Source organism: Telmatherina bonti, assembly GCF_933228915.1.
Source record: "Telmatherina bonti genome assembly, chromosome: 5".
NCBI lineage: Eukaryota > Metazoa > Chordata > Actinopteri > Atheriniformes > Telmatherinidae > Telmatherina > Telmatherina bonti.
In genome coordinates, this window is record NC_136623.1 from 43528031 (window position 1) to 43589132 (window position 61102).

Below are 61102 nucleotides of genomic sequence, written 5' to 3' on the forward strand. Positions count from 1 at the left end.
GTACTTCACTGTACCTGTTACCCTACTGTACCTGGTTCTTCACTGTACCTGGCACTCTACTGTACCTGGTTCTTCACTGTACCTGGTACTCTACTGTACCTGGTACCCAACTGAATGTAGTACTCTACTGTACCTGGTACTCTACTGCACTTGGTACTTTACTGTACCTGGTACTCTACTGTACCTGGTACTCTACTGTACCTGGTTCTTCACTGTACCTGGTGCTCTACAGTACCTGGTACCCATCTGTACCTGGTACTCTACTGTACCTGGTACTCTACTGTACTTGATACACTACTCTACATGGTACTCTACTGTACCTGGTACCCTACTGTACCTAGTACTCCACTGTACCTGGTACTCTACTATACCTGGTACTCTACTGTACCTGGTACTTCACTGTACCTGGTACTTTACTGTACCTGGTACTCTACTGTACGTAGTACTTTACTGTGCCTGGTACTCTACTGTACCTGGTACCCAACTGTACCTGGTACTCTACTATACCTGCTAATTGACTGTACCTGCAACTTCACCGTACCTGGTACTCTACTGTACCTGGTACTCTACTGCACCTGGTACTTCACTGTACCTGGTACTCTACTGTAACTGGTTCTTCACTGTACCTGGGACTCAACTGTACCTGGTACCCAAATGTACGTAGTACTCTACTGTACCTGGTACTTTACTGTACTTGATACTCTACTGTACATAGTACTCTACTGTACCTGGTACTCTACTGTACGTGGTACTTTACTGTACCTGGTACTCTACTGTACGTGGTACTCTATTGTACCTGGTACTCTACTATACCTGGTACTTCACTGTACCTGGTACTCTACTGTACCTGCTATTTCCCTGTACCTGGTACTCTACTGTACCTGGAACTCTACTATACCTGGTACTGTACTGTACCTGGTACTCTACTGTACCTGGTACTTCACTGTATCCGGTACTTCACTGTAACTGGTACTCCACTGTACCTGGTACCCTACCTTACGTAGTACTCTACTGTACCTGGTACTTCACTGTACCTGATACTCTACTGTACCTGGTACTGTACTGTACCTGGTACTCTACTGTACCTGGTACTTCACTGTACCCGGTACTTCACTGTAACTGGTACTCCACTGTACCTGGTACTTCACTGTACCTGGTGATCTACTGTACCTGGTACTCCACTGTGCCTGGTACTCCACTGTACCTTATACTCTAATGTACCTGATACTCTACTGTACCTGGTACTCTACTGTACCTGGTACTTCACTGTACCTGGTACTCTATTTTACCTGGTACTCTACTGTACCTGGTTCTTAACTGTACCTGGTACTCTACTGTACATAGTACTCTACTGTACCTGGTACACTACTGTACGTAGTACTCTACTGTACCTGGTAGTGTAATGTACCTGGTACTCTACTGTACCTGGTACATCACTGTACCCGGTACTTCACTGTACCTGGTGCTCTACTACACCTTGTACTCTATTGTACCTCGTACTTCACTGTACCTGGTACTTCACTATACCTGATACTCTACTATACCTGGTACTCTACTGTACCTGGTACTTCACTGTACCTGATACTCTACTGTACCTGGTACTGCACTGTACCTGGTACATCACTGTACCCGGTACTTCACTGTAACTGGTACTCCACTGTACCTGGTACTTCACTGTACCTCGTACTCTACTGTACCTGGTACTCCACTGTGCCTGGTACTCCACTTTACCGTATACTCTAATGTACCTGGTACTCTACTGTACCTGGTACACGACTGTACGTAGTACTCTACTATACCTGGTACTCTACTGTACCTGGTACTCTACTGCACCTGGTACTTCACTGTACCTGTTACTCTACTGTACCTGGTACTCTACTGTACCTGGTACTTCACTGTATCTGATACTCTACTGTACCTGGTACTCTACTGTACCTGGTTCTTATATGTACCTGGTACTCTACTGTACCTGGTACCCAACTGTACGTAGTACTCTACGGTACCTGGTACTCGACTGTACCTTATACTCTACTGTACTTGACACACTACTCTACCTGGTACTCTACTGTACCTGGTACCCTACTAACATAGTACTCTACTGTACCTGGTACTTCACTGTACCTGGTACTCCACTGTACCTGGTATTCTACTTTACCTGATACTCTACTGTACCTGTTTCTTCACTGTACCTGGTACTCTACTGTACCTGGTACCCAACTGTACATAGTACACTACTGTACCTGGTACTCTACTTTACCTGGTACTCTACTGTACCTGTTTCTTCACTGTACCTGGTACTCTATTCTACCTGGTACCCAACTGTACGTAGTACTCTACTGTACCTGGTAGTCTAATGTACCTGGTAATCTACTGCACGTGCTATTTGACTGTGCCTGGTACTCTACTGTACCTGGTACTCCACTGTGCCTGGTACTCCACTCTACCTTATACTCTAATGTACCTGATACTCTACTGTACCTGGTACTCTACTGTACCTGCTACTTCACTGTACCTGGTACTCCACTGTACCTGGTACTCTACTGTACCTGGTACTTCACTCTAGCTGGTACTCTAGTGTACCTGGTTCTTCACTGCACCTTGTACTTCACTGTACCTGGTACTGTACTGTACCTTGTACTCTACTTTACCTGGTACTTCCCTGTACCCGGTACTTCACTGTAACTGGTACTCCACTGTACCTGGTACTTCACTGTACCTGGTACTCTACTGTACCTGGTACCCAACTGTACATAGTACTCTACTGTACCTGGTACTCTACTATACTTGGTACTCTACGGTACTTGATACTCTACTGTACATAGTACTCTACTGTACCTGGTACTCTACTATACTTGGTACTCTACGGTACTTGATACTCTACTGTACATAGTACTCTACTGTACCTGGTACTCTACTGTACGTAGTACTTCACTGTACCTGGTACGCTTCTGTACCTGGTACTTCACTGTACCTGGTACTCTACTATACCTGCTACTTCACTGTACCTGGTACTCTACTGTACCTGGTACTCTACTGTACCTGCTACTTCACTGTACCTGCTTCTTCACTGAACCTGGTACTCTACTGTACCTAGTACTCTACTGTACCTGGTACCCTACTGTACGTAGTACTCTACTGTACCTCGTACTCCACTGTACCTGGTACTCTACTGCACCTGGTACTTCACTGTACCTGGTACTCTACTGTACCTGCTACTTCACTGTACCTGCTTCTTCACTGAACCTGGTACTCTACTGTACCTGGTACTCTACTGTGCCTGGTACTCTACTGTACTTGATACTCTACTGTACATAGTACTCCACTGTACCTGGTACTCTATTGTACGTAGTACTTTACTGTACCTGGTACTCTACTGGAACTTGTACTCTATTGTACCTGGTACTTCACTGTACCTGGTACTCTACTGTACCTGGTATTTCACTGTACCTGGTACTCTACTATACCTGCTACTTCACTGAACCTGGTACTCTACTGTACCTGGTACTATACTGTCCCTGGTACCCTACTGTACGTAGTACTCTACTGTACCTGGTACTCTACTGTACCTGGTACTCTACTGCACCTGGTACTTCACTGTACCTGGGACTTAACTGTACCTGGTACCCAAATGTACGTAGTACTCTACTGTGCTTGGTACTCTACTGTACTTGAATACTCTACTGTACATAGTAGTCCACTGTACCTGGTACTCTACTGTACGTAGTACTTTACTGTACCTGGTACTCTACCGTAACTGGTACTCTATTGTACCTGGTACTTCACTGTACCTGGTACTGTACTATACCTGGTACTTCACTGTACCTGGTACTCTACTGTACCTGGTATTTCACTGTACCTGGTACTCTACTGTACCTGGTACCCTACTGTACTTAGTACTCTACTGTACCTGGTACTCTACTGTACCTGGCACTCTACTGCACCTGGTACTTCACTATACCTGTTACTCTACTGTACCTGGTACTCTACTGTACGTGGTACTTCACTGTACCTGGTACTCCACTGTACCTGGTACTTCACTGTACCTGCTACAACACTGTACCTGGTACTCTACTGTACCTGGTACTCGACTGTACCTGCTACTTCACTGTACCCGGTACTCTACTGTACCTGGTACTCTACTGTACCTGGTACCCTACTGTACCTGGTACTCTACTGCACCTGGTTATTCACTGTACCAGGTACTCTATTGCACCTGGTTCTTCACTGTACCTGGTACTCTACTGTACCTGGTACCCAACTGTACCTGGTACTATACTGTCCCTGGTACCCTACTGTACGTAGTACTCTACTGTACCTGGTACTCTACTGTACCTGGTACTCTACTGCACCTGGTACTTCACTGTACCTGGGACTCAACTGTACGTGGTACCCAAATGTACGTAGTACTCTACTGTGCCCAGTACTCTACTGTACTTGAATACTCTACTGTACATAGTAGTCCACTGTACCTGGTACTCTACTGTACGTAGTACTTTACTGTACCTGGTACTCTACCGTAACTGGTACTCTATTGTACCTGGTACTTCACTGTACCTGGTACTGTACTATACCTGGTACTTCACTGTACCTGGTACTCTACTGTACCTGGTATTTCACTGTACCTGGTACTCTACTGTACCTGGTACCCTACTGTACTTAGTACTCTACTGTACCTGGTACTCTACTGTACCTGGCACTCTACTGCACCTGGTACTTCACTATACCTGTTACTCTACTGTACCTGGTACTCTACTGTACGTGGTACTTCACTGTACCTGGTACTCCACTGTACCTGGTACTTCACTGTACCTGCTACAACACTGTACCTGGTACTCTACTGTACCTGGTACTCGACTGTACCTGCTACTTCACTGTACCCGGTACTCTACTGTACCTGGTACTCTACTGTACCTGGTACCCTACTGTACCTGGTACTCTACTGCACCTGGTTCTTCACTGTACCTGGTACTCTATTGCACCTGGTTCTTCACTGTACCTGGTACTCTACTGTACCTGGTACCCAACTGTACCTGGTACTCTACTGTACCTGGTACTTCACTTTACCTTTTACTTCATTGTACGTGGTACTCTACTGTACCTGGTACCCAACTGTACCTGGTACTTCACTGTACCTGGTACTCTACTGTACCTGGTTCTTCACTGTACCTGGTATTCTACTGTACCTGCTTCTTCACTGTACCTGGTACTCTACTCTACCTGGTACCCAACTGTACGTAGTACTCTACTGTACCTGGTAGTCTAATGTACCTGGTAATCTACTGTACGTGCTATTTGACTGTGCCTGGTACTCTACTGTACCTGGTACTCCACTGTGCCTGGTACTCCACTCTACCTTATACTCTAATGTACCTGATACTCTACTGTACCTGGTACTCTACTGTACCTGCTACTTCACTGTACCTGCTACTCCACTGTACCTGGTACTCTACTGTACCTGGTACTTCACTCTAGCTGGTACTCTAGTGTACCTGGTTCTTCACTGCACCTTGTACTTCACTGTACCTGGTACTGTACTGTACCTTGTACTCTACTTTACCTGGTACTTCCCTGTACCCGGTACTTCACTGTAACTGGTACTCTACTGTACCTGGTACCCAACTGTACATAGTACTCTACTGTACCTGGTACTCTTCTATACTTGGTACTCTACAGTACTTGATACTCTACTGTACATAGTACTCTACTGTACCTGGTACTCTACTATACTTGGTACTCTACGGTACTTGATACTCTACCGTACATAGTACTCTACTGTACCTGGTACTCTACTGTACGTAGTACTTCACTGTACCTGGTACGCTTCAGTACCTGGTACTTCACTGTACCTGGTACTCTACTATACCTGCTACTTCACTGTACCTGGTACTCTACTGTACCTGGCACTCTACTGTACCTGCTACTTCACTGTACCTGCTTCTTCACTGAACCTGGTACTCTACTGTACCTAGTACTCTACTGTACCTGGTACCCTACTGTACGTAGTACTCTACTGTACCTCGTACTCGACTGTACCTGGTACTCTACTGCACCTGGTGCTTCACTGTACCTGGTACTCTACTGTACCTGCTACTTCACTGTACCTGCTTCTTCACTGAACCTGGTACTCTACTGTACCTGGTACTCTACTGTGCCTGGTACTCTACTGTACTTGATACTCTACTGTACATAGTACTCCACTGTACCTGGTACGCTACTGTACGTAGGACTTTACTGTACCTGGTACTCTACTGGAACTGGTACTCTATTGTACCTGGTACTTCACTGTACCTGGTACTCTACTGTACCTGGTATTTCACTGTACCTGGTACTCTACTATACCTTCTACTTCACTGAACCTGGTACTCTACTGTACCTGGTACTATACTGTCCCTGGTACCCTACTGTACGTAGTGCTCTACTGTACCTGGTACTCTACTGTACCTGGTACTCTACTGCACCTGGTACCCAAATGTACGTAGTACTCTACTGTGCCTGGTACTCTACATTACTTGAATACTCTACTGTACATAGTAGTCCACTGTACCTGGTACTCTACTGTACGTAGTACTTTACTGTACCTGGTACTCTACCGTAACTGGTACTCTATTGTACCTGGTACTTCACTGTACCTGGTACTGTACTATACCTGGTACTTCACTGTACCTGGTACTCTACTGTACCTGGTATTTCACTGTACCTGGTACGGTACTGTACCTGGTACTTCACTGTACCTGGTACTCTACTATACCTGCTACTTCACTGTACCTGCTACTTCACTGTACCTTGTACTCTACTGTACCTGGTACTCTACTGTACCTGCTACTTCACTGTACCTGGTACTCTACTGTACCTGGTACTCTACTGCACCTGGTACTCTACTGTACCTGGTACTCTACTGTACCTGCTACTTCACTGTACCTGGTACCCAACTGTACGTAGTACTCTACTGTACCTGGTATTTCACTGTACCCGGTACTTCACTGTAACTGGTACTCCACTGTACCTGGAACTTCACTGTACCTTTTATTCTACTGTACCTGGTTCTTCACTGTACCTGGTACTTTACTGTACCTGGTTCTTCACTGTACCTGGTACTCTACTGTACCTGGTACCCAACTGTACATAGTACTCTACTGTACCTGGTACTCTACGGTACTTGATACTCTACTGTACATAGTACTCTACTGTACCTGGTACTCTACTGTACGTAGTACTTCACTGTACCTGGTACGGTACTGTACCTGGTACTTCACTGTACCTGGTACTCTACTATACCTGCTACTTCACTGTACCTGCTACTTCACTGTACCTGGTACTCTACTGTACCTGGTACTCTACTGTACCTGCTACTTCACTGTACCTGGTACTCTACTGTACCTGGTACTCTACTGCACCTGGTACTTCACTGTACCTGGGACTCAACTCTTCCTGGTACCCAAATGTACGTAGTACTCAACGGTGCCTGGTACTCTACTGTACTTGATACTCTACTGTACATAGTACTCTACTGTACCTGGTACTCTACTGTACGTAGTACTTTACTGTACCTGGTACTCTATTGTACCTGGTACTTCACTGTACCTGGTACTCTACTATACCTGGTACTTCACTGTACCTGGTACCCTACTGTACGTAGTACTCTACTGGACCTGGTACTCTACTGCACCTGGTACTTCACTGTACCTGTTACTCTACTGTACCTGGTACTCTACTGTACCTGGTACTTCACTTTACCTGGTACTCCACTGTACCTGGTACTTCACTTTACCTGCTACTTCACTGTACCTGGTACTCTACTGTACCTGCTACTTCGCTGTACCCCGTACTCTACTGTACCTGGTACTCTACTGTACCTGCTACCCAACTGTACCTGGTACTCCACTGTACCTGGTACTTCACTTTACCTGCTACTTCACTGTACCTGGTACTCTACTGTACCTGGTACTCTACTGCACTTGGTACTTTACTGTACCTGGTACTCTACTGTACCTGGTTCTTCACTGTACCTGGTACTCTACTGTACCTGGTACCCAACTGTACCTGGTACTCTACTGTACTTGATACACTACTCTACATGGTACTCTACTGTACCTGGTTCTTCACTGTACCTTGTACTCCACTGTACCTGGTACTCTACTATACCTGGTACTCTACTGTACCTGGTACTTCACTGTACCTTGTACTCCACTGTACCTGGTACTCTACTGTACCTGCTACTTCACTGTACCTGGTACTCTACTGTACCTGGTTCTTTACTATACCTGGTACTCTACTGTACCTGGTACCCAACTGTACCTGGTACTCTACTGTACCTGGTACTCTACTGTACTTGATACACTACTCTACATGGTACTCTACTGTACCTGGTTCTTCACTGTACCTTGTACTCCACTGTACCTGGTACTCTACTATACCTGGTACTCTACTGTACCTGGTACTTCACTGTACCTTGTACTCCACTGTACCTGGTACTCTACTGTACCTGCTACTTCACTGTACCTGGTACTCTACTGTACCTGGTTCTTTACTATACCTGGTACTCTACTGTACCTGGTACCCAACTGTACCTGGTACTCTACTGTACCTGGTACTCTACTGTACCTGGTACTTCACTGTACCTGCTACTTCACTGTATCTGGTACTCTACTGCACCTGGTTCTTCACTGTACCTGGTACTCTACTGTACCTGGTACCCAACTGTACCTGGTACTCTACTGTACCTGGTACTTCACTTTACCTGCTACTTCATTGTACCTGGTACTCTACTGTACCTGGTACTTCACTGTACCTTGTACTCCACTGTACCTTTTACTCTACTGTACCTGGTTCTTCACTGTACCTACTACTTCATTGTACCTGGTACTCTACTGTACCTGGTACCCAACTGTACCTGGTACTTCACTGTACCTTGTACTCCACTGTACCTGTTACTCTACTGTACCTGGTTCTTCACTGTACCTGGTACCCAACTGTACATAGTACTCTACTGTACATAGTACTCTACTGTACCTGGTACTTCACTTTACCTGCTACTTCATTGTACCTGGTACTCTACTGTACCTGGTACTTCACTGTACCTTGTACTCCACTGTACCTGTTACTCTACTGTACCTGGTTCTTCACTGTACCTGGTACCCAACTGTACATAGTACTCTACTGTACCTGTTACAACTGTCCGTGCTTTAAACCAAAGCGCTGCTTAACAGAAGTGAGTGAGAAGAGTTTTATCCTTCGCTGCAGCGTTGGTGAAGATGTTTTCCAGGCAAGGTGTAAAACGTTTCAGTTTCATGGTGGACTGTCTGACATCTTACAGCACTCATCAGGAGAGTTGGATCATTTATTTATATCCTGTTTTAACCAATACAAATGACCATTAAAAACGTATTTTAATGAATGACAAATACAAACATAAATAAATGTATAGAGAAACATTTATTATTAAAATAGAGGTTTTTCCAGCATTCAAATGTCCAGTGCTTTATGTGTTTTTATGTATTTTTTTTAAAGGAATCCGTGTTAAATTATCATTCAGTGAACTATTTTATTTATATTGTCAAACTGTTATGATGACATGACTTCACTTCAAATCACGAGACAGGCTGCAAACATACAGTTCAATATGTATATTAAACAACGAGGAGCTGTATTTTTCATGACATGTTGCTATGGCAATGTGTTGCTATGGAAACGCCCAACAGAAGGATGTAACAGTATATTAACTTGCCGAATTATTAGTGAACATGTTATAAATTATATGAACCATGTTTCATCCCACTATGTTACCGCAGGTGAAGTGACACTTGTGTTTTTTTTAACCCTTTCACGTGGGCATTATTACAAAATAATAATTCATAAAATTATTCAAATTATTATTCATAAATTCACAAAAAACAATGCAACATTTTCTAAAACACACACTTTACCTCAACAAGACCTATGCGATGATACTTTGTTTATTAGTGATATTTAGAATTTATGATTTATTTTTAACTTATTCTATAAAATAAAATTGTAATTATATTATACAAATCTTCTATAAGATTTAGCTGTATCATTTTCTTTCCTATTTAGCTCAAAGACAAACTTGTGAATTTCCTGGATGACCCACTAACATCCACTGAAGTGGTTTATTTACACAAATATTATCCTCATTCATGCATGTGCAAGAAAAAAGCTTGTAAATAGGTGTCCACTACCGGGCCACTATGCATGAAAGGGTTAATGTTGCACACTTTACACACAGATATCTTCCTTTAAGTACCACCAGTGCTGTTGCCATGTGATTAATTCCACAGTATTAACTAGGTTAATTAATTACATAATAGCTAAATATTGTGCATATGGCACTTTATATTATTCCTCATATGTTAGAAGAGATCCATGTAATCACAGCTTTATGAAGTCTAACTAGCAATGCTTTATATCCAACAATGTTGCACAAGAATTCATTCATTCATTCATTCATTTTCTGAACCACTTAATCCCATTCAGGGTTGTGGGGAAGCTGGAGCCTATCCCAGCCCATCACAGGGCCACACAGAGAGATAAACAACCACTCACAGGGGCAATTTTAGAGTAACCAATTAACCTAACATGCATGTCTTTGGATGGTGGGAGGAAGCCGGAGAACCCACGCATACACAGGGAGAACATGCAAACTCCACACAGAAAGGCCACTGACTCTCCCCAGCCAATGATTGAACCAGTGACCGTCTTGCTGTGAGGCCACAGTGCTAACCACTGTGCCACTTGTTGCACAAGAATATATTCATTAAAGCATGTCAATCACTAAGTATGATTGACCATTCCTTAAGACACAAGGACAAAACATAACAGGCGCACCACTAAATGTGGACTGGGGCAGTGGTTGGTGTCCCTTATTTTAATTTGTGAAAGGTGGTACACATACATAAAATAAGAATATGGAAGTAAAAGGGAGCCCAGTGATGCATTGGAAAGTGCTGCTGCTTCACGGCCAGAAGGTTCTGGGTTCATTGCAGTGGGCTGACAAGGGTTGTAGGCTGGCACATGAAATCTGTTTGTGTTTATTAAAAATAAAGCATGGTCAGCGTACAGTAACTCACAAAGTCAGCCCATCCTGCACATTTCAGAAAATTATATATGTCGAAATGAAACTAACGCCAAGTTGTTTTTTTTTTAGCCTTCCTGAGCACCAGGAAGATGCCAAGGCGCTTCAGGTGCCTCGACATCTGGCACCTGAAGCGACGCTTTGCATCAGGTGTCACCACAGAGAGCCACGAGCTGACCCCACCTTCATGAGGCGTCTGTCTCACTGCCTCCTAGAGGTGGACGCAGCGGACGCACACTGTCTCGCCAAGGCAAAGCGGTCCGCACTGGAGGGACCTGACGGATGCTGAGGTGATCCAGCGGATCTCCAAGGAGGAGTGGAGGCTCCACTGCAGGCGGAGGACGCATGGAGCTGAGGAGACTGCACTACTCATCCAGGACCTCCTCAACACCTTCGGCGGCCCGGCAGGACGCGACACCCTGGATGTCCCGTTGCTTGATGCTCTCCTCATCCAGGACATCTGGGAGATACAGAGGCGCCACCTCAGCTGCATTAAGGACCCTCCGGGGGTGCAGCTCTACACCCAAACCGGCCGGCTGACAAAAGGCAGGGTCAGCTTTATCCACGTCGCTGGAGTCCTTCCACCTCCACCTCAACCGGTTCATTCCAGGTAAAATAAGGTCTTGCTGTGTTTGTCCTCAGTGTGTCAACCACACACTGTCTGAAGAGTTCATGGAAAGATGTTTAACCTAGACGGAAAAATGTTTCTTCTTCTTCAGGAACGTCAGCCAGCACCAAGCACTTTCAGGCTTTCCTGGTTGATGGACTGGTGAGGTGGAACAAGGACCACGTGGCAGCAGCTGCACCTCCGGTTGCAGCAAAGGGACTGGCCACCTCAAGCACGCCCTTAACCTGAAGAGCCAGAGGGTCCTTGGCGTCCAGATGGTTAAGGACTTCACCAAACCCGCTGCGTACACAGGTAGCATTGAATGAATGTGTTTTATCATCTGGGACGATGTGCCAAAAGGAAAATGCTGAACTTGTGCTGCGTCACAGGGGAGCTCATCGGGGTGCAGTACCTGTACCAGCAGACTGGTTGCGTGCTTGAGGACGTCAGCTTGGACCCCGATACTCCGGACGACGCTGCTGCTGTTACCATGCTGGAGGAGATGGACGAGGGTATAGAGCAGGATGTGGAGGACCCAGCTACCCTCTCCTTCCCTGCAGCAGCAGCAGCTCCATCAGGGGATCCGGCTGACGCACCCAGGTCTGAGCCATCCGGTCCGGCCGCCCCTGCCTCTCCTGGAAACCCGACTCCTGCTTCTCATCCCTCCTCAGACTCTGAGGTACCGTAACAGCAGAAAGATTCCAGTTCTTTTCCAAAATTCTTTGGAACAAAACTTTGTTGAGTTGTTTTTAAGCATTTCAATTTCAATTTAATTGTGCATTTTTTTTCCCACTCTCGTGACATCTCAGGAGGAGGTCCAGGGTCCTGACGGCCAGCCAGGATATCAGCAGGTCCTGAAGCTGGCCAAGGCCCTGGTGGATGTCAGGAGTCTTCAGGGTCTTCCTGACAGCAGGGTAGACAGACTCATTGTGCTCTGGCAACGCCTGCCGGAGCACCACAGACAGCGAGTGGTCGACCCTGCTAGACACCAGGAGAGGCAGACTAAGGGGCGCTTCAAGGCAGCGAAGGAAAGAACACCTCCTGTCCTGGGAAGGAGAGTGTCGAACGGTAACGCTTGTTTCATAAGATCCTTCCTGCTGATCAGGTCTGCTGCCTGTCCTCACCGTCCCCCCCTCTCTCTTCGGACACACCTCGGCCCTGCAAGCTGTCTGGTGGAGGCCGTTTGCCGCCAGCTCTGCCGTCTGCATCCTGGGGCCACGCACACTGGAGGGACCGGAAGACTCGGTGGTCTTGGATTAAGCGGTTCAGAAAATGAATGAATATATATATATAAATTTGTATTCAATAAAAAACTGTTACAGAGTTGAATTACTTGTGTTATTTGTCAATTATTAGAGTAATATACCTTAAGAATAGTGAGCTGAGGATGTTTCCATCACACATAAAGCGACATCTTTAGCTGTTTTGTGTTTTGGTTCTGATTGTAAATTGTTTCACAACAAACAACATAAGCAGAAACTTTACTGTAAGCACAGAATGAAAGAGCTTTTGTTGCAACTGTTCCAACATAACACATCAGGCTCACAAAGTTCATTTTACTGAAACATTAGATGGGAATAAACTGCACATCTTGATAGACAATTTTTCCCTTATTCCACATGGAAATCAATTGTTCTGGGATTCTGGAAAGAAGCTTTCTGCTGATGATGATCGGGGACATTCAACCAAGAAGCCAGCAGGTGTTGACAGACAACAGCCAGAAGCTGGGTATGCTGGTCCTCTGCAGTCCTGTCCGACAGGGACGGAGTATGTCGTCTGCTGCTGCTGACCTATCTCACATGAGAAGAATTTAGCAGCTTTCTTCCTATGCAAGGACCAAGGTGAGCTTCACTGTAAACTTGTCTCTTATACAGAATCATCAGGGGCAGGACGGTGGCACAGTGGTTAGCACTGTGGCCTCACAGCAAGAGGGTCACTGGTTCAATCCTTGGCTGGGGGGGTTCAGTCAGTGGCCTTTCTGTGTGGAGTTTGCAGGTTCTCTCCGGGTACTCCAGCTTCCTCCCACCATCCAAAGACATGCACATTAGGTCAATTGATTACTCTAAATTGCCCATAAGAATGAGTGTGAGTGGTTGTGTGTCTCTGTGTGGCCCTGTGATGGACTGGCGAGCTGTCCAGGGCGTGCCCTGCCTGTCGCCCAAAGCCAGCTGGGATAGGCTTCAGCTTCCCCGCAACCCTGAATTGGATTAAGCGGTTCAGAAAATGAATGAATGAATGAATGATTCCAGGATCATGTCACTGCAGGGGTTCCTGCTCTGCGCTGACCAGGGGGCCACTCTCCCCCCAGCAGCAGCCTTGTGGCTGTGAGCTGTATTTATTACACACCCACCATCCTCCCTTCCACGCACGGCTGGTCTCAGCCACAGGAGGAATAACAGCACGTGTGTCAGAAAAGAGAGACAGCAACTGATCTGGTACCAAGATGGGTCTACAAATGCACTAAGTCATTCCAGCTTCTATGTGACCTGGTCTGGTTCTGGTCCTGCTAATTCAGCTTCAGTTGGGTTCTGTGAGAAACACAGAGACATCATGGGTAATTTATGCAGATTGTGTTAAGCCACGAGCCGGGACTGGATGGCAGGAGTCAGCTGAACAAAAGCCAGATCCTCACCAGTCTTCCTCCCCAACCAACCCCCTTCACCTCCCAGTAGAGAGAGAGAGAGAACTGGTTTGATCTGGTCTGACTGACGTCATTCTGCTGCTGCGGAACCGGAAGAGACAAAGACTGGCCGCAGAAACCTGCTCAGAGTCTGAGAACTGAACCCTGGCAGGATCTGGACTCCTCATAGTCCCTGCTGTGAGGACACAGTCCTGAATGCGCCTCTGAGCTGGACTGACGTTTATCATTTCACACCTCTATAAAACAGAAATGAGCATGTCAGAGTTTTTTTTAAAGTCAATCTTTACTTACAAATAACAGTGGCAGAAAGGCCTGGAGGGAAATCCCTGCTGCAAATCCAAACATAAGAGAACAGAATCATGTATATAAAATAAAACACAAGAATAAAACAAACAACATCACGGGTTGTAATCTTACCTCCTAAAAAGAAACGGACAAATTTGAGCAACATTCTGGTGGCTTCGAGCAGGTTGCAGACACAATCCACAGCAGCAGCTTCCATTCTTTACAGTAGATATGGGATTTGCCTAAAATAAAAACTATGTTCACAAGTTTATGCATTTTTGAGGGATAACTTTAACATAAAGCCGTGTTTGCAGAGGTTCTAAAACAAAGTCAGCTCAACAGCTAATGACCCTCCCCGCTCAAAGCACAACTCCAGACGAAACCTGGACGCTTCTGCTGCATCAGTAGCAGAAGCAAAACCGGCTCATCTCTGTATCCATAGATAGATATGTAAATGCTGCTGAGCTCTGACTGGTTGGTGACTGAATAAGCTAGAATCTGACTAGGCCTAAAGAATACAGATTTGGGGATATAGGGAACCCTTATCTAATTCCTTTCTTAATTTTGATCCTGTCTGTGAGGTTGGTCATAGTGGTAGGAGAAAACTGCAGAAGCTCAGCTCTTCAACTTTGTCTTGTCTAAATTAGTTGTGGGCACCTACGCCAGCCTTCCGACTCTAATTTCCTTGAGGACAATCTCTGCCTAGCCCAGCCCAGACTGACCCCAAACTCATTCCAGTAACTCATTTTTGTTTCTGTTTTATTACAGTCTCCGGACAAGATAAAACTCAAATCATCAATAGACTCATCAGAGTACGGGCATCTCTCGATCCGCGGAGATCCCGTCAACCAGACCCGGCTGTTAGCTAGCTGCTAACGTTTACGCTCAAAATGGCTCCGCTCACCTCTCCATCCCACACAGGTTGTGTCGGTTTGTCACGGATATCATTCTGCATCGGATCCGAGAAGCTGAGATCCTGATGGATACCATCGTCATCCGCGATCCAGAACCGGATGTCTCCGCGCCCTGCCGTCCAGCTGTGGATGCCGGAGCAGCGTTCCCCGACGAGGCTCATTGACGGCCATTCTGCCGCTGGGACCCTTCCACAGTTCACCGATCCAGAGACCTGGTTGCATCTCGGAGCTAAACCAAAGATCCCGGTCAGCTCCACACCGAGCCAACAGGCGCCCCGGTTCCATCACCCTCCACAGCAACAAAGAGGAAGGCGTCGCAGCGCACCTCCACCAAACGACATCCCCTGTTACAACAGGTTCAACCTCAGTCTTGCAGATTTCCCCCCCTTAAGCGATGATTCTCAGACCAGCATCTTAAAGGTGTCGCTTCCCCCCTGCGTGCCGGAGCTCCGTAGCAAGGCTCACAGGTCCGAGCCGTCCTTTACCCCGGCTCCGAAACGAACCTCCACTCACCGCGCTGCTCGACCCGCTACATCACCACCACCACCTCAGGTAAAGCCTCCGTCACACTCCTCTCCAACGACTCTGATAAGTGGAGACTCAGTCGTGAGAAATGTAAGATTGCGCTCCATAGTTAGAATCGTGGCGATAGATACTCCAGGGATTGTAGTCAGATGCATTCCAGGTTCCAGAGCAGGCCACATTGAATCTTACTTAAAACTGCTGGCTAAAGATAAACGTAAATACAAGAAGATTATTATTCATGTTGGGGTAAATGACACCCGGTTACACCAATCAGAGATCACCAAAGTAAATGTTGCCTCAGTGTGTGACTTTGCTAAAACCATGTCAGACGCCGTGGTTTTCTCCGGACCCCTGCCAGACCTGACCAGCGATGACATGTTTAGCCGTTTGTCATCCTTTAACCGCTGGCTGTCCAGGTGGTGCCCAGAACAAAATGTGGGCTTTATAGATAACTGGAAAAGCTTCTGGGGAAAACCTGGTCTTATTAGGAGAGACGGGATTCATCCCACAATGGATGGAGCAGCTCTCATTTCTAGGAACATGGATCATTTTATTAGTCAGTTAAACCCATGACTGTTCAGGACTGAGACCAGGAAGCAGAGTTGTAGTCTCACATGCTTTTCTGTAATCTCACCCCTGTTCCCCCCCCCCCCCCTCCCCAAAACCCATAATGATTGTATCTGCCCCCCCATAACCCATAATGATGGTATCTGCCCCCCCACAACCCATAATGATTGTATCTGCCCCCCCTCCCCAAAACCCAGAATGATTGCACCTGCCCCCCCCACAACCCATATGATTGTATCTGCCCCCCCCTCCCCAAAACCCATAATGATTGTATCTGCCCCCCCCCTCCCCAAAACCCATAATGATGGTATCTGCCCCCCCCCCCTCCCCAAAACCCATAATGATCATATCTGCTCCCCCACAAACCAGAAAGAATAAAACAGCACGGGGGGGGTAAATCATGAAAACTTCATTAATATCAAAACAATGAATCTGTGGTGATTCCTGTTCCCTGGTGGGCGTGGTCAGCTGGGAACTGGAGGCACACCTGATCCACATTCCAGCAATCATCAAACAACCTATTTAAGACCAGCTCTGCCTGCTATCCAGCGCCAGATTGTTGATTGCCCTGCGGTAAACAGCTCTCGGCCTCAGCTTACGTTGCTTGTACATACCTTCGGTTTGTAACCTGTCCTGTCTTCCTCCTGCCAGAGAAAGCCTGCCAGTTCATAGACGCTGCCTGCCAGTTTTGCCTGCCTGCCTGCTCGTTCGCTTGTTCCCCTGCTTGCCTGCCAGCCTCCTGCTGCTCGCCAGTCTGCCAGTCTCTGAAGTTCCGCTGGAAGAATTCACAGGGATCTGTTGAGAACAAATAAACCTCTCTCTGTACTCTGACAGTGTCCGCTCTTTGGATCCAACTAGCCCCTCTCTCACAACAGAATCCAATCAGACAAAATAATAAAACCATTAAATGCGGTTTATTGAACATTAGATCTCTTGTGTCTAAGTCTCTGTTAATCAATGACCTGATTACTGATCATCATATTGATCTGTTCTGTCTTACGGAAACCTGCTGCAGCAGGAGGATCATGTTAGTATTAATGAATCGACTCCACCAGATTGTCTAAATGTTCATGTTCCCAGAACTACATGTCGAGGATGAGTTCTGGCAGCTATCTTTAAATCAGAACTATTGATTAGTCCTAAACATTAAAATAGTTACAATAGCTTTGAACACCTGACTCTTAGTCTATCCCACCCAAGATGGAAATGAGAGAAGCCACTTCTCCTAGTAGTAGTCTACCGTCCACCTGGATCTTCCTCACAGTTCCTAACTGACTTCTCAGACCTCTTATCAGACTTAGTGCTGAATACTGATAAAGTTATTGTTCTGGGGGACTTTAACATTCATGTTGATGATGAACATGACAGTTTAACCATTGCCTTTAACTCTATATTAAGTTCAATTGGATTTTCCCAAAATGTCCACAGACCGACTCATCGTCATCGTCACACTCTGGATCTTCTTCTGACATGTGGCATCAAAAGTGATCAACTAACAGTTTTTCCTCATAACCCTGTTCTGTCTGATCATTTTTAAGAACTTTTGAGTTTACTTTACTTGACTACACAAGGGCTGAGAAGAAAATTCATTACAGTTGATGTTTGTCAGATAGTGTTGTTAACAAATTTAAGAAGTCTATTTCAGCAGTATTTCCTCCAACACCATGTGTTAACCTGACTGGAAACACCCATCCGAGCTGTACTCCAACACAGGTCGATGAATGTGTTGCTAGAATGACAGCTTTAATGCGTATAACACTAGATAATGTTGCTCCTCTAAAGAAGAAGAGAACCAGTCAGAAGAAGCGGGCCCGGTGGTTTAATTCCCAGCTTCAAGCTTTAAAACAGACATCAAGACGTTTGGAAAGAAAATGGCGTTCATCTGGCTTAGAAGAGTGTCGCATAGTCTGGAAAGAAAGTTTAATAGTGTATGAAAAAGCCTTGCATGTGGCTAGAACAGCTTATTATTCATCATTGATAGAGGAGAAGAAGAACAACCCCAGGTTTCTCTTCAGCACTGGAACCAGACTGACTAAGAGCCATAGTGCCGTTAAGCCATCTATTCCTTTCACCCTCAGCTGTGACGACTTTATGAGTTTCTTTGTCAACAAAATAGTTTCTATCAGGAAGGAAATCAGTAATAACCTTAACACTACTGTGGTGGAATCTATGCGTATAGTGTAGTTTTAATATGTTGCTCATTTATTAAGTTTCTTTTAAGTAGTACAAGATATATATTCTGCATAGTTAGAGTAGTTCAGTAAGCTTGCTTTGGTAGATTCATGCATAAAACTAAGTGTTCTGTTCAAGGCCTGTTTCAGCTTTGACTGTTGTTATCTCCAAGCTAGCAGTTGTTTTGACTAGTGCTGCCAGGCAAAGGTTGTTTGTGTATGCTTAAAGAACAGAAAGCAGTTGATTTATAGATTTATTTCTCATCGGATAAATTCCACGACAATCTGGTGTCAGAAGTGGGATCCCATGTGTTTCTGCTGGGACTGGACTGAGGGGCAGGCCACCTGAATCCAAACAGATTCATCTTCAAACCTCGAATAGGCCTGAAGAGTGACGAGGGCCACAGTCACCGGTTTCGGTCGAGCACAATGGGATCTCAACCCACCTGTGGATTTATCTGGTGAGACGTATATTTTTCCAAATTATGATCTGATTGAAAGTATTTTTGATATGATATTGTAGACTGAGTAATTCTCATTGCTAATCGAACTGAAACAGTTTGTTTATAAAAAATTGTTGACTGTTTTCATAATAATGGTGGTTGCGCTCCTTTAAAACTGTATGCTTGGGTGACATCACGGGGCCATAGTGGCCATTCACACAGAAATCAGTTTGTGTGTAAGTTTGCTTATATGATGGCAAGTCCCGTGAAAGATCTGCAAATGGTAAAGTGGTTGTAGGATCAACATATCTGATGTACCTAGCATCAAAATTATAAACACACATTGCTGTCCACACTAACTAATGATTCAGCAAATTTTCTCAAGTCAATGTCTAAGAACATGAATATATTAAAGATTGAAAATCAGACCACGGGCATTTCTCCAAAAGATGACAGTAAAGCCTGGTTCAAGCAAACTCTGTTAGATGTGACAGAACGTGCCTGGATGGACCAGGAAAGAAAAGAGAGAACATTATCTTCCTCTAACAATTTATTGAAGAGGAGGTTAGAGATTAAATGACAGACAAATATGTATTATTGCAGAGTTTAGCAAATTTTAAGAACTTTAGAAAGAACTGTTAGATGTAGAGGACGAGTTCAGAGCACATCTAACATGTTTACATGTATTTTACAAACTACTGATCAGTGCAGGTGGAGGAGATAAGGAGAAGCTTGGATGAGGAAGGCAGAGCAAAGGAAAGGAAAACATGAGAGAGGGAAGTGAGGAAGAAGAGGGCGTTCATTAAAGGCCTTATGCTCACTGAAGGGGATGATGTCATAGCATGTGTAGACAGGAACAAGCAGAAAAATCCTGTGTAAAATAACTGTTTGTGCTGTTCTTCCTAAAGCTTTTGTAACTGCATAAAAGCCACTCTTTGTGCGAATGCGGAACCCTTTTCCTAGAGGAATCACAATTCTATCATCTAAGGATATTTTTAAGTGTAACAACACATTGGAAGAAGTAAAGAATAAACCAAAAGATGAGGGACGTGATTTGTTGCGTTGGGAGCTCATTCTGTTGGGTTGGTGTGCGTTGCGTGGATGGGCTTGGACTTCTGTTTAATCCCTTTCAGACATTAAATGGTGACTTTTGTTTCTTTAAGATTACAGTTATTTTATGTTTATGTCTAGTATGACTAAATGAATTGACGTTGACTGAAAATAAATGGAGAAAGACTTTGGGCTGTGCTTGTTAAATACCCAGCTGAGAGATGTTGAAGATAAGCATGGTGTTATAGGACAAAAAGAGGAAATATCTCAAGCTTTAAAACAGGAACGACACACCAACATCGTCTTTATGTGTTAAAGCTGCGTTATCTTCTAGACGAGGTCATGTTCAGCTTTCCCAGGGAAACACTGACTTATGGATCCACTGCCACTATAGTCTCACACAGATACAGTTATGATCCAAAGTCCAGGATTTTCACAGCACAGAACATGGTCCACATGATATGTTTGCAATAGTATGCAACAGAAGAACATTATAATTATGAGACTATAATCACATGACTAAATGATCCAGATGCAGCCTCAGAAGCTCATCTGCTGCACGGCGTCGACCACGGCAGCTCACCGCCCCTTTAACCCTTGTCAGCATGCACCATGGTCTCCACAGGGACCCCAACATGTTAACATGCCCGAGGGGGATTCAGGGGGTGGACTGGGGAAGGGAAAGTTTTGGTCTGGACCACTGCAGAGTTCTGTTTGTCACACATGCTGTCAGTCAGGACATTGGAGCAGAAACCATCCCTACAACATGCTGCAACACTCCACCTCCCTCCTGTGTCAGCTCTGAGTCCTGGAGCAGGACCTGATATGCAGATGTGACTGCAGGGACCCGACCACTGCTGATGGGGCCCGGGGATCCCAGAACCAGAGGGTCTGGCAGAGCGCTGCTGGTTGTGACTGTGAACAGTGTGGAAATGGATTTTATGGGGGACATGTGGGCTTGATTTTCACCTTTGACCTCTGGAGGTGATGGATCCTCTTTGTCCTCAGACTGACTGTGGGATTTTCTGGAAGTAAAAGACTAACGGATGTGGCCGGCAGGCAGCACGAATCCCACCCCGACTACAGAGTCAGATGATGTTTTCTGGAATAAGCTGCACCCTGATTCTGTCAGAAAGACTGTTGTGTTCACTCAGTTCTCTGTGGAAAACCTGGATCTGCTTCCTGAAACCTTTTGCCCCCCTCTCTGATCCTTTACATGTCAGTCTTTATTAATTACACATATGAACCTGATTTATCTACCATGAAGTTTTAATAGACATGTGTTGGGCACTTCCTGGCATAAATTTCTGCTTGTATGCTGATTGGTGCGGGGGGGGGCATGGTGACTGTAGTGGATCTGATTCCTGAGCAGACCAAGTGGTCCGAGCTGAATGATTATACACACCTACATATATTCCTGGCCTTGTATCCACATGACCAGGCCACACAATTAGGCCAAAGATCAAATATTTTCTCATTATTTCTGCTTAGCTTCATACCACATGAACATGCATACAAAGTTCTGCAGTCCTGCAGACTTTTGCAACTGAACAAGGTCCCAGTATTTTCTCTGCTCTGCTGCTGTGAAGCTAAACATCAGTTCATACAGACAAAACAACTTCTGGCACGTTCTACATCTCTAGCTGTGCCTTATCACAAAACATTTATCTTCAGTGTCTCTGACAGAACATGCACCAGGCAGGCTGTTACGGTGGCAAACCTGTTTTAAAGACAGCACACAGATGATCTCTGAGTATTCCCGGCTCGTCTACATTTCTAAATTTTCAGCCCAGACAACATGAGGTTGCATTAACTGCACCGCTGTATGACAATAAATAAGGTAATTTCCTACGCCACTCAGGTGCAATATGACCGATCGAAGAAGGATATTAGGAAAGGTTGGAATCCTCCATGTTTTTATTTGCTGACAGCCCGGTGTTTTAGTCCTGATCTGAACTCTGACATTATTAATTTCACATCAAGTGCTTTTATTTGACGAGGGGAAGCAACTCTTGTGATGGCTGCCAGTTGACAGCCCGGTCTCTGGGTCAACACGCTCAACAAACGAATAATTGAACCCTGTAAGTCTTCAAAATACTGTAAACATGAGGCCGATCATCTGGGATAATATTGATCTTTCCAAGGTTAAGCTAGTTATGCTAGACCGTTAGCCTTGGCCTTTTCTGATACACACCTTTTCTATTGCCCACATTTGCATTAAGTCCAGTGGAGAAGTGTGTGTAACATTGGAAAACATTCTCAATTCCCCACAACCACTAAGAAGGAGGTGTTGCTGTGTGTGTGTGTGTGTGTGTGTGTGTGTGTGTGTGTGTGTGTGTGTGTGTGTGTGTGTGTGTGTGTGTGTGTGAGAGAGAGTCTTGTTGTAGTAGATAAAATCATCTTTAACATCAGTATTGGATGTTTTATTCCCGATTTGACTGTCAGTCGATGCACAGTCCTACATCCAGCCTCTCTACTCCCGCTCCTGTCGATGACACGCTCCATGACTGTGCGGCTGGACTGGCCATCCTCTGCACCCCCAGACCTGACCTCTCTGACCGACCTCGAGTTGACCCTGACTTGATGGCTCTGCTGTCAGAACCCAGACCCAGGTGTGGGTTTTGGAGCACTGTGGAAACACTGTGGTTTCCTGACATCTGATGGTGACCCAGTTCGTTACCGTCGCCTTATTGACTCCCTTCTCTTTCTGCCATTTTGCTCCCTGGACAGGTTGCTGTATGCACATGTGCACTAACTCTTCTGACCCTGTCTCTACAGGTGACTCTCCTGCAGATGAAGGCTGCGTCTCTGACCCACCCTCTTCTTGCAGCCTCTCACTTCCTCTTTTCTCTCACGGCCCACAGATGGAGAGATTTCCTCCTTGGTCTCTCTCAGGCCTTCCTTGGACCAAAGCACTTCCTCTCGTGCTGTTGTCCATGCGCATGCGTAAAAGGGGAGGACCCAACAGGTCCCCCCATAGATTCTTTTTGCAGGTCCACTTGAATGGGCATGAGCCCCTCCGAGGCTCCCCCTCCTGGCACGACCCTGTGTGATGGTAATGTTTTAACATACTGTGCTGATCTCATGTGAACCTTTTCAGGAATTTGCTCTCAGGTTGCTGCAGACCTTCCTGAACCAGCATCTAAGCAGCTCCGTTTACTTCTGCCTGGAGACTTTGTCCTGATGAGGATCTTCAAATGTCAATGCTGGGACCACCTGTTTCAGATTCTTCTGGCGACCCAAACAGATGACTGTGCTACTTGGGAAGATTCTTGCACCGACCGTGGCTCCCTGGCTTGCTGCTACACCTGACGCAGCAGGATAACGCACCAACCGACAGAGGGCAGAATAATCCCTGAGGTGGCGTGGGTAGTGAGACAGTCTACTCTCACACCTGAAGACCAGCCGCCGTTCTCAAGCAGTCTCAGTGTGGAGTGAAATTAGCATCCACCTGCAACAGTAGCGTGCCAAGCTCCAATGCAAGCTCCGCCCACCCGGCATCATGGAGAGAGATCGACCCTGGTATCCATTTAGGGTTCATGTCTGATCATTAAAGGGCTCAATGTGTTGCTTGGTTATTTTAGCTAGCATCATTGTGTTTCCTATTGTCTTCTCTAATCAATCTGCTTCACCCCCTGTTAACCGCTCTGCCACTCACTACAGCTCCTTCTCTGCCCAGAAGGGTTCTAAGGGCAGAAGTGCATTAAACTGCAGTTCCCCTTCATCCGCTAGGGGCTGCAAAACAGAGCAAATTCCCATAGACTCCCATGTTAAAAAGGCCAACTTCACGGCAGAGATAAACATGTTTACAGCAGAAATAAACATGTTTACAGCCTGGTTCAAAAAATCCATTTTCGGTTTATAGGTCAGGTTTCCCTTCATGACAACTGTGGGGGGAGTGAATTTTTTTCTTACTCACCGTTTTAAAGTAATTTAATCTCGAAGTTCGGCAAATTTAGGGGCGTGTCCTTTTGATTGACAGGTACCAATCTCTGGCTTCAAGGAAGAAGAACGTAGAACAACCGCGGTTTTTAGCCGGTAAACAATGTGACTTGGCTTTAGCCCGCTTTCTTCCGTTAGCTGGGTAGCTGTCATTATCTTGGGGTTAGCTCGGTTAGCTTTTAGCTACAGAAAGCTCGGAGTTCACTCGATGTCAATCATCTGCCATGACGCTCACAGCCCCCCTCTCAGCTCCACCTCTTTGCCCATATTTGTATTTTCCGGGCGAGTCGACGCGCATGACACTGCCAAGATGGGGACGGTAGGATCCGTCCACCGAGCTTCAATTCAGCTCTTCAGAAACCTACGGGTGACGTCACGGAGACTCTGTCCATCTCTTTATACAGTCGATGGTTCTGACAGGTAGACGCGCCGTCTTCTATTCCCCAGCTAGCACTCTACGGAGCCCCTGTGTGGTCTACTCTGTCATTAAGATACCTGTGCCATGTGTGTGCTCCTGTTCTTTGGATGGCATGGTGATTGGTGGACCAGTTACCAGTGGTGTTTTTCTGATTCCGCTTCTGCGTCTACTTGGGGGTCCGTTTTTTCCTACACTGGGACTGACTGGTCTCCTTCCACCTACATGGATAATGAGAATTCTCGCAGGTGGTCTCGTGTGTTGAAATTAGACCTTACTAAGGCTACTTTGGTAATCACGTTTAACACTACCTCTGAGCCCCTTTTGCAGTATCCTCCTCCTGGCCGATATCGGGGTGACACATTTAATAACTCCTGTTATCATGTGAGGTTATTTTTGTATGTTCCGGGCCCTCGCCGGGACCCATTAGTAGATTTTTCTCTTTGCAGTGATGTTGTGTCGTCGCCTCATAGCTTGGCTGGATCCTATGCTGATTTCCCTGTTGTTGGTCTTTTCCCGGGTCCCAAGTCTGAACTGGGTAAGGTGTTGGTTGTGCGTAATGGTGACTTGGAAGTGGATGATTGCTTACTAAGAAGAAAAAAAAAAAAAGTCAGTGGATGATTACTTTGAGATTATGACTGGCATGTCTGCTCAGAGTAATAATTGGATATTGCTGGCTGAGCAGGTAGAAGTGTCTGTTGGAGTTGCTTGTGTGGTCTTCCTGGGGCCCAGACTTGTGCTGCATGTAGTTACCCCTCCACCTGAGTTTGACTCCACCTGTATGATTGATTTGTTCTCTTCTGAAAACCCTAACCCTATCCCTTTCAGATATGTATTTTCTGGGATGTTCCCTTCCCTGGTATATCCCGCGTGCAGTCCCCTCCTCTTTGGTTCAGGTGTGACGAAGCGAGATTTTACTTTCTTCATGAGCTCCTCTCCGGGTTCTGGTTTTGTTGGGGTTTTGGACCGTGCTTGGTGTGACAGTGTTTATGCTGTTAATTTTCTGTGGCCTGCGCCGGCCTTTGGTGGTGGTACGGTGGTCTGGTTCTTAGGGGCGTGCTGCCATCGAAGTGGGCTGGTATATATGCCCCTGTCACCCTTCTCTTGCCTACAGCTGTCTTCCTGGGTTTCCCATCTGCCCCCTTATCCGGTCACTCGGTCCAGGCACTCTGTTCATCCTGATGACTCAGCTGCTTCCGCCTACATCAACGCTATTGGGGTTCCATTGCAGTATTTGTTGCCCTTTTTGTTCTGTGTTTGCTGTGTCGTCCCGTGTATCAGGGCCTTGTTGGTTGGGCTGATTGACTCTGCCTTAGGATGTCGCATTCCTCGGCTTGTTTATTACTCTCTTCCTGCTTCAGATCTCCCTCTCTTTGATCCTTTTTCCTTCTTTTTTGATGGTGATGGCTTTTATGATTCTGACACTGACACGTGAGTGTTTTTCCTTTCAGGATGTTTTATGATGAATGTTCTTCAACACTGCCGGGAGTGACCATTCTGATGTTTTAGTTTCCTGTATCTCTTTGGGTAGTTAGTGTTATTCTATGGGTTTGTTTTGTTGTTTTGTTATGTTCTTGAATTGTGATTGTTTTGTGTTGATCCTGAAAGGATCAAAAGGGGGGAATGTGGTGGAATTTATGCGTATAGTGTAGTTTTAATATGTTACTCATTTATTAAGTTTCTTTTAAGTAGTACAAGATATATATTCTGCATAGTTAGAGTAGTTCAGTAAGCTTGCTTTGGTAGATTCATGCATAAAACTAAGTGTTCTGTTCAAGGCCTGTTTCAGCTTTGACTGTTGTTATCTCCAAGCTAGCAGTTGTTTTGACTAGTGCTGCCAGGCAAAGGTTGTTTGTGTATGCTTAAAGAACACTGCAGCACTCTGAGCAGGGGCAGAGCTCTTGAGACCTTTCGCCCGCAACATCTGTACATGCCCAATAAATCGAACAGAAAACAGTTGATTTATAGATTTACTTCTCATCGGATAAATTCCACGACAACTACTAATACTATTTCATCTGCAGCAGCCTTAGAAATGTCTTTAGAAGCTGATTGTCATTTGGACCGTTTCTTGCCTGTACAGCTCTCTGAGTTAACCAACATAATAACGTCATCTAAACCTTCAACCTGTGTTTTAGACCCCATCCCAACCAGATTATTCAAGGAAATATGTTTTTTCATCAATACATCTGTACTGGACGTGATCAGTTCATCTCAATTAATAGGATATGTACCTCAATATTTTAAGTTAACTGTAATTAAACCATTGCTTAAAAAACAACTGAGGAGTTTAGCTAATTATAGACCAATATCTAATCTCCCCTTCTTGTCTAAAATTCTTCAGAAAACAGTTTCAACCCAACTATGTTCCTATCTGAGCAGAAACAATCTGAAGAGTTCCAGTCAGGATTTAGAGCTCATCATAGCACAGAGACAGCACTGGTGAAAGTCACTAATGATCTTCTCATGGCCTCAGATAAAGGACTTCTGTCTGTACTCCTTCTTTTAGATCTCAGTGCTGCATTCGACACTATTGATCACAATATTCTGCTACAGAGGCTGGAACATGTTATTGGGTTTAAAGGGACCACATCAGACTGGTTCCAGTCATATTTATCTGATAGATTTCAGTTTGTAAATGTAAATGATGAGTCTTCCTCACACACCAGGGTAAGTCATGGAGTTCCTCAGGGTTCTGTACTTGGACCAATACTTTTCACATTATACATGCTTCCCTTAGGAAATATCATCAGGCAGCATGGTATAAATTTTCATTGCTATGCGGATGACACTCAGATCTACCTCTCCATGAAGCCAGATGAAACCAATCAGTTTCTTAGATTACAAAGGTGTCTTACAGACATCAAGACCTGGATGACTCTGAATTTTCTACTTTTAAACTCAGACAAGACAGAGGTCATTATCTTTGGGATGAAAACCTTAGAACAAAATGATCCAGTTATGTAATTAATCTGGATGGCATTAATCTGGCCTCCAGTACCACTGTGAGAACCTTGGAGTCATTATTGACCAGGACTTGTCTTTTAGCTCGCATTTAAAACCGGTTTCTAGAACCATCTTCTTCCACCTGTGTAATATTGCAAAAATTAGGGTCATCTTGTCTCAGAAAGATGCAGAAAAATTAGTCCATGCCTTTATTACTTCAGGACTGGATTACTTCAATTCCTTATTTATGGGTTGTCCCAAATGTTCCCTGAAAAGTCTCCATCTGATCCAAAATGCTGCAGCGAGGGTTCTGATGAGGACTAGCAGGCGAGATCATATTTCACCAGTTTTAGCCTCTCTACACTGGCTCCCTGTTAAATCCAGGATAAAGTTTAAAATTCTTCTCCTCACATATAAAGCTCTCCATGACCAAGCTCCATTGGACATAAAAGATCTTATAGTTCCATATATTCCAAATAGAGTGTAACCCTCCCTTGCCTCTGTCACCGTTATAAAGTGATAATTACTAAGAAGAGCAAGGGGGTGTCTTCTATTCTAGATTCAAGGAGGAGATTGGCTGGTTTTTACCTTTCTTACCTATTAACTTAACTGTTAAAGTAAACCTTTAATAACCACCCCAAATGATGCACAAACAAGAATTAGGGTACAAAGAAGAGCGAATGTATTATAATACTTCAATGTCAAGGACAACAACCACAGGAGGTTTATGAGGCACAGTTTGTTCCTGGGTTCGGTTACCAACTTTTACAATTTGCAATTATTTTCACAACAAAAATCAACCATCTGAGATCTCAGGGAACCATAAAAAGTAAATAAAAGAAACAAAAACTGAGTGCACTCCAATTGTCCTACCACCCTCTCCCACAAAGAGTCTCCAGAGATGTTGTTGCTGCGGGGATAGATGTGGTGATGAGGATAGGTCCTTTGATGAAGGGAGAAGAAGTTGAGCAGAGATGGGAAGGATGCAGATGGACCAGAGCAGAAGACGGTGGATTAGTCACAGCCGAAGACCAACTGAGGACTCCACAAAAAAACCAGCCAGAATATTTATCTTCCAAAATCAGTATTTCACCCGGTCATATATCAAATCACAGCTCCAGGTTATCAATAATTCCACGCTTTGTATCCTTGGGAGACTTTATGGCTTTATATTTTAGCTTCTCATCCAAACCAGCTAGAGTGTTCTCACACTGCGGCAAACAGGGAGGAGCGCAAAGATAGTGTGAAGGTAAGATGACCACTCCTACCTCATTTCCGTACGCTAAAAACAACGTAAATGTCCACCTTATTTTAAGGAACAGGTTCTCAGTTGAGAGTTTATGGTCAACATTTAAATGAATTAGGAGTGATACCTCTCTACGACACCTTGTGGTCAGACCAAGAATTTGCTCAACCTGATTATAGCAGATAAAACACGTTAAGGCAAAAAAATAAGTGGGTGTAACTACCTGGGTTACAAGAGCACTTGGCTCTCAGACTGCAGGTTTACTGGTGGTTCCCAGAGTCTCAAAGAGTACTATGGGAGGAAGGGCCTTTAGCTATCAGGCTCCTCTCTTATGGAACCAGCTCCCACCGTGGGTTCGGGAGGCAGACTCCCTCCACACCTTTAAGATGGAGCTGAAAACCTTCCTTTTCCATGATTCTTATAGTTAGGATATGAGCATCTTCTGAGTTGGAGTCTGCATGTACGGGACCCAACTGTCCAGGTTCTGCTCATTGCTCTTATAGTTATGGGTAGTCTAGCCATCCATTACTTATGTAGCAATGGGGATGTTACCTGATGCACTGAGAAGTACCTTGCTCTATTACTCTAATATATTAATGTATAAATATATGCCAATATTGTTGTCTCTAACTTATTTCTCCTTTTTTCCGCAGGTCTTCCTGAATAAGTGCAGTTGTACATGTTGATCTGTCTTTCCTGTCCTCTCCACCCCAACCAGTCGAGGCAGATGGCTGCCCTCCCCGAGCCGGGTTCTGCTGGAGGTTTTCTTCCTGTTAAAGGGGAGTTTTTTCCTTCCCACTGTCGCCTCGTGCAGCTCAGGATGGAGGATTGGATCCAAGTCATGACTCGATGCAATCAGTTGGTTTCTGTTATAGGATATGTATGAATTGGCTCAAAATGATGTGTATGTAAAGTGTCCTGGGACAACACTGTTGTGAAGTGGAGCTATACAAATAAAGTTGAATTGAATTGAATTAATTACAAAAATAAAATGCATAAGTCAGTCATGCACCAGCTAGCAGTTGGAAAAGCAATATTCAATGGCTGCTGATCACAAAAATGCTCTCTCGCGCCTGAAGCTTCTTCTCCAGCGTCATACTGGAAGCCCCTCCTACAAGACAAACCAACATTAATTGACATTCACTTTACAATTAATACAATGCCTAGATACAAACTATACTACGTACGTCAACCTGCCAGTAAAATTTAGCCAAGGCTATAAACATTCCAACATGGCTCAATAGATACATATTGTTGTGGTGTAGGACAAACAAGGACCCAAGTGCAGATTGGATGTGGATACTCGGAAGGGTTTATTGTTTTCCTGGGCAGAACAGTAGGTGGCCAGGCAGGCAGGTTGACGGGCAGGCAGGCAGGTTGACGGGCAGGAAGGCAAGAAACACGCTCTGGTGACAGAACTTACAATTGTTAGGCAAGCTGTTTAAATCCTTATGCAGAAATGCTGCAATGGCCGAGCGCTGTTACCACTTGATGAAACAACAATCAGGCGATGACTGGTGAACTGAGCTGGCCTTTTATCTTGCTGCTGCTGATTTCCTGATGAGAACCTGGTGTGGACTTGGTTGCCAGGGAAACAGGCACACCCACTGCAGCACAGGTCAGAACAGGAACCACAACACATATAAAAATAGATTGTTCAATAAAGATCAGTCACATTAACATGAACAGGAAACACCCCTTCACAGGAAACACACATGTTTCTACACATGGTACATGCCATTTCACCTGCTCTATAAAGGTATTTGGACACCCACCGTTCTGGTTCACCGCCTCTCTAGGAGGCATGGTCTACATTATGACAGCGTCTGTCAGTCCTGAGGACAAAATAACTATAAATGTCCTTCTTACTGAATCCTGATTTTCTGAGTTGGCAGTAAAAAAGTGATTTTTAAATGCTTTTAAAAAAAAGTCAAGAGGATGAGGCTGTGAGATTAAATGAAGTTTCTTTGGTCCAACATGTCCAGGATACGACTGAAATGGTTGGAAATCCTTCCTGGTTGGAAAGTGTCCTTTAATAAAAGCATTTTAATATTTGACTATTATTTTAATAAGGACTGTTTGAAGACACTTTGCATAACAACAGCTTGTGATCATTCCACAGTAAAGTTCTTGGCCTCCAGTTATTTAGTGATAGTAGCTCGATTTGGTGATTAGTGTTATTAAGACAGTTTCGTCCATGCTGAATGTATTCTAGAAATACTTTGTATATGATTTATTTCATGTCGTCCAAAAAATTCTCTATTTCTGAAAGAAAGTGACGGTGCTGGAATGACCAAATCACTGCTGATCCGGTTTGGACAACACGAAATGGGTCGTCGATGCTTTAGCAGGGTTTGTTCGCCAGCTTGATGACATGGGCTTGGGTTGGATTTCACACACAAAACATCCAAACAAACTGCAAACATGGACTGGAAGTAAACTCCTCTCATCATCTGTGTTTTTGCGTCTCTCCTCTGGCCTGGCAAACTCCTCTCCATGTCAGGCCTCCAGGCAGCTTTTACGACAAACTTGATCCATCAGTTCTAGGAGATCCTGTTCTCCATGTCATAAAGCACTTGGTCTAACTCCGTCACGTGTAACTCTTCTTCCACATTCAATTCATTGTCATCATCTGAAGTTTGTAGCTCACATGCCAAACCATAGAATGAAGATTTACGTTTATCTGAAACTTTGATTTGCAAACAAACGAATAAGAATGTTCCACTAGAACACCTTCCACACCGACCTCATCATGAGTTTCCTTCCCTGTCTGCTTTTCAAGACTAAAGAAGTAAGAAGTGTTTTTTTCAGCCTGTTCAATCCAGAATAAAAGTCGCCTCCATTTGCTTCTCTCTCGTACAGTCTGTCCACGCGGACCTGAAGGGGCTGGAGTTCATCAGTGTTATCGACTTGTTGACCAGTCCTGTTTTTCCAGACCTTTGCACCATCATGAGGGTTTACGATGTGTGCAGTTAACAGCCATGAGCCAGGCGTATCGATGGGCCAAAAGGTGTTGGGCCAATTAGAAATGAGCCAGGCCTGGGAATGGTAAGTGAAGTTGGTTGCATCCCTGATCTGTGTTTTACCCTTTTATGTTTGAGGGGACAGTTTCAGTCACTGGAGAGAAAGAAGACCAACAACAGGTTTGCATTCTGCATGACACAGATGGGTCTCAAACAGTTATTCTGGCAGGCACCTTACCATTTTCTGATAAATCTTCATGTGGCTATAGTGCAGTACTCCAGGGTGTTGAGATGGGTTATACACCTAGACCTGTACATATGGTACATTTAAAATCCCCACTGATCTCTGGAGTTTTCACCATGGCTGTCTGTTCAGCCTTACCTATAAAAGGGGTTTCTCTTTTGTTGGGTAATGACATTGCTGGTGGTAAAGTCATTCCTGCCCTACAGGTGTTAAATGTCCCCCAAAGCTTTCAACCAGAGTCTGTGACTAACCCTCAAACTACCTTAGCCCCTACGTGTGTTCTCACTCGTACCCAAGAAGGTAGAAGTAAGAGTGTGTAAGTCATGATGTTTATCTGGCTGATAGTTTTCTTCTGTCAGTTCTTGCAGGTGGGCCAGAACAAAGGAAGACAACAAAGGTCACTGCGGCCCCTGACGTAAAAGATCAGGAGGCACAGCTGCCTTCTGGTCTTTTTTTTCCTGTTTCCCATGCACATTTGGGTGCAGCGCAAAGGGCAGACCTAACACGAAAGAAGTGTTTTTCAAGAGCGGTAAGTGCTGACAGAGCTAGTGCAGAGGCTGTAGCCTTCTTTGAAGACAATGGAGTGCTAATGCGTAGGTGGTGTCCTGTGGTAATTCCTGATTCTAATTGGAACGTAGTTCAACAAATCGTCATACCATCACCTTACCATGTCATGTGTGTTGCCACTCAATTTCCTGAAGCCATTCCATTGCGTAAAATCACTTCAAGTGTAATCGTTAAAGCTTTAACAAAGTTTTTCTCCATGTTTGGCTTCCCTCGCATAATTTAAACCGATCAAGGCACTAACTTCCATTCAAAAATCTTCAAACAAGTTTTCAAAGAGCTAAACATCCAACATGCAGTTTCCAGTGCATACCACCTGGAATCTCAAGGTGCTTTAGAGCACTGGCATCAGACGTTAAAGTCCATGCTGTGTAAATACTGCACTGATGTAGAGAAAGATTGGAATGAAGGCATTCCTTTTGTTCTGTTTGCTGCTCGGTAGTCTGCACAAGATTCATTAGGATTTATTCCAGCTGACCTAGTGTTTGGACATGCACTGCGTGGTCCACTTAAGATCCTTAAGGAGAAACTTTTGGATTCACCGAAAAGTTTTGGATTCCTATCTCCTGATAGGAATGTGTTGGATTATGTTTCTCAGTTCCGTGAGCATTTGCACCATTCACATGAGTTTGCAAGAGAGTCCCTTGGGGGTTCTCAAAGCTCTATGAAACACTGTTATGATCGTAAGGCTGTTTCCCGCCATTTCCAGGTTGGTGATAAAGTCTTGGCTCTTTTACCAGCCCCTGGTTCAGCTTTAGCTAATTGGCACTCCTGAAAGGAGAAGAAAGACCCGTGTTTGTCACATCAATATGTTAAAACCATACCATACTCGTGTGTTCTCCTCAAACTGCAGAGGTTTCCGAACTGGTGACCGGCCCTACTGGTAGCTCTGCCATTATTGTAACTGGTGGTCCTGATTTTGTTTTAGGTCACGGTTTGACATTGCAATATGTTTCCAGACAAACTCCTTGGCTGAAAAACTCAGACATGATTAGAACCCTTCCTACAAACCTTTGTTATTTGTCTGAAGATCAGAAGAATGACATTGTGTTACTGGCAAGTCGTTTTCCTGTGCTGTTTAATGATGTCCCAACTCGTACTACTGCTACTCAGCATGACATTGACGTGGGCGCCGCCAGGCCCATTAAACAGCATCCATATCGAACCAGCGTTGTAAAAAGGGCTTTCATTAAAAGTGAGACTGAGTACGGTGACACATGGAATTTCCAAACCTAGTACCAGTCCCTGGAGTTCCCCATGTCTTGTAGAAACAAAACCTGATGGCTCACCTTGCTTTATAACTGACTTTCGGAAAGTCAGTGCTGTAACAACCATTGACTCCTATCCACTTCCACGTCTAGAGGATTGTGTAGATACTGTCGGCTAAGCCAAATATGTCAGTAAGTTAGACCTGCTAAAAGGGTACTGGCAAGTACCACTTACTGACCATGCGTCAGATATATCAGCATTTGTTATTCCTGATCAGTTTTTGCACTTTTTCCACTTTCCAACGGCTGGTTTGTTGGGGAAAACTCTGTTTTATCTGGAGTATCAAACTGCAGTGCATATTTAGATGACCTTATTGTCTACTCCACATGGGAAGAACATTTAATGGTTCTGGAGCAAATGTTCACCCGGCTTGCAGATGCGTCACTTACACTCAACCTAGCAGAGTGTGGATTTGGAAAGGCCACAGTCACCTACTTGGGTGGACAGGTAGGCCAAGGACAGGTGCACCCTGTAGAAGCAAAAACTGCTGCCATTTCTGCTTTCCCAGTTCCTACAACTAGGAAAGCTTTGCGTCATTTCCTTGGGATGGCAGGTTATTATCGGAACTTCTGTCTGAACTTTTCCACTGTTGTGTTCCCCTTAACCAGCCTGCTTAGTCTGACAGTGGATTTTGTGTGGACCCCCGAGTGTAAACATGCTTATGAAAGTATAAAGTTACTGTTGGTTCGTGCTCCTGTGCTCTCTGCTCCAGATCTGATTAAGCCATTTCAGATGGAGGTTGATGTAAGTGCTGTGGGGGCTGGTGCTGTCTTGCTGCAGGAAGGTAATGACGGAGCTAATCATCCCGTGTGTTATTTTTCCCGTAAGTTTGCCCGACACGAGCTCAACTACTCCACCATTGAAAAAGAGGCTCTGGCTCTGCTCTTGGCACTGCAGCACTTTGACGTGTATCTTGGGTCTAACACTGCTCCCATTGTTGTGTTTACAGACCATAACCCCCTTGTATTCCTACGTCAAATGTACTATCACAATGCGCTGGGCTCTGATTGTACAGGAATACATTGTACAGAATGTAGACAATGAACTGTAAGTGTGTTTGACGATTGTTGGTTTTGTCATAAACATTTTTAGTTTATGTCTTAAAGGAGGGAGGTGTTACGGCCCCAGGCCTCAACTTCTTATGTATTTCAAGACCACTCCTACAAGCAGCTATCACACCTCTTCTATTGGCTGTCTCTACATGAAACACCTGGCAGTGCCATCACCTCTCTGCGATAGTCTGCCTCGGCAAGACACACCCGACTGTGCCATCCCGTGCCTGTGATTGGCCCCTTCCTTGGCTGGCTGGCTGGAGCTTCCCTATTTAAACTAGCTTTGGATGAACATTCAGGGCAGCTGTTGTTCTGGTGTGGAACAGCTTGCCACTTTGGAAACCTTGAGATTCTTTGTTGTTGTTGGCTCTTGTAGTTGGCCTTTGGATGTCTGGTTCTGTTTAGCTATTGTATTGTATTGTTTTGTGTTGTGACCAAAATGTTGGTGAAATATTAAATCCTTTGTTTATCCCTATTTCTTATGTCTTTAATGTTGCTGCCGCTCTTCCCCTAGCAGAGCCGGGGGTTTGTAACACTGAACTAAAGGGAACAGACCTTAAATCGTTGTTATGAGGCAAAAAAGAAAAGAGAACTACTTCTCCAGGTGCAGGACTGATGCAAATCAGAAGCACCTGAGATTTCGGTCAAATATCAAATAGTGACAGATCCACTTGTTTTCCATCAAGAAGAGCAGAACCGTCTCCGAGTGATGCTTTCTTCCCAATCCTGGAAACCTCCATCACCTTTAGCCAAATAGATTACCTCTCCTCCTTCTCCAAGTCCAATAAGACTTCTTTTATACCTAGGATGCTCTAAGCACAGCTGATCGATATTGGGTGCCAAGAATGGAAACTGCCACAGGTGAGTCAGCTGTGTCGGAGGACAATGAAATCATTGGAAGAGAAGAACAAAAAAGATCTCTTATAACAAAACAATACTGTAAAATCCTAATGCCCCCCAAAAAACTAAAAGAAAATACAAAAAAGGATCACAAACCCAAAGTGCCACATCAAACAAGGACATTCTCGTTGTCTTCAAGCTCTAATTATCAGATTTGACAACCAAGATGGACGACTGACCAGGTTTGAATGCAGAATTGTAGAAACTATACAAAATGTGAAGGAAAATAAATTAACTAAGTGGAAGTTTTTAGTAACTCAACTTCACAAAGAAAACAGTGCCTGAAGCTATGGGGTAAGTATAAAAATTCAGCTTTTAAGTTGCTGCTTACACATTTTCATTATTTTGTGTGTGCAATAAGTTTACCCCCGTTTTTGTACACACGTTTTTGTACTAGATCCTTTAGGTGGATCTAGCCTTTAGTTGCTTATCTGATTTCCGGCTTTCTCTCAGTTCCGCGCTCCACCAGCAGGGGGGGGGGGACGTGTGCAACTACTGCTCAGAGACCACAGAAGAAGAAGAAGAAGCAGAAGAAGAGCAACATAAATACAGGTAGCTACTTTGGTTTAATAACTTCGCTGTTTAATAAACACAGTTGGTGACAACCTTATTGATATTATGTTAACTTAGTGTAGATAAATAGAGACTAGTAAACGGCGTAAATAAACAGACTAGTTAACGGCGTAGATAAACCAAGACTAGTTAACGGCGTAGATAAACAGAGGGACTAGTTAACGGCGTTAATAAACAGAGACTAGTTAACGGCGTAGATAAACAGAGGGACTAGTTAACGGCGTTAATAAACAGAGACTAGTTAACGGCGTAGATAAACAGACGGACGAGTTAACGGCGTAGATAAACAGACGGACGAGTTAACGGCGTAGATAAACAGGGACTAGTTAATGGCGTTAATAAACAGAGACTAGTTAACGGCGTAGATAAACAGGGACTAGTTAATGGCGTTAATAAACAGAGACTAGTTAACGGCGTAGATAAACAGGGACTAGTTAATGGCGTTAATAAACAGAGACTAGTTAATGGCGTAGATAAACAGGGACTAGTTAATGGCGTAGATAAACAGAGACTAGTTAACGGGAGCAGTTTAATCCTTTTGTATTAGAGGCGCAAACATCATCCTGGGTCCAGTGTCGCGGTCCTGACCTCTGCTCCGTCCTACAGACAGCTGCTGTCTCTGGCGGACAGCGGGACTGATGGAGGAGCCGATGTAATGGTGGTCTACCTGCAGACATCAGCCATGTCGGCCAGCGGTCTGCTGCGGTCATCCTCCAGGTAAAACCAGACGGTTCTCCTCCAGGTAAAACCAGATGGTCCTCGTCCAGGTAAAACCAGACGGTTCTCCTCCAGGTAAAACCAGATGGTCCTCGTCCAGGTAAAACCAGACGGTGGTGGGACGTACATCTGGATAATCCCAGTCGGTCCACAAGCATCACGGCTCTGCAGGTTTTCAACTTAACCCTGCAACAACATTCCTGACTCAAATGAACGAGTCGTGGTGCAGAACTTCATTGGCTTTTGGAGTCTTTTAATTTGGGTCAAGTATGTTGAAGCAGGAATACATGGAATCCCTGCTGGGCTGCATCATGGTGGTAAATGGTGTCATCAAGCAGGATTTACTCCCAGAAGACAGCAAAGAAGATGCTGAAGGTGGCTCCAGTCTTCATGAGGTGTTTGGTAGGCGTGAGAGGTCTGGACTGCAGGCAGACCAGTTCTCCAGACCAGTGCAGCCATGCAGGACGTGGGTTAGGGTTGTTGGATTATAGACATAAAAGCAGAAGTCGTACTGAATAGATCAGCTTTCAGACACTTTCTGCTCTCTGCTGAGCATCGGAACCAGAACCCTCAGCAAGGATTCCCTGCTCCAGACTAACCTGGCACCACAAACAGTCACACTCATCTAGCTTTAGGTTGCCCTCTACAGGCCTGTCTTCGTGTGTGTGTGTGTGTGTGTGTGTGTGTGTGTGTGTGTGTGTGTGTGTGTGTGTGTGTGTGTGTCCTTTCAGAGCTCAGAGGACACGCGTGTTCACACATGTGCTTCAGCAGAGACCTCTGTCAGGAGCCGAAGCTGTCAACGCCCTGCGGCCCTTTTACTTCGCCGTCCATCCAGACTTCTTCGGACAGCATCCTAGAGAACGGGTTGGTCTCTGCAGATTTTTAGAGAGCCAACAGCAGCTGGTTCTGGTTCTGGTCTATGTAAAATGATGGAGCTGCTGCTTTTCCAGGAAGTGAATGAGAATTCCCTGAAGAGACTGAATGGATACCTGGAGAACTTGCAGAAACCCGGATCATGTTCGGTTCAGCCGATGAAGCTCACCTTCTTCATCAGAGACACAAAAGATGATGAGCGTCCAGACGTCCTCCCTTCAGGTACACACACACACACACACACGCCACCTTGCTGGTGAAGAGTCTCATGCTCCTGGTCTGCAGGTTTCCGCTCGGTCAGCATCACCCTGCACACCAGCGACATGCTGAGCACGGTGAGGAAGGTGTTGGCGTCCTGCAGCCTGCCGGTGGACCACATGCAGGACCTGAAGGAAGGCAACAAGGTGTCTACAAGCCCGGCTTTCTGCAGACCCGTCCGATGGGACAAAAGCTACTACAGCTTCACCGGCTTCAGAGACCCGGAGCAGGACCTGCAGCAGGCCCGCAGGGTGGAGCCCACGCTCTGGTTAGAATCCTCTGAAACCTGTCTGGACTCGGATCAGAACCAGGTCTGAGCTCTGTCCTGTGTTCTGCAGCATCTGGCTGAGGAACAACGAGCCGGAGGCCAGCAGGAAGCACATCTCCAGTCTGCCTCGGCGAGAAGAGCTGGACCGGCTGAAGGAGGAGCTCTGTCACAGGTTCCACCTGTCTGATATCAGGTACCGTTGGGTCAGGAAAAGCAGCGTGGTCCCAAGGGACAGACGGGCTTTTCAGGTTCTACAGCATGAAGCAGGCCATGGGGGGGCAGGGACCCTCCTGCAGCTCACTTGTGACCCGTTTCCAGCTGTTGCTCATCATGATGTTAACATCTGTGTGGTTCAGGTGGCAGCGCAGCTGGGGAGTCGCTCATCGCTGCTGTCAGCTCCAGAGTCTGGCCCGGCTGGCCCAGCAGAACCCAGAATCACTCATCAACCTGCAAGGTGAAGGTTCTGTCTACAAACCCTTTCCTTGGTTCTGCACGCCGTCCTTCACGTCCGCCTCTTCCCACCAGGACATACTGTTGTGTTTTCTGAAGAGTCCGGGATGAACGCCGCGGGACACGTGATGCTGGGAACCATGGACGTCCATCATCAGTGGACCAAAGTAAGCAGCTGTCCTACCTGTGTTGTCCGTCAGGACGCTGCTGGCTGGACAGCAGGACACCTGAGACCCAGCTCCAATCAGCCGGATCACACCTGCAGCCAGTCACAGCCACTGTTATACTGGTGATACAGTTCACAGCTGGAGTCTTCCCATAGGCCGTATATGAGAGATGGACGCAGCCTCCAGCGGTTCAAAGTAAAGCAGATGCAGAACTGCATAAACCTGCAGTTCCCCCTTCATCCACTAGGGGCTGCAAAACAGTTAATCCCCATACTCCCATGTTAAAAAGACCAACTTCACAGCAGAAATAAATGCGTTTACAGCAGAAATAAACATGTTTAGAGCAGGAACAAACATGCTTACAGCAGGAATAAACATGCTTGCAGCAGAAATAAGAGAGTTTACAGCAGAAATAAACGCGTTTACAGCAGGAATAAACGCGTTTACAGGCGAAATAAACACGTTTACAGCAGGAATAAATGCGTTTACAGCTGAAATAAACATGTTTACAGGAGAAAAACACATTTACAGCAGAAATAAACGCATTTACAACAGGAAGAAACATGTCTACAGCAGGAATAAACATGTTTACAGGAGAAATAAACGCATTTACAGCAGGAACAAATGCATTTACAACAGGAATAAACATGTTTACAGCAGGAATAAACGCGTTTACAGCAGGAATAAACGTGTTTACAGCAGGAATAAACGCGTTTACAGCAGGAATAAACGTTTACAGCAGAAATAAACATGTTTACAGCAGAAATAAACATGTTTACAGCAGGAATAAACATGTTTACAGCCTTGTTCAAAAATCCATTTTAGGTTTAATAGGTCAGGTTTACCTGCATGACAACTGTTGCGGGGGAGTGAATTTTTTTCTAACTCGCCCATTTAAAAGTAATTTAATCTCGAAGTTTGGCATATTTAGCGGCGTGTTCTTTTGATTGACAGGTACACAGTCTCCCGCTTCAAGTCAGAAGAACGTAGAACCGCGGTTTTTAGCCGGTTAACAACGTGACTTAGCTTTAGCCCGCTTACCTCCATTAGCTGGTTAGCTCCTGTTATCTCCAGGTTAGCTCGGTTAGCTCTTAGCTACAGAAAGCTGGGAGTTCGCTCGATGTCAATCATCCACCATGACGCTCTCAGCCCCCCTCTCAGCTCCACCTCTTTGCCCATATTTGTATTTTCCGGGCGAGACGACGCACATGCCCCTGGGTGATGGTAGGAACCGCCCACCGAGCTTCAATTCAGCTCTTCAGAAACCTACGGGTGACGTCACAGAGGCTCCGCCCATCTTTTATGGCAGTCCACGAGGCAGACTGTGGTCTTTCTCTTGCAGATAGTCTGTGTTCAGATCAGCTGTGCTTCTGATTGATCTTCGGCTTCTGTGCTTCACAGCTCTTCCAGCAGCTTCCCAGCTATCGGAGCGTCCAGCAGCAGACAGACTGGCTGAAGGACAGGATCAGCCTCCTTCTGGGAGGAACTCAGGTGGTCCACGTGGACCAGCTCGGACCGGTTCAACCCATCGCTGAGCACTACAGAACCCTGAGCACCTTCCATAATAACCTGATGTCCCGACGGCTACACCTGCACCCCAGAAGTCTGCATGGCCTCACCATGATGCTGGAGAAGTATGACCCCCCCCCCCCCCACACACACACACACACACAGACACACACACACACACACACAGACACACATACACTGCAGAATGAAACCATGTCCACATGTTTGGGCCTGGCTTTGCGCCAGCATCTGCAGAACAAACCAGAACATCTGTTTGTGTGTGACAGCAACCGTTCCAGCCCCAGCCTCCATGAGATGGGACACTTCATCATCCCCACCAGCTGTGACCCCCCCAAACTGCAGGTCTTCCTCCAGAGCCACGCCCCCGAGGCCAGACACCGTAGCCTCCGTAGAAAGAAGTGAGTCGCGCGCCCCCACCCCCCCCCAGTGTGTGAGGATTCAGGATTAGCTGTGCAGAGGGTGTAGTTGGACGGAGCCAGAACATCTGCTCTCTGATTTGCTGTAAATTTTGAAGATTGGAATCAGAAGCTTTTGTTGTGGAACCACCATCTGACGAAGGCGTGACGTGTGTGTGTGTGTGTGTGTGTGTGTGTGTGTAGGCTGCAGGTGGACGAGGACACGGTGGTGCGTTTGTGTCTCCAGACTCTGTCCCTCAGCAGTCTGTCCAAGGAGCCCAGCGTCAGCTCCACCCACATGATCCGGTGCTGCAGCCGTCTGATGGAGCAGCGCCCCCCCCTCCTGCAGGGTCTCCACCTCTGTGTGTCTCACTTCTACTCCGTCATGCAGGACGGGGACATGTGTGTCCCCTGGGATTGGAAGAGCTGAACCATGGGGACGTGGTCTTCTCCCCAATGAAGGAGACAGACGGCATCTTTAGTGTTTGTCTTTCGTTTCCACAGCAACACGTTGGATGATGCTGGGGGGGGGGGAGGGGGATGTAGATCAGAGGACACATGTTGGTTTGGACACAGGAAGCTGGACATGCGACTGAGGCGGTCTGCAGACGAGGTTCTGACAGTTAGGATACAATGTGGTCCACCGAGTCTCAGACGTTTGTCTCTGTTCCCTGATTGGAGGTTTATCCGGAAGAAACGGTGGGAATTTGCAGATTGTTTTTCATCGTAGTGACACGTAAACACGGTTCTGATCCGATGATCCACGTCGGTCCGGCTCAAAGAAAAACACCCGCCGAGAAACTATTTAAGCCAGTTTGGTATGATTATTTATTTACAGAAAAACATCGACGCGCGCTTCCGCCCGGCGACGCGCGTTTCTCAAGGGTTGGCTTAAAGCAACCAATCAGAGGAGCAGACGTGACGTCATCCTTCTGCGGACTGACAGCACAGAAAGTCCTGAACGCGGACTTCAGTGGACCATGTGTGTTCTGGTTCTAGCAGAAACTGGGATCCTGACTCTGCTGGAGGCGGATCAAACTGGTTTGTGAGCTGATGGTTAATGAATGTTAATGAATGTGATAATTTAATAAAACATTTTCACGTGAAATTCTCTGTGTGTGTTCAGGTTGTTTTCTGAACAACACACAGAAGATGGAAAGATGCAGGAAGTGATGCTGCTTTTAGATGAAATGAGACGCAGCTCTGGAGGGTTTCCAGTGGTTGGAGGTTCTGATCGACGTTCCAGTTGATGCTGGAAAGAAACTGGAATAAAGTGATGACCGTGTTAAAACCTCAGCACAACTTCCAGGTTCTCCGTCCGGCTTTTAGCAGCAGAATGAGTGGAAGATGAAGGTCAGGCGAGCAGACATGAAGGAAAGTTGGCCGTGGCGCCAGCTGTACTGGTAGGATCCCACGGCGACACGTCAGAGGTCGGAAATGGAGCTGCATCGGAAAGATGTCCAGACTGATCCGACTTGGACCTGGAGAACATCAGCTCAGCCACAACGCCTCTCCACCAGACAAACTTCTGAGCATGCTCAGTAAGACGTGATCGCAGGATTTCATCCATGTTCTGAACTGCTTGTCGGGAAGCTGGAGTGGAGAGGCCGGAGCCAGTCCAGTCTGCTCGCTCTGCTCTGGATTTGTTGACACAAGTTGCGATATTAAAAGGGTTAAATGTCAGTGATGTTTGCAGGACAACATTCCTCACGCGGACATGATGTGGTTTAGAGATGCTTCCATGAGCAGTTCAGGACGGAAACATCCTGCTGCTTAGGTTGGGATGCCGTGTGACGGATGGAGCTTCACCAGAGAGAATTAGAAGGAATCTCTGTAGGATGCAGCGGCTTTGGCTTCCAACTGGTTCTAAGTCATTATTGATCAGGAAATGGTGTCTGACGCTGGAAGTTGTGGATTAAGGAGGAGCAAACACTGGAATGAGCCCGACATCTTTACACCTGGCAGTTGCTATGGAGACGCATGCATCTGTCCTGCACAGCAGCGTGGTCTGAGCCTCGCGGTGAGACCAGGCTACATGACACATTCCGCTTCTCTTACAGGAAATTACCTTTATTTTTAGCATTCACAAACAAGTCATGAATAAAATGCAGCCGGTGTCAAGAGGACCCAGTAAACCTGGACTCATACAGTTCCTGATGTAGGGGGTCTTCCAAGTCTGTCGGGGGGGGGGGGGGGGACACGACTCATTTCCGTTGGACCTGTGTGAAGGACGAGGGCAGCTGGACGGGCTGGAAGGACTGGCTGGCTTTCTTCCGGGAGTCCGGGGACACCCTCTGAAGCGACGTAGACATCAGCTGGTTCCGTTTGATGATCTGCAGAGCCAGCTGGGTGTTGCCTAGGCAACGAGACGGACACATCAGTGAGTTGTGGACATTGACAGACGTTTTGGACGGGGAGCACTGGACGCACCGTTCTGCAACTCCAGGTAAACTCCCAGCAGGATGGCTTCAGGGGGAATCTCCTTGGCGGTTACCATGGACGCAGCCTGATGGAGACAAAGCAAAGCTCCTGTATGTCCGTCCAACCAGCAGCGGCGCTCGTCCCCTGTCCCATGGCCACCTTACCTGGTGCAGACACTTGCGGGCCTTGTCGTACTCGCTGCGTAAGCAGTAGGCGCTCCCCAGGTTGAAGAGCATCATGGCCCGAGCTGCAGCCACGCTGCTGGGGAAGCACAGCGGCGTCTTCTTCCCTGCTGCGCGCGCGCGCACACACACACACACACACACCCCATGTCTGTAAGACATCCCTGTGGACATGAATGTCTCCTAAGGAACCAGTTCCAGACTCACATGTCTCCGCAGGCTCGTCTCCTTTCTCAGCTCCTGTTGACAGAAACGAGCTGTTAGAAGAGTTTCTGTCAGATTCTCTATCGACACAGACCTGGACCAGCACAGACCCTGATCTGGTTCGCTGCTCTGGACTCCCACCGACACGTCGCCCACGTTCTCCGGGTTCAGGTGAGCGATCGCATCAGAGATCCTGTCCAATGAGATCAGGGCTTCAGCAGCGTACAGGTGACCCAGGAACCTGAGCAGACAGAAGAAGACTTAACCTTCCCCTCTGATCCCCCCCATGAGGTGATAAATATGATATTGATGTTTCACAAAGAGAGTTTTACATGGCAGCATAATTACCTCCACCAAGGAGGTTCTGTTTTTACCGCCTTTATCTGTTTGTGTTCAAGATAACTTAAAAAGTTTTGGACAGATTTTCCTGAAATTTTCAGGACTTGTTGGAAACGTTAAAAGGAAGAACTGATTTAATTTTGGTGGTGATCCGGATCACCGTTTGGATCCAGGAACATTTTAAAGGTCTTGATGGAGGTTTACATTCTCAGAGTGTTTTTCTGGGTAACTTCTGAATTGTACAGTTTTGATAAAATACTTCATGTTCAGACTTTGTACAACTGTATCTCTATATTGATAAATTAATAAATGTAAAAAGAAAGTCAGCCATAGTCAAGAGAAAGCAGCAACTATTCCTGTATTTTGTTCAGCATACGGTTGCAATAACCAGCGAAATATTGAAAGCAGATCACAAGGTTGAATAATAATTTATTTCACCAGATAAAAATAGATAAATCCAAATGCATCAATAAACAATCAAACATGTTAGTATCAAATTTATTTATACATTTATTTGTATTGCAGCTACCTTATGTCTTAATTAAATAGGGGTATAAAAATATTTTAGCACATAGTTTTAATGTTTTACAGTGATCATAACAACATCTCTGTCCTTTGTAACAAACCAGACTGAGAAAAATCAGGTAAAACTTGGTGAAATTATTGTTGTGGTTGGACCTACACCTTACAGATAAATGCATTGGAGGTGCATGGAGACCCATCCAAGATGGCTGCCCGATGAGACGTCAGCTCACGTGGTCTTGTGCAGCGTCTACATATAGATGATTTCTATGCCTCAGACCCCCGTCGCAATGTGAACTTACTTCAAGGATCCTGACACTTTAGTCTGATGAAGCAGCTTCTCAGTGTGATTCAGAGCCATCAGATTGTCTCCGAGAGCCAAAGCCACGTACGCACTGCAGGCCAGGATGGAGCACCTGCAGGACAGGACGTGTCACATGAAGCATTACAGGACGCGTCGCAGGACACGTTACATGATGCATTACAGGACGCGCTGCAGGACACGTTACATGATGCATTACAGGACGCGCTGCAGGACACGTTACATGATGCATTACAGGACGCGCTGCAGGACACGTTACATGATGCATTACAGGACACGTTACATGATGCATTACAGGACACGTTACATGATGCATTACAGGACGCGTCGCAGGACACGTTACATGATGCATTACAGGACGCGCTGCAGGACACGTTACATGATGCATTACAGGACGCGCTGCAGGACACGTTACATGATGCATTACAGGACGCGCTGCAGGACACGTTACATGATGCATTACAGGACGCGCTGCAGGACACGTTACATGATGCATTACAGGACGCGCTGCAGGACACGTTACATGATGCATTACAGGACGCGTCGCAGGACACGTTACATGATGCATTACAGGACGCGTCGCAGGACACGTTACATGATGCATTACAGGACGCGCTGCAGGACACGTTACATGATGCATTACAGGACGCGCTGCAGGACACGTTACATGATGCATTACAGGACGCGCTGCAGGACACGTTACATGATGCATTACAGGACACGTTACATGATGCATTACAGGACGCGCTGCAGGACACGTTACATGATGCATTACAGGACGCGCTGCAGGACACGTTACATGATGCATTACAGGACGCGCTGCAGGACACGTTACATGATGCATTACAGGACGCGCTGCAGGACACGTTACATGATGCATTACAGGACACGTTACATGATGCATTACAGGACACGTTACATGATGCATTACAGGACGCGTCGCAGGACACGTTACATGATGCATTACAGGACGCGCTGCAGGACACGTTACATGATGCATTACAGGACGCGCTGCAGGACACGTTACATGATGCATTACAGGACGCGCTGCAGGACACGTTACATGATGCATTACAGGACGCGCTGCAGGACACGTTACATGATGCATTACAGGACGCGCTGCAGGACACGTTACATGATGCATTACAGGACGCGTCGCAGGACACGTTACATGATGCATTACAGGACGCGCTGCAGGACACGTTACATGATGCATTACAGGACGCGTCGCAGGACACGTTACATGATGCATTACAGGACGCGCTGCAGGACACGTTACATGATGCATTACAGGACGCGCTGCAGGACACGTTACATGATGCATTACAGGACGCGCTGCAGGACACGTTACATGATGCATTACAGGACGCGCTGCAGGACACGTTACATGATGCATTACAGGACGCGTCGCAGGACACGTTACATGATGCATTACAGGACGTGCTGCAGGACACGTTACATGATGCATTGCAGGACGTGCTGCAGGACACGTTACATGATGCATTACAGGACGCGTCGCAGGACACGTTACATGATGCATTACAGGACGCGTCGCAGGACACGTTACATGATGCATTACAGGACGCGTCGCAGGACACGTTACATGATGCATTACAGGACGCGTCGCAGGACACGTTACATGATGCATTACAGGACGCGTCGCAGGACACGTTACATGATGCATTACAGGACGCGTCGCAGGACACGTTACATGATGCATTACAGGACGCGCTGCAGGACACGTTACATGATGCATTACAGGACGCGCTGCAGGACACGTTACATGATGCATTACAGGACGCGTCGCAGGACACGTTACATGATGCATTACAGGACGCGCTGCAGGACACGTTACATGATGCATTACAGGACGCGCTGCAGGACACATTACATGATGCATTGCAGGACGTGCTGCAGGACACGTTACATGATGCATTACAGGACGCGTCGCAGGACACGTTACATGATGCATTACAGGACGCGCTGCAGGACACGTTACATGATGCATTACAGGACGCGTCGCAGGACACGTTACATGATGCATTACAGGACGCGCTGCAGGACACGTTACATGATGCATTACAGGACGCGTCGCAGGACACGTTACATGATGCATTACAGGACGCGCTGCAGGACACGTTACATGATGCATTACAGGACGCGTCGCAGGACACGTTACATGATGCATTACAGGACGCGTCGCAGGACACGTTACATGATGCATTACAGGACGCGTCGCAGGACACGTTACATGATGCATTACAGGACGCGCTGCAGGACACGTTACATGATGCATTACAGGACGCGCTGCAGGACACGTTACATGATGCATTACAGGACGCGCTGCAGGACACGTTACATGATGCATTACAGGACGGGCTGCAGGACACGTTACATGATGCATTACAGGACGGGCTGCAGGACACGTTACATGATGCATTACAGGACGCGCTGCAGGACACGTTACATGATGCATTACAGGACGTGCTGCAGGACACGTTACATGATGCATTACAGGACGCGTCGCAGGACACGTTACATGATGCATTACAGGACGCGCTGCAGGACACGTTACATGATGCATTACAGGACGTGCTGCAGGACACGTTACATGATGCATTACAGGACGTGCTGCAGGACACGTTACATGATGCATTACAGGACGCGCTGCAGGACACGTTACATGATGCATTACAGGACGCGTCGCAGGACACGTTACATGATGCATTACAGGACGCGTCGCAGGACACGTTACATGATGCATTACAGGACGCGTCGCAGGACACGTTACATGATGCATTACAGGACGCGTCGCAGGACACGTTACATGATGCATTACAGGACGCGCTGCAGGACACGTTACATGATGCATTACAGGACGCGTCGCAGGACACGTTACATGATGCATTACAGGACGCGCTGCAGGACACGTTACATGATGCATTACAGGACGCGTCGCAGGACACGTTACATGATGCATTACAGGACGCGTCGCAGGACACGTTACATGATGCATTACAGGACGTGCTGCAGGACACGTTACATGATGCATTACAGGACACGCTGCAGGACACGTTACATGATGCATTACAGGACGTGCTGCAGGACACGTTACATGATGCATTACAGGACGCGCTGCAGGACACGTTACATGATGCATTACAGGACGCGCTGCAGGACACGTTACATGATGCATTACAGGACGCGCTGCAGGACACGTTACATGATGCATTACAGGACGCGTCGCAGGACACGTTACATGATGCATTACAGGACGCGTCGCAGGACACGTTACATGATGCATTACAGGACGCGTCGCAGGACACGTTACATGATGCATTACAGGACGCGCTGCAGGACACGTTACATGATGCATTACAGGACGCGTCGCAGGACACGTTACATGATGCATTACAGGACGCGCTGCAGGACACGTTACATGATGCATTACAGGACGCGTCGCAGGACACGTTACATGATGCATTACAGGACGCGCTGCAGGACACGTTACATGATGCATTACAGGACGCGTCGCAGGACACGTTACATGATGCATTACAGGACGCGCTGCAGGACACGTTACATGATGCATTACAGGACGCGTCGCAGGACACGTTACATGATGCATTACAGGACGCGTCGCAGGACACGTTACATGATGCACTACAGGACGCGCTGCAGGACACGTTACATGATGCATTACAGGACGTGCTGCAGGACACGTTACATGATGCATTACAGGACGCGTCGCAGGACACGTTACATGATGCATTACAGGACGCGCTGCAGGACACGTTACATGATGCATTACAGGACGTGCTGCAGGACACGTTACATGATGCATTACAGGACGCGCTGCAGGACACGTTACATGATGCATTACAGGACGCGTCGCAGGACACGTTACATGATGCATTACAGGACGCGCTGCAGGACACGTTACATGATGCATTACAGGACGCGCTGCAGGACACGTTACATGATGCATTACAGGACACGTTACATGATGCATTGCAGGACGCGCTGCAGGACACGTTACATGATGCATTACAGGACGCGCTGCAGGACACGTTACATGATGCATTACAGGACGCGTCGCAGGACACGTTACATGATGCATTACAGGACGCGTCGCAGGACACGTTACATGATGCATTACAGGACGCGCTGCAGGACACGTTACATGATGCATTACAGGACACGCTGCAGGACACGTTACATGATGCATTACAGGACGTGCTGCAGGACACGTTACATGATGCATTACAGGACGCGTCGCAGGACACGTTACATGATGCATTACAGGACGCGCTGCAGGACACGTTACATGATGCATTACAGGACGCGTCGCAGGACACGTTACATGATGCATTACAGGACGCGCTGCAGGACACGTTACATGATGCATTACAGGACGCGCTGCAGGACACGTTACATGATGCATTGCAGGACGTGCTGCAGGACACGTTACATGATGCATTACAGGACGCGTCGCAGGACACGTTACATGATGCATTACAGGACGCGCTGCAGGACACGTTACATGATGCATTACAGGACACGTTACATGATGCATTACAGGACACGTTACATGATGCATTACAGGACGCGCTGCAGGACACGTTACATGATGCATTACAGGACGCGTCGCAGGACACGTTACATGATGCATTACAGGACGGGCTGCAGGACACGTTACATGATGCATTACAGGACGGGCTGCAGGACACGTTACATGATGCATTACAGGACGGGCTGCAGGACACGTTACATGATGCATTACAGGACGCGCTGCAGGACACGTTACATGATGCATTACAGGACGCGCTGCAGGACACGTTACATGATGCATTACAGGACGCGCTGCAGGACACGTTACATGATGCATTACAGGACGCGCTGCAGGACACGTTACATGATGCATTACAGGACGTGCTGCAGGACACGTTACATGATGCATTACAGGACGTGCTGCAGGACACGTTACATGATGCATTACAGGACGCGCTGCAGGACACGTTACATGATGCATTACAGGACGCGTCGCAGGACACGTTACATGATGCATTACAGGACGCGCTGCAGGACACGTTACATGATGCATTACAGGACGCGCTGCAGGACACGTTACATGATGCATTACAGGACGCGCTGCAGGACACGTTACATGATGCATTACAGGACGCGCTGCAGGACACGTTACATGATGCATTACAGGACGCGCTGCAGGACACGTTACATGATGCATTACAGGACGCGCTGCAGGACACGTTACATGATGCATTACAGGACGCGTCGCAGGACACGTTACATGATGCATTACAGGACGCGCTGCAGGACACGTTACATGATGCATTACAGGACGCGCTGCAGGACACGTTACATGATGCATTACAGGACGCGCTGCAGGACACGTTACATGATGCATTACAGGACGCGCTGCAGGACACGTTACATGATGCATTACAGGACGCGCTGCAGGACACGTTACATGATGCATTACAGGACGCGTCGCAGGACACGTTACATGATGCATTACAGGACGCGTCGCAGGACACGTTACATGATGCATTACAGGACGCGCTGCAGGACACGTTACATGATGCATTACAGGACGCGCTGCAGGACACGTTACATGATGCATTACAGGACGCGCTGCAGGACACGTTACATGATGCATTACAGGACGCGCTGCAGGACACGTTACATGATGCATTACAGGACGCGCTGCAGGACACGTTACATGATGCATTACAGGACGCGCTGCAGGACACGTTACATGATGCATTACAGGACGCGCTGCAGGACACGTTACATGATGCATTACAGGACGCGTCGCAGGACACGTTACATGATGCATTACAGGACGCGTCGCAGGACACGTTACATGATGCATTACAGGACGCGCTGCAGGACACGTTACATGATGCATTACAGGACGCGTCGCAGGACACGTTACATGATGCATTACAGGACGCGCTGCAGGACACGTTACATGATGCATTACAGGACGTGCTGCAGGACACGTTACATGATGCATTACAGGACGTGCTGCAGGACACGTTACATGATGCATTACAGGACGCGTCGCAGGACACGTTACATGATGCATTACAGGACGCGTCGCAGGACACGTTACATGATGCATTACAGGACGCGTCGCAGGACACGTTACATGATGCATTACAGGACGCGCTGCAGGACACGTTACATGATGCATTACAGGACGCGCTGCAGGACACGTTACATGATGCATTACAGGACGCGCTGCAGGACACGTTACATGATGCATTACAGGACGCGTCGCAGGACACGTTACATGATGCATTACAGGACGCGTCGCAGGACACGTTACATGATGCATTACAGGACGCGTCGCAGGACACGTTACATGATGCATTACAGGACGCGCTGCAGGACACGTTACATGATGCATTACAGGACGCGTCGCAGGACACGTTACATGATGCATTACAGGACGCGTCGCAGGACACGTTACATGATGCATTACAGGACACGTTACATGATGCATTACAGGACGCGCTGCAGGACACGTTACATGATGCATTACAGGACGCGTCGCAGGACACGTTACATGATGCATTACAGGACGCGTCGCAGGACACGTTACATGATGCATTACAGGACGCGCTGCAGGACACGTTACATGATGCATTACAGGACACGCTGCAGGACACGTTACATGATGCATTACAGGACGTGCTGCAGGACACGTTACATGATGCATTACAGGACGCGTCGCAGGACACGTTACATGATGCATTACAGGACGCGCTGCAGGACACGTTACATGATGCATTACAGGACGCGTCGCAGGACACGTTACATGATGCATTACAGGACGCGCTGCAGGACACGTTACATGATGCATTACAGGACGCGCTGCAGGACACGTTACATGATGCATTACAGGACGCGCTGCAGGACACGTTACATGATGCATTACAGGACGCGCTGCAGGACACGTTACATGATGCATTACAGGACGCGCTGCAGGACACGTTACATGATGCATTACAGGACACGCTGCAGGACACGTTACATGATGCATTACAGGACGTGCTGCAGGACACGTTACATGATGCATTACAGGACGCGTCGCAGGACACGTTACATGATGCATTACAGGACGCGCTGCAGGACACGTTACATGATGCATTACAGGACGCGTCGCAGGACACGTTACATGATGCATTACAGGACGCGCTGCAGGACACGTTACATGATGCATTACAGGACGCGCTGCAGGACACGTTACATGATGCATTACAGGACGCGCTGCAGGACACGTTACATGATGCATTACAGGACGCGCTGCAGGACACGTTACATGATGCATTACAGGACGCGCTGCAGGACACGTTACATGATGCATTACAGGACGCGTCGCAGGACACGTTACATGATGCATTACAGGACGCGTCGCAGGACACGTTACATGATGCATTACAGGACGCGCTGCAGGACACGTTACATGATGCATTACAGGACGCGCTGCAGGACACGTTACATGATGCATTACAGGACGCGCTGCAGGACACGTTACATGATGCATTACAGGACGCGCTGCAGGACACGTTACATGATGCATTACAGGACGCGCTGCAGGACACGTTACATGATGCATTACAGGACGCGTCGCAGGACACGTTACATGATGCATTACAGGACGCGTCGCAGGACACGTTACATGATGCATTACAGGACGCGCTGCAGGACACGTTACATGATGCATTACAGGACGCGTCGCAGGACACGTTACATGATGCATTACAGGACGCGCTGCAGGACACGTTACATGATGCATTACAGGACGTGCTGCAGGACACGTTACATGATGCATTACAGGACGTGCTGCAGGACACGTTACATGATGCATTACAGGACGCGTCGCAGGACACGTTACATGATGCATTACAGGACGCGTCGCAGGACACGTTACATGATGCATTACAGGACGCGTCGCAGGACACGTTACATGATGCATTACAGGACGCGCTGCAGGACACGTTACATGATGCATTACAGGACGCGCTGCAGGACACGTTACATGATGCATTACAGGACGCGTCGCAGGACACGTTACATGATGCATTACAGGACGCGTCGCAGGACACGTTACATGATGCATTACAGGACGCGTCGCAGGACACGTTACATGATGCATTACAGGACGCGCTGCAGGACACGTTACATGATGCATTACAGGACGCGTCGCAGGACACGTTACATGATGCATTACAGGACGCGTCGCAGGACACGTTACATGATGCATTACAGGACACGTTACATGATGCATTACAGGACGCGCTGCAGGACACGTTACATGATGCATTACAGGACGCGTCGCAGGACACGTTACATGATGCATTACAGGACGCGTCGCAGGACACGTTACATGATGCATTACAGGACGCGTCGCAGGACACGTTACATGATGCATTACAGGACGCGCTGCAGGACACGTTACATGATGCATTACAGGACGCGCTGCAGGACACGTTACATGATGCATTACAGGACGCGCTGCAGGACACGTTACATGATGCATTACAGGACGCGCTGCAGGACACGTTACATGATGCATTACAGGACGCGCTGCAGGACACGTTACATGATGCATTACAGGACGCGTCGCAGGACACGTTACATGATGCATTACAGGACGCGTCGCAGGACACGTTACATGATGCATTACAGGACACGTTACATGATGCATTACAGGACGCGTCGCAGGACACGTTACATGATGCATTACAGGACGCGTCGCAGGACACGTTACATGATGCATTACAGGACGCGCTGCAGGACACGTTACATGATGCATTACAGGACGCGTCGCAGGACACGTTACATGATGCATTACAGGACGCGTCGCAGGACACGTTACATGATGCATTACAGGACGCGTCGCAGGACACGTTACATGATGCATTACAGGACACGTTACATGATGCATTACAGGACGCGTCGCAGGACACGTTACATGATGCATTACAGGACGCGTCGCAGGACACGTTACATGATGCATTACAGGACGCGTCGCAGGACACGTTACATGATGCATTACAGGACGCGTCGCAGGACACGTTACATGATGCATTACAGGACGCGCTGCAGGACACGTTACATGATGCATTACAGGACGCGCTGCAGGACACGTTACATGATGCATTACAGGACGCGCTGCAGGACACGTTACATGATGCATTACAGGACGCGCTGCAGGACACGTTACATGATGCATTACAGGACGCGTCGCAGGACACGTTACATGATGCATTACAGGACGCGCTGCAGGACACGTTACATGATGCATTACAGGACGCGCTGCAGGACACGTTACATGATGCATTACAGGACGCGCTGCAGGACACGTTACATGATGCATTACAGGACGCGTCGCAGGACACGTTACATGATGCATTACAGGACGCGTCGCAGGACACGTTACATGATGCATTACAGGACGCGCTGCAGGACACGTTACATGATGCATTACAGGACGCGCTGCAGGACACGTTACATGATGCATTACAGGACGCGCTGCAGGACACGTTACATGATGCATTACAGGACGCGCTGCAGGACACGTTACATGATGCATTACAGGACGCGTCGCAGGACACGTTACATGATGCATTACAGGACGCGCTGCAGGACACGTTACATGATGCATTACAGGACGCGCTGCAGGACACGTTACATGATGCATTACAGGACGTGCTGCAGGACACGTTACATGATGCATTACAGGACGCGTCGCAGGACACGTTACATGATGCATTACAGGACGCGTCGCAGGACACGTTACATACATACCTGAGGTTTTCCACCTCCTGCTTCCTGAGTGGGGATGATGGAGCTGCAGACAGGAACTTGTCGGCTTCTGGACCTTTTCCGCTGTAAGACACATCAGTAAACGCCATCACCACATGCTCTTGCTTCAGCTCACACTCACATACACACACTCTCACACACAAACACTCACACACACGTGTGTGGGAAGTTCCACCTGCAGGCGTCGCTGTTCTCGCTGCCGCTCTCCGTGCTGCCAGACTGGCTGGAGCTCTTGGAGCTGCTGTCCGTCTTGCAGTCCTGCTGGAGTTCAGGCAGCAGCAGCAGCGCGTTCCTCAGGCAGATGGCTGCAAACTCCATGCTGGCCACCGGGATGGCGGCCGACTGGCCGTCGCTGAGGACACAAACACTCCACATGTGGAAATGTGCCGACAAGCATTCGGCTCCAGAGACGGGCCGAGCTGGATCCAGGTTGTGGCTTTGCAGATGTGGATCACTGACCTGTAGACGGTGTTCTGTGCAGACTGAGACGCCAGGACGATCTTCCGGTGGTAGCCCTGCCCGATGACGGACTGAACGATGCCCTTCTTACAGGGTAAACCTTTGTTTTCCTGCTCGGAGCCCTGGAACACAGCAGCGTCTGGCATCAGGACACATGAACATGCAGGTTCCCGGCAACAAAGCAGGACTTGGCGCCGCTTCGCTAACGGACAGATGCTGGGTGTGGTGGGAAACCTACGCCCTTGTTGGCGGAGATGCAGCACTCAGCAAGCCGCAGCCACAGCCGAGCGTTGGAGTGGTAAACCTGCACGGCCTCCATCAGACACTCGAACGCCGCCAGAGGCCGGCCGATGTGCAGCAGCTGGATTCCACAGTTGTAGAGCAGCTCGTAGCGCTTGTTGGCCAGCAAGGCACACATGGGGATTCCAGCGAACTTCTTGGCTGCACAGGGACATGGACAGCAGACATGGACTTGGTAAGCTGCGTCTGACAGACATGAAAGGTGGTGGTTCTCCAAGAGCAACCTACTCTGGCTGCTGCCGCCGTCTCCCAGCTGTGCACACGTGTGCTCGTTCTCCTGCAGCGCCTTCTTGAAGTAGAAAATGCCCAAGTTGTGTTTCCCCATGGCGAAGTGGATGCAGCCCAGATTGTTCCAGAACATACAGCGGACACATTCACCTGAAGGAGACCAGTCGGGTTAGAGCTGGGGGGGGGGGGGGGGGGGGGGGGGGGGGAGCAGACAGGTGGGGGGTCTGACCTGTCTTGAGGGGTCCAGGATGTTCGGCGATGTTGGTGCTGTTCAGCAGCTTCACCGCCTTCCGGTAGTTTCCTCTCAGATACTCAAAGTTACTCTTCAGGAAGAGCGACGGTGCAGACTGAGGAGAGGAGGGTTAGGGTTAGTATCTCACTCTCTCTCACACACACACACACACACACACACACACACACCTTTCTGCATCTGTCTACAACTAGAAACCAGTTGACTGTGCTGGAATCCAGTAAAATGAGCGAACATCGGGACTTTTCTTCCAAACGAAACATTGCCATTAAAGAATAATGGTTCTAAGCTGGGAGAACTGGGAGATATCTATTTGTGATGGAACATTTCTGTCGGAGGGACACAATGTTGCTGATCTTCAGGACATGCAGGCCTCAGAAAGGCTGACTCATCCCGTTTGTGTGTGGACGGAAGGAGGCGTGGTATTTAAAGGGTTAAAATCCTGAAAACGACTGAATGTTTGGTGTGAGCAGGCGTGAAGCTGAAAACCATAATAAAACCCGCTTTAGCAGGATTTTATAGCAGGTTTTGTACGTGGACACTGAGCTACAAGGGGACAGAGGTGGTAAATGTGAGCAGTGGACAGGAAGACATATGAAGCTGGGACATGGACGCGGAGATATCACGTCCACACACCAGAAATCCAGATTTTACCAGGAAACTCCTCCAGACAGACACATAACTTCACCAATCAGCCAATCAGAGAAGGCCTCAAACCAGCTGTCAGCAGATAGACAGGAAGTCTCCATCCGGCAGTTCCACTATGTGTGTGTGTGTGTGTGTGTGTGCTTGTCAGAAGTCGTCTCACGTTTCCAGCGGTGTTCATCACAGACTTGATCTCCCGCTTGCAGGCCTTGGAGGACTTCATCTGGATGTAAGCTCTCACTTTGTACTGCAGGAGAAACAGGAAGTTAGAGCAGGTGTACAGACAGGAAGTGATGTCAGATGCTGGCTGCTCACCTGGTGCATTTTAGATTTAGCGGCTTCAATCATGGCTGCAAACTCTGCCCTCAGGCTGGCAGCATCTTTGATTGAACTGTTGCCCTGGAAACAAACAGCAGTACTGTAACCACTCTTGGTTTAAATGAAGTGAGGAGGAAACATCTTCCTGCTGCGGCCGGACTGTGGCCTACCTCTGCTTTGCCATTCTTGTTGCCTCCTTGTACGGAGAGTTTGTCCAGCAGGGCAAGCAGGTGGAGAGCTTTCTCTGGCTGGAAGGTGAGAAGGTAGAGATCCACCAACAGGAAGCAGACGGCCTGAGCAAACTTCTCTTCTAGGACAAATAAAACAATGAGTCCATGCCAAACATACAGCCAGGTCTCCTAAACATCATCATCATCATGAACATATCAGCATCATGGTAAAGAAGCAGCACTGCTGCCTGTCTCTCATCAACATTATTCTCCCAGGAGAACATAAACATGTCAGATGATGAAACTGACACATTTTATAATCTGATAAATGATGAAAAAGGTAGTTCCAGGATGTTTAGAATCATTAGCAGCCGTTAGCATATGGTTAAAAGTAGTAGTGTCTCCTGTTCCACCATCAGGACCCGGTCCTGCTGGTTCCACAGATGGGAGCAGACATACAGAGATCCCTCCAGAACCTTTAGATGATTTTCTTCATGGCAGATGGAGGACCTTTAACGTCTCAGGAACATTTTTCTAAATGTTCAGATGGAGTTTATCTCAGATGGTGAAGCTCTGTCCATCTTTCCATCTGAGAGACTGTTTATACCCAGTCATGTTACTGATCTGTTCCCAATGAAACCAGTAAATGTGTTGCTGCATCGGCTGGTAAAATGTCTTGGTTCTGTCTGACCCACTGAAGAATCTTTGCATTGTGATGTTACTGACGTGTGCAGCGTGTCGTCCTGCACATGTGGCGTGTTTTTGCTGCACAGAATGATGCGAGCTGCAGCAGACTTACCAAACGGCTCCAGGAACTGGTAGAGCTTCTCTCCGATGGCAATGGCTTCAGAGTACTGCCTCATGTGGTAGTGGACAATGGCCTGATTGTAGTACAGCAGACTGTTCTCCACGTCTTCCAGGCCATCTGCATCCTCTGCTGATGTGTGAAGCTGAAACCCAGCATTCAGCACATCAGTAAACGCAGTGCTGGGTTGGTAAGAACATCTGGACTTACCCGGTTCTTCAGCCCCGTGAGGGTCTGCTTCAGCATCCCCGTGGTGCTCTGACCGCTTTTATAAAACTCAACAACAGCTTTGTTCAGGGCGATCTTGTAGTCCTCCCTGTTGAGTTCCTGCAGCGCGTCCAGATGCTTCAGGGACTCCTCGTACCTTCCCGCCTGCAGGAACACAGACGAGCATCTCTGATCCTGCCACCGGAACCCTGATTCACTAGAACCCAAGTTTCAGAACAACTGTTGAGTATTTACAGAAAAGGCCTGGTATGCGCTGGCTGCCGCCTCCTTCTCCTTCTCCGTCATCCCGCTGGACGATGACCCGTCGGGCTTCGCCTCGCTCTGCTCTGATTGGATGAAAACAGGAAGAAAGTCACTTTTCTGCAACACTGAGCTCCAATCCACTGCAACAGCACAGAACACAACCATGTAGAACCTGCTGCAGGAACCATGTAGAACCCGGTGATGATCTCTACTACCTGCTGATGTTCCTCCACCTGGTCCGTGATTCCCCCCCCCCCCGGCTTTAAGCGTTAAACACTCCCAGCTAGCGCGTGCAGCTAGCTACACAGCTAGCAGTAACTGTCGACTGACCTGCATTTTCCGCCATTTCTGAGCCTCTACCGAACCATCCAGAACCCCGCAGTGTCGCTTAAACACGAGCAGATTACAGATCTCTGCTCCAAAATCCAGAAAAACTCCTGATATTCAACTTTTAACACACAAGATGACGAACTGATATGTGCGCTCCACTCCTTTACTACTGAAAGCAACCAGCTGGCGCGTCACAGCGCCCCCTGTCGCTGCGGAGCCACGGCTGAGCTGCGCATGCGCAAAACACGCAATTTGCTTATAAAATACTTTATTTAAAAATGTCCAACAAATAATTTTTAGATAACTTAGAAGGATGCTTAAATTATAGAATTGTAGAGCTCTTATCTTCATAAAAGAAAAAAAAGTTTGGACAGTAGCTCGTTATATATTATATGGTAAAAACGTAAAACCACTTGAACGCTGGAGGGATTATATCTCTCATCTGGCCTGGGATTGCCACGCTACGTGTCCTGCTACATTGCCAAATCAGTAACATTCAGCCTCTTGGCAAGGAATGGTTATCCTAAATATTACACGGAGTAATGATGGGGGTGTCGGGTCAGGGATGCGCATAGCGGGACTTATTTATAAGTGTGTATTTAAATTCTTCCCGTTCTGATGGAATCTTAATGGGGTTTGTTTGCAGTGCTGTTGCATGCCTTATTGGTGTGGGGTGTGATATTTTGTGTGTTGCAGTGCACTTGTAAGCAGGCTAATGCGTACTTCCCCATATTCTAGGACGTTGGGCTGTCGGGTGATAACCAGCCATTCCTATTAATTGCAAATAATAAAGGAAATGACATTTTCTACTCTGCTGTTCTCTGCTTCTGATTTGGGGGTCTTTGGAGGAGACTCCTGTAATACACTGAGCGATTACAATATATACGGAGCTACCGACGGAGCAGCTCTGTGGTGGAGTTCGCTGCAGCTGAAATCAGCCAGAACTGGTAACTCTGACAGGGTTGCCAGTTAGGGCCGTTAGGACAGCAGAGTTTCTGCAAGCAGCCTGCAGCTCTTGTTAGTGGAGAGAACTGCAGCGTTGAGGATCATTATGACTTGTTTAGATGCATTTTCAGAAAGCCAGCAGCTGCTTCACGAGCCGCAAGGCAGGAGTCAGAGAGCCGCATGAGGAACGCCGTCGTCGGGCGTCTCAGCCCGGGTCTGGGTTCACCTCAGAAACCCAGGAGCTGCCAGCTGATCGCTCTGATTGGCTGACGCTCCGCGTCGAGCCGCCAGAGTTCAGATTTTCCATCTCTGGCTTTGGACGCTCAAAACGTGAGAAAGCTCGGCGCCTCCATACAGACTTTCCATGGAAACCTGCCGCTCTTCGGGCTCAGAACGCGTGTGACCGGGTTATGGACTCTAGCTGGGGTAGATGGTCGGGTTTCCCACTGTGGTTGATGCACGTGAACGCATCTTCAGTGGTGCGTCTTCCCCCGTTACTTCCGACTCCGTGATTAGTGATGGATTAAAGGTGTGCACGCCAAAGGTTTTCTGGCTGCTGGAATGAATGGGGTGTTGGAGAGAAATGGTGGTGGTGTCCAGAGCTCCGTTTCAGATCAAGCTGATCAAGTGAGCAGCTGAACTCTTATCGCAGTATGTGACTGTTGGGGATGGGATGAGATTCATCTGTGCGTTTTCTATTTGCAGTGGGTCTCTGCTCTTTCATTTCTGCTCTCCCTCTCAACATAAGATCTGTCAGGGCTCCGTATTAACTGGAGTTTTTGTAATACTGGTGCCCGATGACTCATGGTTAGGCTTAGTGGACGACTTAATTTCTTTACTAATGTCTGGTTTTATTACAAATTTTGGTTTGTTGTGTTATTTTGTTGTTTCTATCTTTTTTTGGGGGGGGTCACAGTTAACCTGATCTAAGCCTGTCTGGTGCTTTATGCTTCTAGAAATTGAACTATAGCCCATTTTAAGAGTTGTTTGTTTAAAAGGAAAAAAAAGCCTTTTTTTTTTTTACAAGTAGTTTGTCTAATAAAACATGTTTTTACTTGCTATTTTTGACTCTGTTCCTTCAGTTGCCACACCTACCTGCTTATGTAGTTTGTCCCAGGTTTGGACTGATGGTGATTTAGGTTGGCCTGCTTTTTCATATCTTTACACCATCATTACAGGTAGAAGTCGGTTACACGCGTTTGGTCTGAACACACCTTAGTCTGGAGGGAGGGAGGGAGGGAGGGAGGGATGATGGAGGGAGGGAGG

At 47.2% G+C, this 61102-nt stretch overlaps 2 protein-coding genes across 9 annotated transcripts; one reads left to right on the forward strand and one right to left on the reverse strand.

Annotated features, from left to right (window-relative positions):
* The first annotated feature begins 36349 nt into the window (after positions 1 to 36349).
* On the forward strand, positions 36350 to 41594 carry tcaim (T cell activation inhibitor, mitochondrial). Of its 4 annotated transcripts, none has more exons than XM_079240966.1 (11): positions 36350 to 36385; positions 37013 to 37294; positions 37855 to 37987; positions 38074 to 38218; positions 38282 to 38522; positions 38593 to 38715; positions 38879 to 38976; positions 39048 to 39139; positions 40541 to 40773; positions 40936 to 41067; positions 41269 to 41594. In XM_079240966.1, the coding sequence occupies exons 2-11, from the start codon at positions 37209 to 37211 to the stop codon at positions 41492 to 41494; spliced, it is 1509 nt and encodes a 502-aa protein (XP_079097092.1). In that variant the 5' UTR covers positions 36350 to 36385; positions 37013 to 37208; the 3' UTR covers positions 41495 to 41594. The 4 variants fall into 4 exon arrangements, with proteins under 4 accessions (XP_079097092.1, XP_079097095.1, XP_079097093.1 ...); XM_079240969.1 differs by having other exon boundaries at positions 36351 to 36385; positions 37013 to 37123; XM_079240967.1 differs by lacking the exon at positions 36350 to 36385 and having other exon boundaries at positions 37054 to 37123; positions 37174 to 37294.
* Positions 41595 to 43260: 1666 nt separating this feature from the next.
* cnot10 (CCR4-NOT transcription complex, subunit 10) lies at positions 43261 to 59052 on the reverse strand. Of its 5 annotated transcripts, none has more exons than XM_079240964.1 (19): positions 58892 to 59052; positions 58553 to 58644; positions 58301 to 58462; positions 58085 to 58235; positions 57286 to 57422; positions 57113 to 57196; positions 56961 to 57044; positions 56132 to 56249; positions 55903 to 56052; positions 55613 to 55815; positions 55375 to 55496; positions 55091 to 55267; positions 54898 to 54978; positions 45035 to 45148; positions 43982 to 44112; positions 43875 to 43907; positions 43650 to 43777; positions 43495 to 43570; positions 43261 to 43420 (listed from the first exon to the last, which is right to left on the reverse strand). In XM_079240964.1, the coding sequence occupies exons 1-19, from the start codon at positions 58905 to 58907 to the stop codon at positions 43269 to 43271; spliced, it is 2211 nt and encodes a 736-aa protein (XP_079097090.1). In that variant the 5' UTR covers positions 58908 to 59052; the 3' UTR covers positions 43261 to 43268. The 5 variants fall into 5 exon arrangements, with proteins under 5 accessions (XP_079097090.1, XP_079097087.1, XP_079097089.1 ...); XM_079240961.1 differs by having other exon boundaries at positions 55067 to 55267; XM_079240963.1 differs by having other exon boundaries at positions 57286 to 57425.
* Between the last annotated feature and the right edge of the window lie 2050 nt (positions 59053 to 61102).

Excerpts from the sequence above, each read along its gene's own strand:
- tcaim (XM_079240966.1), top strand. The coding sequence starts at position 37,209 with ATGGTCCTCGTCCAGGTAAAACCAGACGGTGGTGGGACGTACATCTGG. Across the intron at positions 38,977-39,047 it reads ATCACTCATCAACCTGCAAG|GACATACTGTTGTGTTTTCT; the intron begins GTGAAGGTTCTG and ends TCTTCCCACCAG. Across the intron at positions 40,774-40,935 it reads CTCACCATGATGCTGGAGAA|CAACCGTTCCAGCCCCAGCC; the intron begins GTATGACCCCCC and ends TGTGTGTGACAG.
- cnot10 (XM_079240960.1), bottom strand. Across the intron at positions 57,426-58,084 it reads CCAGTTCCTGGAGCCGTTTG|AAGAGAAGTTTGCTCAGGCC; the intron begins GTAAGTCTGCTG and ends TATTTGTCCTAG. Across the intron at positions 55,497-55,612 it reads GCATCTCCGCCAACAAGGGC|GGCTCCGAGCAGGAAAACAA; the intron begins GTAGGTTTCCCA and ends GCTGTGTTCCAG.